At 34.9% G+C, this 52,367-nt stretch overlaps 1 protein-coding gene and 1 long non-coding RNA gene across 2 annotated transcripts; both read right to left on the reverse strand.

Moving 5' to 3' along the window:
• Nucleotides 1-10,204: 10,204 nt before the first annotated feature.
• LOC121244813 lies at nucleotides 10,205-12,469 on the reverse strand. Its single transcript, XM_041143023.1, has one exon. It carries the CDS (start codon nucleotides 12,467-12,469, stop codon nucleotides 10,205-10,207), a length of 2,265 nt encoding a protein of 754 aa, XP_040998957.1.
• A 17,186-nt stretch (nucleotides 12,470-29,655) lies between these two features.
• Nucleotides 29,656-43,283, reverse strand: LOC121244055. Its single transcript, XR_005936370.1, has 3 exons — nucleotides 43,271-43,283; nucleotides 37,938-37,947; nucleotides 29,656-30,099 (listed from the first exon to the last, which is right to left on the reverse strand). It is a non-coding gene; the product is annotated as an uncharacterized LOC121244055 (long non-coding RNA).
• Nucleotides 43,284-52,367: the final 9,084 nt, after the last annotated feature.

Here is a 52,367-nt window from a genome sequence, read left to right on the forward strand (position 1 = left end):
ATTTTATCATAAGAACTAACACTTTATTACATATTTTTTAAATTTTAGAAAAATCGAAAAACTGGACCGAAAACTGGTAAAACCGGAGGTACCAGTTTAGGAGGAAAACTGGGGCGTAATTGGTTTTGAAAAATATAAAACCGGTACATACCGATTCGGTCCTAGATTTTATCCAAAACCGGACTAGACCGGTTACACCCCTACATATTGGAATGCCACTGCGCAACACTTGTTATGTTTAGAAGCCAATGAGTTCATCGAAGCCAAATATGGATATGTATTAAGGGACTCTTCTCCCAAAAAGCCTACTTCCTACATTGAGTCCTCTAAGTCTCCTGAATGGAGAGAGGCCATGAAATTGGAATTTCAAGCACTGTTAAACAATTACAAGTGGGACTTGGTCCCTCCATCAGCTTCTCTCAATGTCTTGGGACCTAAGTGGATACTCAAAAAAAAAAAAAAAAAAGGAAAGCTGATGGCACCATAGAATGACGTAAAGCATGTCTTGTATCTGAAGGCTTTCACCAACAAGTCGGCATTGACTACACAAAAACTTTTTCACCAGTGATCAAACATACCATTATTCGAATCATATTGTGTCTTGTTTTACAATTTTCTGGGCCTCTGATGCTGGGAATTTAATTGTGCCTTGTTTTACAATTTGTAAATATTTTTGTTCTTCTTAAAAAAGATGTAAGTATATATATATATATATATATATATATATATATATACCTCAATTTCAAGAAGGACGCTAGAGAAATCAAATGCGACAGCTATATTCCCAAGTGCTGTAATGATCTTCCATGCTTGTCTTTTTGGATCGAGTCGCATTGGTGTCAAGATTCATTTCGATACTTCCGTTAAGCTTGATGCTCCAATTATTCCCTTGTAATATTTATGCATGGTGAAATATAAAACTCGCATGAGTCTCAAAAAATGGTTATTATATATCTAGAAAATGATTAAATATTAACATATATAGTTAATGAAATTCGACATTCGAAATTAATATTAGTTCTTATGTTCTAATTTTAGACTTTCAACATTTTAATCCTTCTTAGCACCACCCTTCCATCACAATTCTAGCCATATACATTAAGAAATGTGTTATAACCACAAATAAAAAATAATAAAATAAAATAAAAATCTATAAAAGTAAATCTACAAAATGACATGGCTTCATATGATATGTTAGATATAATTTTTAATAAAAATAAATTTACAATCTAATATATTACATCAAATGATCATATCAGTTTGTAAATTTATTTTTATAAAAAAAAATTATAAGTAAAGCATTTATCATGTATATATTAATGGACCTAAAGATAGTACTCCCATCAAATTAATGTCACGTCAACAATATGTTGACGGAAGTTCGCAAAAATTGAAATAATAAAAAATATTTAAAAACTAGAGAACAAATTATGTACATGCCCACAATCATTTTTCTTAATTTTAGATTTTCTATTTGTTATTTATGTTCAAAGAATTTTTTAAAAGTTTTCAAGATATCTTGCATATATCTATTTTATTTTTGAGTCATAGCCACGATAGAGCGAGGATAGATCTGATAAGGTTAAATGCATTTATTTATATATATTTTTTATATCCTTAAATATAAAAAATTTTCAACATCATTGAAAGATACGCTTTTTTTTTTTTTGTCAAAAGGAGGACGGCACCTCTGGCACTTTATTAATACCCTCACTTATAGCGGAGGAAAACTGTGGTGACAAATAACCTCAACTAATTAAACCAGTCAAACAACTCCCCACTCAACTACCTGCCTACTCATCAAGTCCCAGTTTAACAAAACTTCTTATATCTAACATAAGCAGTACTCATTCTATCCAACTTGTATGGTCCCCTTAAAGAACACGGTGGCTGATCAACCTCAGAAATGAATAATTTATGTCCAATAACACCACATCTAGTAAGTTCATCCGCTACTTTATTACCTTCTCTATACAAATGAGAAATAGAAACATCCAAGCCCTCCAACAGAGAAACTAAAAGATCCCAAAAATCTCAAAGATACTTACTTAATCACTAAGTAAAAAAAAGTCTTGATATAAATGCTCAGGACCCCAGAGTAATGCTACGTACAGTTATGGAGTGCATAAGTACCGCGCAATCATTTTAAAAAAAGTGGAGTTCACTATTAAAAAATTAATTATTATTATTATTATTATTTTATGTAGGCTCGTATTTACTCATTTTTTTTCAAAGAAATTGTACGGTACTTGTGCACTCCACTACTGTAAATATCATTTCTCCTTAATTAATGGTGATGACATAACGTTTATGCGGATGTGACGCGTGAGCTTTGTTAGTGAGATTAACAAAATAAATAAAGATAAATGAATGTATGCCCGATGGTTATAATCGAAAGAAGTGTCTATTGATTTTTTTTTTAATTAAAAAAAATTAGTAACTTCTTTCGGTCATAATCATCTGGCACAATAACACTCCCCATAAATAAAATTAAATTTAAAATATGGAGATCAATCCATTGATCAAAAGCAAACCAAAAATGTTGTGAAAACAACACACCCACAAACAATGATAACAAGACAAAAAGTGAAATAATTGCATAAACACAAGAATCAAGCACACACAAGACACACAAAATTTATGTGGTTCGACAACACACCTATGTCTACAAAGCTGTAGAGGATTTTATTTCAGAAGAGATTACAATCACATAGTGAGTTACAAGAGCTTCCATCAACTCACAATCTCAACTTTCTCTCTCTAGGGCTTATTTCTCACACAAGAATGCTCACAAGACACCTTTAGTCAATGTGCCCCTCTCTTGTGCAGTCTTTGCTTCCTCCCTAGAAGTCCAATCAGCTTCTTCTCAGCCAACTCCAACTTGCTTGATCTTCCATCTCGCAAGATTTAACCTTTGTACCATGGTTCATCACCTTCAGTCAACATGAAATAATTCAAGGCGGGTGACTACTATGGAGGTCTAGTCATCCTTGTAGCTCTATAAGCAAAAACTGTAGGTGTAGAAGTCCTCATCTCTCACACCTCTACTTCGTATCATGGTCTTGGGAGAGTTCCCCAAGCTTACATGAGGAAATGCAAATCCGACTCCCTTTTGCTTCCCCATCTTATTCGCGCAACCAAGCCTGCTCTGTTGTAACTTTGCATTTACCTGCACATCACTGGACCGTGATGTCAAATACCAAGTTACAGTTCTCTTACCACGCGCCAAGACCAAGGCACCTTTTGTGACCTTCCATGCTCCTATAGAAAACCCTACTGTATGACCGTTGTCGTCAAGCTATCCCATAGAAATCAATTTCTAAATTAATTATGATGCAATCAAACGTTAGAAATGACTAAATTTCTGTAGACTACACTAATTGATCACCATGCTCTTCTAGCTTTCATTTATTGCCCAGGGGGAGTAATGTTGCTTAGATGAGCAATCATCACTTAGAACAATCAAACTTTGTTCAAGACAAGTGTCTCGCCTTGCTCATTCCTTGAGTGAGCAAAATTTCTCGTTCAAAACTCGTCTACATTTTATTTGATTAATGTGTTTACACTTTATCTGTTTTATCTCAATGATATAACTTTTTCATTAATGCACAAGATACTATATATAAAGAACTAAATAGGAAAAAGCTACTTGTCGAGAGAAAAGCTACTGAGTCGCCTGATTTCTACTGTTAGTTTTGCCTCCTTGACATGGTATTAGCACATGACAACCACATTGTCAACTTGTCAAAAAAAAAAAAAAAAAACTAGAAAGCAAACCAAAACCAGGTAGCACGTTGTCGTCCCTGAGCGTTTGAAAATACATAGCCTAATTTGAGACCCTAGATTATGTCGTTCTTTCCAAGAAGCAAACCAGAACCAGACAGCTTGTCCCGTCTCGAGCATTTGTAAAATGGAAACCCAGACATGTGTGGCTTCCCAAGTATCATAGTTGTCGCCCTTTTTATCAAGAAACTCCACCCTCGGGCCATTACTGACACTTTACCCTACAACCAATTGAACCTCCCCTCAGGCCAGGAAACATTAACTCTTTAGACACAGATCTGCAATCTAAGTAGAAGACGCAACAAATCACAAAGACAATAATAAAGAAAAATCAGAAACACCCACTGATGACTCAAACAGTCTCAAGTGCAAAAATTTCTCGAAAAGCTCATAAACTAGCATGACTTTGATGCTAACCTAAATTGATATGGGGTATCAGTTATTTTCCCCCAAATAATATCGGAATAATATCAGTTATTTTCTTCCAAATCATATATTTACGATATCAATTATTTTATCTCAAATCATATATTTACGCTCATTCTTGCTAGGGGTGTAACCGATCCGGTTTGGTCCGGTTTTGGACAAAATCTAGGACCGAACCGGTATGTACCGGTTTTGTATTTTTCAAAACCGATTACACACCGGTTACCCACCTAAACCGATACTTCTGGTTTTACCGGTTTCCGGTCTGGTCCGGTCCGGTTTTTCGATTTTTTTAAAATGTAAGTTTCACAATTTTTCATTAAAAATTTGTTTATAAAAAAAAAATTGATTTAAAAAAATCTGTTTTATACTTTTATTAATATATTAGACTATATAATAGTGTATTAATATTAGACTATTGGTATAGTTACAAGTTATATATTAGTATTAGTTATAAACTATATATTTATTATTAGTATTAGTTATAAACTTTTAGTGATTTAGTATTAACATTTTATGTAATAATTTATAAATTATATTAAGAAATTATTTCATATATGAATATATATAATTATATATATTATATATAAAAATTTCACATAAAAATTTATAATTATACATAATATATAAAACTTATATATATTAATATATATATATATAATATTTTGTATAAAACTTATATATACAATAATACAAATATTATTTTTTATATATATATTTTTTATTAACCGGTCCGGTCCAGTCCGAAAAATCCTAAAACCGGAACCCGACCGGAACCGGCCGGTTTTCACATTCTAAGAACCGGTTCGGCCGGACCGGTTCAAAACCAGTAAAACCGGTCCTGTCCGGTCCGGTTCGGACCGGTTTTCCGGTTTTTCGGTTTAAATTTACACATCTAATTCTTGCATTGTTAGTAAATATTTAGTTTCAAGTTTTAGAAGTGATCTGATTTTGAATTTGGCCAAATTTCTTGTAAGATTCTTGTTTATTTATGTATTTAATTTTCATACAATAATTTAGATTTTTTCATTTTTGAAAAAAATCATAATTTCAAATTCTGCAGCTATTTAAGTCTGACTTGTTGGCTTCATAAAATAATTTTGAATTTTATTATTAATCAATAATTTTCAGAGTTTTCTCTATGTTTATGGGTGAATTTCTTGTCTTCTTTGTGTTGATCATCTGTTGAAACTAGCAGTCATAATTAATCTAATCAAAGCTTAAACATCTTTTATTGGGTTATATCTCATCAGTTTCTATGGCTAGTGGTCGTGGTCATGTGGGCATGCAAAAGATCGAGACAAAAAAGTTTAGAATTCGAAGATGAATTCTCTCCAACTCGATGACAATGATGCAAACTCAAATTGATATGGGGAATCAGTTATTTTCCCTCAAATCACTTCAGAATAATATTAGTTATTTTTCCCAAATCATATATTTACGATATGAGTTATTTTCTCCCAAATCATATATTTATGCTCATTCTTATCTTGTTAGTAAATATTTGGTTTCAAGTTTTAAAAGTGATTCTGATTTCGATTTTGGCCAAATTACTTGTAGGATTCTTGTTTATTTATGTATTTAATTTCCATACAATAATTTATATTTTTCTCATTATTATTTCAAATTTTGCAACTATTTAAGTCTGAATTTCGAGTTGTGGGCTTTATAAAATAATTTCAAATTTTGTTATTGATCAATAATTTTTAGATTTTTCTCCGTGTTTTTGGGTGAATATCTCGTCTTCTCTATGTTGATAATCCATTGAAATTAGCCGTCATAATTAATCTAAATTCTATCCGGCGTCTGACCTTGAGGTCTGACATAGATGGTTTCTTTGACATTTGAGCTGAAGAGTAGATTTTGGAATATGGGTATCGTTCCTTGGGTGGAAAAGATACAATCCAGATAACAAACAACAATAAAATTTGTGGGATGGGTTGGGGCAAAGGAGTTGGGTGAAAGCAATATGTGAAGTCATGATTATTGGAGTTGAACCATGTGATCTTGTAACATGATTGGGGCAAAGTTTATGGATCGCTGCTAGATCAGTTAGAACACAAATTGTAGTTATTCTAGTAATAGGAGAATACATATAAAAATAATTGATACCCTCTATTTGTGTAAAATCCTTTGCAACCAGCATAGCTTTAAATCTATTAATACTATCATCATGTCTCAATTTCTTTTTAAAAATTCACTTACATCCAATGGTTTTTACATTCAGGAAAAAGATCACATAAGTTCTAGGTGCCATTAGTCTTAAGTCCATCGCATTATTTACTGTTTCTTTCTAGAAAACAGAATCAATGAAAAGCATGGCATCCTTGAAAGTCAACATGTCTTCCTCAATAGAAAAAGTATAAAAGTCATGTCCAATTTCTTACTCATTTTCCTCTTCCAAGTTCATTTTCTCATCCAGATGAACTCTCAAGATTAGATATAATGGTAGGTTGACTACTGGTGGAAGGAAAACTTACTGTAGGTAAAGATCTTTCTACTTTATTTTTTAAAAGAAATAGATCTTCGAAAAATCTTGCATCCCTAGACTCCATGATGGTGTTAGGATTAATATCTTGGATTTCTGATTTGATAATAAAAAAACTTATATGCAGAACTATGTCTAGCATATCCAATGAATACTGCATCTACTGTGTTGAGACCTAGTTTCATTTTCTTAATTCTTGGAATATTAACCTTTACAAGACAATCCCAAACACTAAAGAAGTTAATATTGAGTATTCTACTATTTCAGAGTTCATACGATGTCTTGTCAGATCCCTTGAATGGTACTCTATTCAAAATAAAATAATATGCAAATATTGCTTCCCCACACCATTGCTCAGGTAGGCTAGAACTAGAGAGCATGCATTTGACCATATCTATCAAGATTTTATTTTTTCTTTGAGAAAAACTATTGGATTGAGGAGAATATGGAGTTGTTTCCTTATGTATAATAATATTCTCCTCACAGTATTGAACCAATTGATTAGAGAGATATTCAACTTCTTTATCAGACCTTATAATTTTAATCTTTCTCTCACATTGGTTTTCAACCTCAGTTTTATAGACTACAAATTTACGAAAAGATTCATCTTTTGTTTTCATCAAGTAAACATAATAAATTTTGGACATATCATCTATAAAAGTAATGAAGTATTTATTATTATTTTTAGAAGAGACACCATTAAATAGAAATCATCATTATAAACTAATTCAAGTAGTAATGAATTTCTTATAACAGATTTAAATGGCTTTCTAGGCTGTTTCGATTGAATACATATTAAATATTTTTCATCCAAATCAATAGGAACTTTAAGAATAATCTTTGAATCTGTCACTCTTTTAACATTATGATAATTAACATGACCTAATCTAGCATGCCATATTGAAGAGAAACATGTGAAAAATGTAAATTTATTATTAGAATCAAATTTGAATACTACATTGTTTTGAACATTTGTTACAAACAAACCATCACTCATATAACTTTTCCTCACAAATGACCCATATTTAGTTACAATAATTTTATTGAATTGAAATAGCAATGTGTAGCCTGCCCCACTAAGTAAAGATCCTCTAATTAAGTTCTTCATCGCCTCTGGCACGTAAAACACTTCTTCTAATGGAAGAATATTTCCAAACATTAGTTTGAGTTCAATTTTTCCTACTCCAAATACTTTGTGTAGAGGTGGAGTTACCCATCGTCACTTTCATGTGCCTTGTATCCTGATATGTTGAAAAAATATTACGTTTTGAAGTGACATGTACATTGGCCCCTATATCTACCATCCAATCAGTAACAACCAGATAAACTTGGGGACTTATAATGGTTACATACTATTCATCAGTTCCAACGGAGTTGGTCCCGTAAAGAACCATATGAGCTTGTGGGTTAGGCAATCTTGGACGTTGTTTGTTGCCTTGTTTTTTCTCTTCTTATAGCGACAATTTTTGGCCAAGTGACCCAGTTTGTTACAGTTAAAATAAATGAGTCTCTTGTCATCTTTGTTGACATAGGACTTTGGTTTCAAATTATTCTCATAACTAGTTTGAGCCTTATCGAATTTGGACTTTTGGTGTAATGAGTTCTTATGTGTTCTGTGGCCTTATACAATATTTGCTTTAGACTGAAAATCAAAAATCAATGGTGGGATATGATCATTTTTCAAGTGTTGTTATTGGATCCTGATGGCAGATTTTAAGGTTTGTATGGTCATATCTTCAGTCTTATGTTTAAGAGATATGTCAAAATTCTTCCATGAAGGAGGCAACTTGTCTATTGTACAAGCAACTTGGAGACGCCCAGTAATACCCATTCCCTGTTGGCTCAATTCATGGTAAATGCTAGATAACTCATGGGCTTACTCTACCACAGATTTAAAATCATCCATCTTAAAGCCAAGAAATTGGCTTGAGGTGTACTTATCCATTTCGCATCTTGTACACCATATTTATTATCAAAAGAGGTAACTATTTTTATTTAAAACATAGAAAATTTGGAAAAATAAATTGGCGGTGAAGTTTTGAAGTTTAAAAATCATGAAACAACTTTTGAGATAATTAACTATGTTGATCTTGTTGGAGTTGAGGATTTTTTTTCAAATTCTCCAATGCAAAATATTTTTATTTGGATTTGAGATGTGGGAAAGAAGCTTAATTTTGGAGGATAAGATGTTCAATATTATTTTACCTTGACCCGATCAAATCAATTTTAGTTTTTCCATGATCATTGAGACGATACAACAAAAAGAAAGAAAGTTTGGTCTAATTGGACATCCAAAAGATCGAGGGAATAAAGTTTAGAATTTGAGGACGAATGCTCTACAACCTGGTGAGAATGATGCAAACCCAAATTGATATGGGGTATCGATCACTTATTTCCCCCCAAATCACTTCAGAATAATATCAGTTATTTTCTCCCAAATCATTTATTTACGCTCATTCTTGCCTTGTTAATAAATATTTGATTTCATTTTTTGAAAGTGATTATGATTTCGATTTTGACCAAATTTCTTGTAGGATTCTTGTTTATTTATGTATTTAATTTTCATACAATAATTTAAATCATCATAATTTCAAATTTTACAACTATTTAAGTCCAGCTTGTGGGCTTTATAAAAATAATTTCGAATTTTATTATTAATCAATAATTTTCAGAGTTTTCTCTGTATTTTTAGGCGAATCTCTTGCTTTCTCTATGTTGATTATCTATTGAAACTAACCGTCATAATTAATCAAAATTGTATTTGGCTTTAGACTTCGAGGTCCGGCATAGATGGTTTCTCTGATACTTGAGCTCAAGAGCAGATTTTGGAAAATGGTGTTATTGTTACTCGGGTGGGAAAGATACAATCAAGATAACAAACAACAACAAAATTTGTGGGACAGATCGAGGCAAAGTGGTTGGGTGAAAGCAATTTGTGAAGTCATGAACAGGGGAGTGAACCATGTGATCTTGAATTGCTTTGCTTATTCGATCAGTATCATTTACGCTATAAATGCCAACTCAAAAAGAGGAAGAGAGATGAGTGTAAAGGAAGCTGCATTAATTATGGCGGAATTATTTTTACTTTCCTACTTCACAATTCACACACATACAGAAGATGGTGGGAAAAAGAGAATTGTTTTACTAGAATAGAATAGAGTACAAAGTCTGAAGACGGATGCTCGGAGACGACAATGAATTACTGAATTAGTTTTGGGTTGCTTTCTACTTTTTTTTTCTCTTTTAATAAAATGACAACGTGGCTGCTATATGGCAGTGCGAGGTCAAGAGGACAAAAGCAGCTGTAAAATAGCCACGCGCGTAGCTTTACTCAACTAATTTTTTGAAATACTCATAATAATATTTTATTTAATTGAAAGATTGTAACAAAATTTTCCTTACACGGACAGTAGTTGCAAAAGAAGCAGAAGCCACTTTTTCTCAAGAGTAAAAACTTTGCACAAACATGAAAATCATAAGCTGTCTCTGTTTTCAGCTCCACGCTTGCTAATTAGAGTCAATGATTAGGTGCAAGTCACTTGAACTTGAAGAAGCTGTCTCACTCTCTGACGGAGAAGGATTAATAGGCAAGGGCATTTGCATGTAAAATAAACGCCATTCTTCAATGCTTGCCATTTGACAGGGATCTAAATCGGGAAACGAAACATTTTCTTGAAGTTTCAGAATCTTTTGTGCTTTACCAAGAATGTCAACTGCATGCCTCACGCTGTCTTCCCTATCTTCAATGGCGCTGTTCAAACACTTAATGGATATAAAACGTTGTATGTTAGTGAGGCAAGCACCCAGTACATCAGAGATCATGACAACTACTGTTTCAAATAGTTTGTTACCCATCTGGGCATTTTCGCCTTGTCTCTTTAGCAGCATAGTTTGAGTTATCCTATACATGGAATTGGCGGCCAATATCTTGATTGGCCATTTCGAAGGACCGTGCTTCAAACATTGTGGCGTGTGATTCTTGTGGAACTCCAAAAGCTTGTTCTTTGCATTATCTGAAAGTTTTTGAAGTGTTTCCTGTTGGGTTTTTCCTTGAAGGGATAGTTTATGGAGATCAACATCCAGCCACTTGCGATAGAGTTCCACTCGTACCCACAACCCCTCTGCTACCCTCCTGATGTTGAGCAATTCTTCTCTTGTGTCCAGGTTGTTTTCTAAAAGTCTTATATACGTCAGACCCTCGTTCACACTACATAGTAATTCTTCAACTAATGTAGGACTGATGTTTGGAAGTGCTGCTGCAATACATGTTAGTGTCACCACTGGAAGAGCCCAACAGTTTGGCGGTTCTTCAGTTTCTAAAGAAGGAACTTGGTTACTGTCAAACTCCACCACTCCCTTGAATCCATCTGTAGAGTTCTTCAATAGTGTGATGAGGTATTTAGGTCCTCTCTTTTCCGCCTTCCGAAACCAATAATCAGTAGGGCCCCAATTATATTTCTTCATCATCTCAACCAATGCCTCCTCGCCTTCGAGATCCAAGACAAAACGGCTTAGATCCAGCTTTATGCAAGGCTGTGAACCTGAAACTGATTCAATGTCTGCAACACTCTTGAATATAAACTTCTTCTTCAAACCTTGGTAGCAGTGGCAGCAGTACAAGATCCAGCTTACAAATAAAGTGGAAATGAGGCGAATCCCCTTGCTCATTAAGACAAGTCCAATCTGCACTCCGATACACAAGTTTAAGAAAAGATCTTTTGCATCATGAACAAGTTTCCTGCACTGCTTGTTACGAACACGTATGAAAGTTAATGGGCTCTCTTTCATCTCTACTAAGCTCTGAATCCAGTAGTTCTCCACTGTAAACCCTTTTCTGCCAGTTTGATTTCCTCTGTTAGGGCATGAGAAATTGATGGCCATGAACCATCTACATGCTGGACCAATAGTACCGACTACTACTGCAGTCGTCTGAGTAGCAAGAACTAAAGTGGTCGACCACTTATAATCAGACTCTCCGCTGCAAAATTTAAATGACCATGGCATAAGCTGGGATCTAAGCATAGCTTGTGCTAAAGTTGCGAGGCTCAGAAGACAGAATGCTCCAGAAGCTGTGCATGTCACGGAACGCCCCACCACAAACTGGGGGCTGCCCGTATGAGCCATCATCCAATATTTCATGAGATCTTCTCTAAGTTTGTCAACAACCGGTTTCCCAGTTTGATTCAAGCCTTCTTTGAGAGCTAATTGGTGCTTTTTATTGTACTTAAGCTCCAAATACTGCTTAGTGTTTGGAACAGTCAAGGCAGAAAAACTCAAGAGAAGAAGCAAAACAAGCATATTAAACAGGATGAAAGCATGTTCTTTCCAGAAAACATAGATTACTCCGGTGGCTAGTTGGATGCAAATATTCACAATAACAGTGATAACAAGTATTCCTAATGCCAGAATGTTGGTGAACATTTCCTTGTTCTGCATGGTGCCAAGGGAAGGCATAGAATTACTCATTACCGTACAAATGAAGACAGTGTTGCTGAGCTTTGCAAGCTGATCCTGCCGGCTAGGCATCGAGGTATTCAAATCCACCGAGAGTTTGATTGCCACAGCTAACAAGGTGAGGGAAGTAGCGTTGAGACAGGAGAACTTGCAAGGGAACCAGAACTTCCGGTAGCGGATCCCTTGGATGACATCCGCAGTCATGGAGATGAGGAAGGCCAGGGACGCTACTGCAGCATAGAGGCCCATCCATGGCATTGGCTGGCTGAACTTTGTGTCAACCAGGTTCCCATCAATGTTGCATTCGAGCTTCCCCATCTTCTTCTTCTTCTGTTTCCCCGTTGGGCGAGAGGCCGCTTTGAACCAGTTGTAGCACGTACTTCTCTAATTTAATTATCTGGTGCATGACCGATCGATCTTGAATACTATGTCTTTCTTATTCGACTTTTGCTCCATATATTATCGTCGAATGCGCGTTCTTCTTCTTGTTTAATGGACCAAGAGTACTTGAAGTTGACGAGAAGATTCGATCGGTCGGCTCCAAGGATTCGATTGCTCATATCTATAGTACTGTCTTTGTATTTATTATATATGATCGTCTCCACCTTTAATATTTAGTAATTTTAAGGGACACTGGTTGTGGAGTGGGTGTTACCTAGTGACATCGATACCCAAATTTTATTTAGTTTATAATTCGTGACATCCGTACGTAAACCGCGTGACCCAATTTGGCTTAAAAAATAGATTATGATTGGGATGATTATGATAGATTTCCAAGAAATTTCTATCAGCAGAATCAATGCCTAAGTTTGATTTCTTTTATGACTGCTAGTGCTAACCGAGTAATCGATGCCTTCCCGTCTGAATTTATGGATTCCATACGGCCATGCAGCCGCGTGAGCTAGGCTGAGATGACGTATCGTTTGGGATATCTAGTTTCTTAAAGCTTTTACGGCCAGAACTAACTGGCTAGCAGCTTCCACCAATATCGAACCTTTAAAAGATAATATCCACGAAGTTTTAATACTTATCCTAGCTGAGTGTTGAAATCTTTAATCAGACCGATGACCGATGTCCCTATGATTCCATTCATGCTAGTACTTTTATTTGTCCTCATTTGCTATGTATTTTTTTAAAATATTTTAGATTATATAAATGTAAACTTGCTTTTAGTACTACACTATTAGATCTCTCTATGTTTTTTTTTTTTTTTTTGATACAGTCTATGTTTGGTTTCTCATACTCAAGTATCATTTGAATCTTCATAATAATCGCAATATCGCCTAGTATAATTTATTTTACAATTCTATATTTTTTAATGAATTCGGTTTCTAAGTTAAATTCACAGTAAAATAGGTCGTAATCTAATTGAGTAATGATATATAAGCGTATAATAATTTTGATTTTTGGGGTACTGAATAACATATATGGGACCAATTGATTGATCATAAATTAAAGATTACAAAACGAAACGAAAATTAAACATTATATATATTAGTATTGTTTGATCATATATATATATATATTAGTATTGTTTGATCATAGAGTATTCATATTATAATTTATAAATTATAACATAAAATGTTAATCTTAAATATGAACATTTATAATTTATTTGATCATATGTTATTAATATAAATCACTATACTAAATAATTACATATAAAATAATGATATAGTAATACTAATACTAAATTACTATACTAATACTATCACTATATATTATAAATTACTATACTAATACTATCACTATAATACTATCAATAATATAGTTATAATAAATTAAACTCACTATAACAATTAACAAATACTAATATAACAATTAACCAACTCACTATAGCTATAGTTATAATCTAATATAGACTATAGTTATACTTATACTAATATAGTTATACTAAATCACTATAACTAATGTTAATATATAGCTATACTAATAGTCTAATATTAATACTATTATATATTCCAATATATTATATAACTAATACTAATATATATACTAATACTAATATATAGATATACTAATAGTCTAATATTAATACTATTATATAGTCTAATATATTATATAACTAATACTAATATATATACTAATACTAATAGTCTAATATAGACTATAGTTATATTTATACTAATATAGTTATACTAAATCACTAAAACTAAAACTAATATCATTATAATATATGTATAATAGACTAATAGTATAGTTAACTTAATATGTTAGTATTAAGTTCAATATAAGTCTAGAACTATATATAATATGGATATCACTATTAATATTGGTATAGTGTATAGTTATTTAGTACAAAGTAATTACAAATATTAATGTAATTAACTAAATGTAATCATATACAAAATGTAAGAACTAAAAATTTTAATATATTGACAATTAAGATAGATTCATAATATTAATACATTGACATACTCTAAGTTAGTAACATATTAGGAATTAACAACATAAATATAATTATAATTAATTATTTTTTAATCACTTAATTAAATAATCCATATTGAATAGTCTACTTAATTTTAATTTTAGTAATTTAAATAATTTTTTAATTAAATTATGTGCCAGAAAGAAAAAAGCATAACATTATACCACATTTGCCAAACACAAAAGGGTGCCGTTTAGTATAAAACTGGACCTAAATGGCGCAGTTTTTTTTTTTAAATTTTAAATAAACCGTTTGTTGAAACAACGCCGTTTTAATGTTAGTTTTCACATCGTTTCATGCAACTCAGTTTTTTTTTTTTAAAAAAATAAACCGTCTGTTGAAACGGCATCGTTTCAATGTTAGTTTTCAGCCCCCCAACCCAAAATCCCTCAGTTTTCACTTTCAGTCTTTCACTTTCCAACCCCTTTCCCGAATGGCGAAAACCCTAGCCCTCCCTCCATCACATCCCCCCTCTCCAACCCCTCTGACACCTCCATGACTACGTCGAAGTTCTCTTCATTCCCTCCGTAGCGTCTTTTCGCTGATTATCGATTGGTACTGTCTCTCTCTCTTTGGTTTTTAATCTCTTGAGTTTTGATGGTGTTGATTCTAGTTTTGAATCGCTGTTGTTTGTTGGTCCTTTTGTGGTTTCTGATGTGTTTTGGAATTGGGATGTGGGTATGCTCCTGCCTCCAGTAGATTTAATTGATTTTCTTGATTTTATTGATCAGAAATTTCGTGTGCATCCCGCACAAAGTATGTACTATCATTGATTTTATTGATCTATAATGCTCCTGCAAATGAATGTGTTTACTGCAAATGAATGATTCTGAATAGATGATATTTGTGATATTAGCGTTTTTAAATCCGAAATTTAAGCTTTTTGTGATTGTGTTTGTGATTGTATTTGTGTTATTAGGATTTTGTGATTGGGTTTTTGAAATTTTTCTATTGGAATAACATTTGTCACTTTGTCCTGTTTATCAATTGGGCCTGAGAATTTGAATAAACTGTGAAGGCTCAACAAAAATAAATAAAAATAAAAATAAGGCTTACATTATTGTAGTGCAGTTAGTGAGTTTTTAAATAAAAATAAGGCTCAAGTCAAGTTAATACTCTATGATTTCAGTGCAGCAAACATTATTTTTATTAATTATAACAGCTTTTATTAATTTTATTTTTGTTACTACAGAATCACAAATGGATCTTTCAAATGAAATCGAAACACCTGGCGATTGTCAACCTTCAATGGAAATTATCATGAAATCAACATCGACTAATGATCTATTTTCTCCAAAATCTAATGTAAGAAAGTCATCTACTGATAGGAAAAGATCTGTAGTTTGGGATTATTTTGGAATAAAAGTATAAAACAGATTTTTTGAAGCAGTTTTTTTTTATTAACAGATTTTTAATGACAAACTTACATTTTAAAAAATCAAAAAACTGAACCGGAGAAGAAACCGGTAAAACCGAAGATACCGGTTTAGGAGGGTAACCGATGCGTAATCAATTTTGAAAAATGCAAAATCGGTACATGTCGTTTCGGTCCTAAATGTTTTCCACAATCAGACCGGACCTGATCGGTTACACCCCTAATGCAGACTGAATGCACTCCAATTTTAAACTCATTTGAGGGCCCCACAATTGACAAACCTACTTTCAAGGATTTGAAAGAGACATTTCACTATTTTCATTATACATTTGTCTCATTTTTAAATAAAAAAAGTTATAATTAAAAAGGACATAGGTATAAAACAAGTAGTCAGCAAGCCTCTACGTCAGCTTTCATTTTTTTTACAAGTTTTTGTTTACAGCTGGATGCACTGGCTGTAACATAATATGTCTGGTGAACAGTGATAGTGGGGCTCATATATTTTATAACTTTTCATAAATATATTTAAACTCATTTTAACATTCAAATACATTTAAACTCATTTTAGATGAACCTCACAAAACTCACTCCATTATTCTCAAAACTCACTCCGTTATTCTCATACATTTAATTATCTGGTGCATGACCGATCGATCTTGAATACTATATATCTTTCTTATTCGACTTTTGCTCCATATATTATCGTCAAATGCACGTTCTTCTTCTTGTTTAATGGACCAAGAGTACTTGAAGTTGACGAGAAGATTCGATCGGTCGGCTCCAAGGATTCGATTGCTCATATATATATATATATATCTATAAAGATTTTGTATTTATTATATATATGATCGTCTCCGCCTTTAATATTAAGTAATTGAGTAATTCTAAGTACAATTGTGAAATGAGTAAACGCCACGTAATCGTTTTGAAAAAGAATGAGATCTACCATTAAAAAATTAATTTTTTTTATGTAGATATTATATTTTATTTTATTTTTTCAAAATGATTATTAGACAATTACACAATTCACGATTGTAAATATCTATTGTCTAAATAATTTGAAGGGACACTGGTAGTGGAGTGGGTGTTATCTAGTGAGATCGATGCACAAATTCTATTTAGTTTAAAATTCGTGACATCCGTAAACCGCGAGACCGAATTTGGCTTAAAAGATAGATTATTATTGGGATTGATTATGATAGATTTCCAAGAAATTTCTATTGTAGCGGAATCAATGCCTAAGTTTGATTTCTTTTATGACTGCTAGTGCTAACCGCGTAATCGATGCCTTCCCGTCTGAATTAGAAGGAAGCTGGTGGATTCCATGCGGCCATGCAGCCGCGTGAGCTGGGCCGAGATGACGTGTCGTTTGGGATATCTTGTTTTTTAAAGCTTAATTTACGGCCAGAACAAGCTAGCTAGCAGCTTCCACCATCGAACCTTTGAAAGATAATACCCACAAAGTTTTAATTAAGCTTATCATGAGTATTGAAATCTTTAATCGTTCTTATGTTCTGAGGTGCTTTGTGACCGGTGACCAATGTTCCTATGACTCCATTCATGCTATTTTTATTGGTCTTCATTTGCTATATATATTTTAGCTACAAAAATATTATACAAATGTAAATGCATAAAGTAACGTGATCTGATGCTATACGTTAAGTTATAAAGTTACTTTAATTATAAAATAGATATAACGAATCACGTGAAACACGTCATTTTGAAATTTACTTTTGTATAATTTTTTGTATGTAGTATTTCTCTTAATATTTTTAGTCAAAACAACACGACCCCATAAAGAAAAATTAGGATGAAAAAAAAGTAAACATGTTTTCTATATGCAAAAAATTAATCGGGATATAAAATGAGAAATCATTTGAATGCATATCATACATACAACAAGCTTAGGGGTCTGAGTACTGAAACAAAAAAATCATTAGAAACCCCATAATTCAATATGATGAAAAGGAAAAAAGAGCATTATACGTATTAGAATCGTATTAATCAATAGACCATTAAGAAGATATCAACAGACTATTAAGAATACAGTCTGGGAGAAGGTGGTCGGAGAACTACGCCATTAATGGCTCTACTACCTGGGCTACACGCCACATTAATGACAATGTCACAAAGCCAAAGGCCTACAACCACACTGATTCGGACTTGGGGCGATTTTCCCATTGGACCAAAAATTTATAATAACCCCCTCGGCGTGTAGTAACGAATTGGTGATCAAGTATAGAAGCAATCTCATCTTTAGGGACTGTATTCTTAGGGACCCGAATAACTGTCTCTTGCACAGTTGGTATGGCTAGAGTTGTGGGTAATTGATCCTCGGGACCATGAAATTCAGTAAGATTTTAATGTTGAAAACAGGGCTAAGGCCAAAATCAAGGGCAGTTCTATTACATAGGCATTTGAACCCAACTTCTTAACCACCTTGAAAGGCCCTGCGCATCGTGCATGTAGTTTGGTAAAACTCCCTGGAGGAAAATGCTCTGATCTTAAGCGGAAAAGGACCATATCACCAACGTCAAATTGTCTATCTCTGCGCTTGGTATTGGCAGAGGCCGTGTATGCTTCAATGCTGAGGGAAAGACGTCATTTCACTTCTTCATGGATATCCCTCATATAGCTAGAAAAGTCTAGTGCAGCTTCATTTGGTCTAGAAGGCAGAGGTAAATAAGGAAGGTCCAACGGAGTTTGAGGTCGAAAACCATGGACCACTTCAAATGGCGTGCAACCTATGGCGTGATTAACAGAATTGTTGAAAGCAAATTCCGCTTGAGGTAATACTAAGTCCCAGCTCGCTTCATGATCAGCTATGAGACAACGCAATAAATTTCCCAAACTTCGGTTGGTCACTTTGGTTTGGCCATCGGTTTGAGGACGAAATGCACTAGAGAATAGCAACTTCATCCGCATTTTTGCCCACAATGTTTTCCAGAAATAGCTCATAAACTTGACATCTAGATCGGACACTATAGTGGCTGGAACACCATGTAGTCGAACTACCTCCTGCAAAAATAAAGTTGCAGTTTTAGAAGCATCATAAGTCCTGTGGCAGGGAATGAAATGGGATATTTTTGAAAATCGATCCTCCACTACCATAATGGAATCATGTTTTTGGAGAGTCTTGGGTAATCCAAGAACAAAATCTATTCTAAGTTGTTGCCAAGGTTTATCTGGAATTGGAAGTGGAGTATAAAGCCCCACTCTCTGCTTAGTACCCTTTTTAATCTAACAAACCCGGCAACGAGCCACCACCTTGTGCACATCTCGATGCAACCATGGCCAAAAAAATCGATCGGCGACAATAGCAATGGTCTTGTCATAACCAAAATGCCCCGCTAGTCCTCCTCCATGAAGTTCCGAAATAACAAACTCTCGGAAAGACCCTCGAGGAATACACAAAAGGATTCCATAAAATAAATAACCATCTTTTAATGAATAATTGCCTGTAGACACGCCTCCACTGTCAGTTAAATTATTCCTGGTACTGCCAAAATCTTCATCTGCGGCATATTGGAGTTTAAGGTTGTCGAATTCCGTGGCATTAATTGAGGATACAAAGAGCAAGTGTGGTCTCATGCTTAAAGCGTCGGCCACTTTATTTTCAGCCCCTGATTTATGCCTGATAAAAAACTCAAACTGCTGCAAATAATCTATCCAACAAGCATGCCTGACATTTAGTTTGCTTTGAGAATTTAGATGCTTCAAAGAATCATGATCAGTATAAAGTATGAACTCTCTATGAATTAAATAAGGATGCCAATGTTTGAGAGTTTTAATCAAAGCATAAAATTCCATGTCATATGCCGAATATCTTTGTCCGGCCTCATTAAGTTTCTCGCTGTAAAAGGCGATAGGATGACCTTCCTGACTCAATACCCCTTCAACGCCCACATGTGAGGCATCACAGGCAACCTCAAATAATTTTGAAAAATCTGGTAACTTCAAAATTGGTGCTTCTTCCATTTTAGTTTTGACTTCATCGAATTCCTTGTCAACACAGCTGTAGTCCAAATGAAAATTTTGGACTTTAGACACTCAGTAATAAGGGCCATTATAGTGCTGAAATTTCGGATAAAGTGCCGATAGAATGAAGGGGGGGCGTGGAAAGTATGCACTTAAGAAAAACTTAGTGGGACAGGCCAATTTTGAATTGCTTGAACTTTGGCAAGGTCGACTCCCACACCTTGATCCAAAATAATGAATCCCAAACAACTCACATGTTGTTTCATAAAAGAGCACTTGTTTCGATTGATAAATAGCCGTTCATTCTTCAAGGTTTCCAAGACTTGTTGTACATGGTCTAAGGGGTCCTGTACACAACGACAAAAAATTAAGATATCGTCAAAATAAACAACTACAAATTTACCCAAGAATGGTTTGAGTGCTTGTGTCATGACTCGCATAAAATTGCTCAGCGCGTTGGTTAATCCGAAGGGCATGACCAACCACTCATACAAGCCATCTTTTGTTTTGAATGCAACCTTCCACTCATCATGAGGACATATTTGAATTTGGTGATACCCACTTCAATGATCGATCTTTGTAAAAATGGATATACCACTTAATAAATCCAACATGTCATCAAGCTGTGGAATAGGAAATCTATACTTCACCATTATCTTGTTAATGGCTCGACTGTCTACACGCATCCTCTAACTACCATCCTTCTTGGGTGTAAGTAGAACTGGAATGGCTCAAGGACTAAGGCTTTCTCGGATGAACCCACTGTCTAATAGTTGTTGGATCTACCGCTTAAGCTCTTCATTTTCCGTTGGACTCATGCAATAATGCTGCAAGTTGGGCAAAGATGAGCTAGGAATTAAGTCAATGGCGTGCTGCATGTCCCAAATTGGTGGTAGTTGTTTTGGCATCTCGTCGAGCATGATATCTTGAAATCACCCCAGCAATTCGGCAATTCCGTAGAAATAAGGCCATCCACCAACTTAGCTTCTCGGTTCACCACCAATAGCACCATTTGCTCATCTTTTAGAAGTCGTGTGAACTGAGGTATAGTCAGTATTGGGATATTTTCTTTTTTTTGTTGTGCTTCAAATTTTGAAATCTGCAAAAGGTCTAAAACAAATTTCTTACCTTTAAATTTAAAGGAATAAGAATTGGCGTACTCGTCATAAGATGCCATACTATTGTAAATCCATGGTCGCCCTAACAACATGTGACAGACGGTCATGGGAATCACATTACACCAGGCTTCATCTTCATAATTTTTTTCCGAGAAGAATTTCACTAGGCACCGATGCTTTACTAAAATTGGGTTGTCTTCATTAACCCAACTCACCCGTTAAGGAGTAGGATGTTTCTCAACTTTCAATCCTAAGCACTACACTGCATCTCTGGAAATCACATTCATACAGCTACCGTTGTCGATGATGACATTTAGAGCACGGCTTCCATGCTCCATATGCATATGAAATATATTCGTGAGCCACCAATCAACATTTTCCTAAACCTCCTTCTTGGGGTTAGCACTCAGTGGATTACACAATTGGGTAAATTAGTGGCACCCAAATGCTCTTCTTCGACTTCAACATCTTCTTCACTTTCCTCTTCTTCACTTTCTTCAACTTCGTCGATCACCTTCCATTCTCTTTCACAGACAAAAGCCATTTTTTTTTTTTTTTTATCTCTTGTGGGACAAACCACAGCAAAGTGCCCAAACCCCTTGCATTTGTAACACTGGGGTCCTTCACCCGTAACCTTGGTTTTGCCCTTTTGGTCTCCCACCACAACATTCCTAGGTTGGTTACTCGGTAGTGGGGACTTCTAGAATGAGAAAGTTGGCAAGCGTTCTTGTCTAGGATCCATCGGAGTCATTCGTCTCCCACTTGAAGATCCCAATTACTTCTCAACATGCAATAGTAGTTGATATGCTTTGTCAATATTGATTAGTCGCGCAATCAACATTTCCTTGCGCATGTCACTACGTAAACCAGTGCAGTATCGAGCTAAAGTTTGCTGATCATTTTCCACAATCCTACTACGGATAGTCAGCTCGTTAAATCGGTCCGTATATTGATCAATAGTTAACGGTCCTTGCCTCAATTGTAACATCTCTTCCAACATCATTTGCTCGTAATCAGTAGGAAAATATTTTTCCTTCAGTCATTCCTTCATCTCCTCCCAATTAGAGATTGGTGTGCGATGAGTGTGACGCAACTGCTCCTCTACACTTCCCCACCAAGCTCGTGCATGCCCTTTTAACTGCTCCTCTATTGTGAGGTCCAAATTCATCTTGATCTCGACGCTCTTCCATCAAGTCCAATCTCTGGGCAATTTGTTCCAGAACGTTCGTGAGCTGAGTGATCTGTTCTTGCAATTGGAGTAGGTTGGTGTTTGGGTTTTGGTTGTTTGGATCTTGGTTGTTCGACATGTCATAAGAATTCCCACTGCAAGTTACAGGCACGAGACACTAAATTCCTTGAGGAAGGAGAAGAAAAACAACACAAGTCAATGATTGAGAAATCTCACCACACTTTTTTAACTGTGGGAGTAGCATTGTATTTATATTAAAAGACTGTATATGAAACTGTATAAGCTATAGCTATACATGGTAATGGACAACTGTGTATTTTATACAAGGTAAGATGTAGGAGTAAAATCTGCACTATAATCAGTCATATGACTGCAATGAGATGGAGATAAAATAGCCTGCAATATTTTTGCTACACTCTCGACATCCATATCTGTCATGCTCCTTCCATATCAACTGTTTCCATATCAGGAATGTGGTGAATGTTATTATCCGCCCTCAAACTATGCGTGGTAACAAGGCATAGTTTGTTCTTGAGTTTGTCTAAATCATATCTGGTTTGCAGCTTAGTGAAAACATCTGCAATCTGAGCTAAAGTTGAGATATACTAAGTGATTAACAACCCAAGAAAGACTCTCTCCCTAATATAATGATAATCTAACTCAATGCGTTTACTTCTAGCGTGAAACAAGGAACTGAGATTATCACAAAATAAAATTGGTGGTGTTATCAATGGAACTTGAGGGTCACAGAGAATGAAAGTAAGCCAGGTGATTTCTGCAGCAGTTTGGGCCATGGCCCTGTATTCAGCTTCTGAGTTTGAACGAGAGACATTGGGTTGTTTCTTTGCACTCCAAGAAATGATGTTATTGCTAAGGTAAGTGTAGAAATCAGTTGTTGAACGTCGTGTTTGTGGACATCCAACCCAATCAGCATCCGAGAATGCATGAAGATCCAATGTACTGGAGTTTTGAAATGCAAACCATGGTGGACAGTCCCTTTTACATATCTCAGAATCCGTCTTACCATTGTGAAATGGTCTTGTGTTGGAGCATGCATGAACTGAGAAACATAATTAACACTAAATGAAATATCAGGAAGTGTTAGTGTTAAATACTGTAATGCACCAACTAGAGATCGATAGATGCGAGGATCACAAAGGGCTGTTGAGTTCATGACTGTTTTGAACTTTTGAGTCATTGGAGTATGAGTTGGTTTGCAATCTCTCATCAATGCACGATCAAGCAGATCAATAACATACATAGGTTGGTGCAGTACAAGGCCTTCTGAAACATGATTGACTTCAATCCCCAGAAAATAATGAAGTGCACCAAGGTCCTTCATTGCAAATTCAGTGTGCAACACAGCTATGAACTGTTCAATTAACTTATCTGATGAACCCGTGAGGATGATGTCATCCACATATAGAAGTAGCACCAAGGTGCCGTGAGCCAAATGATTGATGAAGAGACTTGGATCAGCTGTACTGCAGAAGTAACCAGATTCAAGTAGAAAGGTGCTAAATCTATCAAACTAAGCTCTTGGAGCTTGTTTTAATCCATAGATAGCCTTATGAAGTAAGCACACATGATTAGGTTTTTTATGGTTCACAAAGCCAAGAGCCTGTTCCATGAATATCTTTTCTGACAAGAGCCCATGAATGAATGCATTTTTCACATCTAGCTGTCTAATACTCCATTTTCGAACTACTGTTAGTGAAATGATTATTCGAATAGTAGTTAGTTTCACTACAGGAGAGTAAGTCTCTGTGAAGTATATTCCATCCACTTGATGAAAACCCTTAGCTACCAGCCTTACCTTTAGGCGCTGCAATGATCCATCAGGATTGATTTTGGGTGTTAGTACCTAACGTGAGCCAACCATATTCATTGTGGAATTTCTGGGAATAAGGGACCAGGTCTCATTTTGCCATAATGCTTCCAATTCTTCTTCCATAGCTTTCTTCCAGCCAGGATGCTTAATAGCTGATTGAATTGTTCTTGGTGGCTTTGGTATGCCACCATAATGATGAATTAAAGCATACTTAGGATTATGTTTATGAATACCTGATTTTGCACGAGTCTGCATGGGATGTGAAGGAGCAGGCAGTATCGAATTCGAAGACTCTGCATGAGTTGTCATGGACCGATCAGTCACTTGAAGATCTTCTTGGCCTTCTGTTTGATCCAGTAGGGATGAGATGTCTGGTAGCATAGCTAGGACAGTATTGGACTGAAGTTCTGCACCACATACTAAATCAAATAGAATTAGTTGTTTACTCAAGGGTGCATTAGGAGTTGGATTTTCTACATTTGCTGATAGAGAAGAATGAGAACATATATGAGCTATTGAAGAATCCCATTCTGTGAAAGTAGTCATCAGAAAATCTGAATGAGACTTGTTATTGGAGACTTGAGTTTTAAAGTGAAGATGATCCTCATCAAACTTTACATGTCTTGAAATAAATGTCCTTCTTGTAGGTGGATAATAACACACATATATCCTTTATGTCGATCACTGTAGCCCAAGAATACACAAGAGAGTGACTTTGGGTTGAACTTACTTGTCTTTTGGTCCCAAACATATGGATAACATCTTGAACCAAAGACACGAAGAGATCCATAATCTGGTGTTTTGTGATAAAGCATATAATAAGGGGACTACCATTTTAAAGTGATAGTAGGGAGTTTGTTGATTAAGAAAACAGCTGTGGTAAATGCTTCTACCCAAAAACACTTAGGAACATTTGCATGAAACATCATTGTAAGACCCAACTCTCTAATATTTTGATGTCTTCTCTCAACAAATCCATTTTGTTCAAGCGTATATGGACATGATACTTGATGTAAAATACTAGAATTTTGCAAATGGCTAACAAATGCATTGTTCAGAAATTCTCCCACTCCATCTGTTTGTACCACTTTTATGGTTTTCTCAAACTGCCTCAAGACATACTTCTCAAATAGTAAGAATTGATTAAAGAAATCTGATTTCTGCTTTAAGAGAATAAGCCAAATGAACTTTGTAAAATCATCCACAATGGCAGCATAATAATGAAATTTATTCATTAAAGGAACAGAAGCAGGCCTCCACAAGGCAATATGAAGCTTATCAAAAGAAGCAAATGTTTTAGACACTAAAACAGAGAAAGGAAGCTTAGACATCTTCTCTAACTGACAACTCTCACAAACTTATTCTCTAACTTATTGGACAATATTTTAATAAAACCCTTGCTTTGGAGATTGGCAACAACAGCTTCTTGAGGATGCCCGAGCCTTTGATGCCATAGGTCCCTTGTTACTGCTCGAAACCTTGTTGAAAAGAAAGCAGTTGGTGAAGCCCGAATGGTGTAGAGATTATCCTGCTTGAGTCCCATCATTAGAACTCTTTGTGTCACTCGATCCTTGATCACAAAATGCTCATTAGAAAACTCACAGTTTACTGGATAATCAGTAGTCAATTGTCCAATAAATAACAAGTTTTTCTCTAAATTAGGAACTAAAAGAACATTATTTAAAGTAATCTTTGAATATCTTGACCCAATGGTAGCATCACCAATGTGTATAATTCTTAGAAAATCTCCATTTTCAATTAACACAATCTGAACCAACATAAGGTTTTAAGTTGTGTAAAATACCTTCATGAGAAGTCATGTGAGCAGAAGCTCCTGTATTGGAAATCCATTCATCATTGTTGGTTTCTGAATCAATGTTGAGAGCTGCAAATGCTTTTGGCAAGTTGTCAGGCTGAATTGAGTGATTAAACCTATGCCAACAACAAATTGCAGTGTGAGCTCATTTGTCACAGATTTGACAAAGAAATCACGATTAGGCTCACGGGTAGAATTGGTTGGCACATTTGGGGAACCTTGATTATTTGGCTTCACAGTTGCTTGATTAGCAGGAGAAAAACCTTTACCTTTTGATGAGAAACTACTTGATTGCCGAGATTCATTGTTGTTGAGCTTTGAGTTATTTTTTTGACCATAAAAGGCAGTGTAGGCTGTTGAGTCAGGAGAGTGCAAGCTAATTCGTGTTTCATAGCTTTGCAATAAAGGCACTACTTCTGCATAACTTGGCATAGGAGGTTTGAGCATAGAGGTGGTAAAAGGTTCATACCTTGCTCCCAAGCCATTTAATAGAGAGAATACTTTGGTTTTGTCATCAACAGGAAAGCCAATAGCAGATAGACTATGACACACACCTTTGAATTTACGTAGGTAGTCATTCAGGGGCATATCAGAGTCTTTCTTCAAGTGATTGAGTTGTTGTGTAAGTTGAAACTGTTCTTCCACCTCCAGAGGGTTCAAATCATCAAGCTGTTCCTAACCCATAATTTGTGAAATGGAAAACTGCTGATCGATTACTGCTAGAGCAAGGACTTGCTCACGCCAAAGAGGATAATTTTCAGACTTGAGTCTAACGATGACAAAATTGCCAACATTCAATGATACTGAGGACATGTTTACGGGGAAAAAAAAAATTAGCCCTCCTCACAATATGATTTCTTTGATACCAAGAAGAAAAACAAGTCAATGATTGAGAAATCTCACCACACTTTTTTACCTGTGGGGGTAGTATTGTATTTATATTAAAAGACTGTATACAGAAACTGTATAAGCTATAGCTATACATGGTAATGGACAACTGTGTATTTTATACAAGGTAAGACTTAGCAAATTACAAGGAGTAAAATATGCACTATAATCAGTCCTATGACTGTCAATAAGATGGAGATAAATCAGCCTGCAATCCCTTTGCTACACTCTCGACATCCATATATGTCATGCTCCTTTCCATATCAATTGTTTCCATATTAGGAATGTTGTTGATCGAATGGTGAATATAATCAGAAGGAACCTTGCTCTAATGCCAAAATTGGTGCAGAAGACCTCCAGGATCAACCTCACATTGATAGCCAAGAGGAAAAAAATAACAACACAGAATCTCTTTGTAATTGGAGTCTCTCTAAAAATTCAAAATTAAGCAAAAAAGGCAACTGCTTTCTCATTTCCACTTCTATTGTTTTAAAGGATTACAACAAATGCGATAAACTAGGAAATAAATTAGGAAAGAGCTAACAAAAATAACAAGAATTCAAAGATCAGATAAAATCTCCACAATGAGATATTCTTTCCAAATGTTCTCCATTCACCATGATTCAAGGAACAACCTCCGTATTTGCATCAAAACCTCAGAATTCACTATGATGAAAAGGAAAAAAGAGCATTATATGTATTAGAATTGTATTAATCAATTCTATATATCAATTGTGCTATATAAAGTGGCCTATACACAGGAGGCCAAAGGCTATACTAGAGGCCAGTTTGAACCTGCTGTAGTGCCTACTTGTCTTATTTAATTATCTGGTGCGTGACCGATCTTGAATACTAATATATTTCTTATTCGACTTTTGCTCTATATATTATCGTTGAACGCACGTTCTTCTTCTTGTTTAATGGACCAAGACGGCTTGAAGTTGACTAGAAGATTCAATCTGTCGGCACCAAGGTCTCCCCTTTAATATTAAGTAATTTGAAGGGACACTGGCAGTGGAATGGGTGTTATTGAGTGAGATCGATGCATAAATTGTATTGTCGCACACAGTTTGTAATTCGAGAATCGAGACATCCGTAAACCGCGAGACCCAATTTGGCTTAAAAAATGGATTATAATTGGGATTGATTACAATAGATTTCGAAGAAATTTCTATTGCAGCAGAATCAATATTGCCTAGGTCTGATTTTTTTTTTGACTGCTAACCTCGTATGTAATCGATAACTTTTAATTTCCATCTGAATTTATAGATACAATTCCTTTTGCCTGATTATTCACAACTCTTTTCATTTTATTTAATTTCATCTTATCATTACAATTTAAAAATAATCCACACTACAAGAAATCAGGTCCTTTTCAATGCTCAAAATCGTTGCAAATATCCCTATTAATTGCTGGATTTGAGCATTTTCGGCAATTTTTAATTCGATGCATTTTCGACGAAATTAAAGTGTTTTTTTTTTTATCAATTTCAACGATAGGCAAAAATCGTCGCAAAAAATTACTATTTTCAACAATTTTTGTTCGTTGGAATCGTCCAAAAAATAACAGAAATGGCCTTTCCGTTTACCATTAAATCGTTAAGAAAAGTCAATTGCATGATAGATCATCACAAAAGGTTGTAAAATGGCCACAAATACCTCGATATTTTTCCAGCGATTTAAATTCTCGTCGCCATGATATGTTTCCAGTTAGTAATTGCGGCGATTATATATTGCCGTAAATAAGTTAAATTGACGAAAAATTATTTGCGATGAATTTTACTCGTCGGAAAAGGTTTTGCAAAAGATTAAAAAAAATGTACAAAAACAAAATACATAAAAAAATGTATTACACATCCAACTTATGTGTTGTTGCTCAAAAAAGCAATTGCACAAGTGGGAAGCACAAAACGAGATTTACAAATGATCTAAAAATCAATAACAAGTGTAACCAAGGACATTCATTCATTCTATATTTGATGACTTATCTACTCTGATGAGCATGCATCTAGGATCCACATCAAAACAACTATGTACAATCATCTTTGGTACATTCCAATTTAATAAAGGACATTCATTCATTCATCCAAATTTTTTAAGATTCACATATATCAAGTTTTTCCATCACATCATAGCCTAACAGATTTTTGCACTTCTCATAGAGTCAAATAACAATATCTCTATTTAAGTAGACAGATGATAGGCAGTTATAAATCGACCACAAGCTAACAGGGGTGGGTGGAACTCCATTTAATACCACTGCAACCATTTGATCCATTTAATACCACTGCCATAGACATGCAAACATCAAATTATCCAATTGTCTATAAAATGCATCAACATACACTATATGTTATAGATAAATCGCATGTTCCTACCATTATTTCCCATAACAGCAAATAGCATTGGAATTTACTGGAGATGATTACTCCACATATGATATTGTAATTAATCTCTCTCATTGCTTCAACACAGCAACATGATAAGAGTAAGAATAATGTTTAGTGTGCAGATAATTAAAGGCATTCTAAAAAGACAAGTACGAAATTGAAGGCACATGCCTGGAAAAGACGACGACCCAGTAAAAGGTTGAAGACTTGGGGTCTTGGATAGTACAGTGTGAAATGGGCAGCTCTCCAGGCGTCACAACAATGGTATTGATATTTTCATATTCCACAGGAATGTACCACAAGGCCTTCACTCAAACTGCATCATCTATCAGTGAAAAAAGTTTTAAGTCCCGACTAATGAAAGTAGACTGCAAAGTAGTCACATTACCACAAACTTCTACAAGCATTGGCTTACTCTTAAGGAAAAATTATTTACTTTAAGCTGATTCTAGAGTAAAATACTCCCCTCTGATAACGAAATTCAAGCACACTCTGATTTCTTTCAAAAATAGAGAAGCAAAACCAGCACCTAAAGCAGCCCCTGTTTTTATAAGCCAAAAATTCAGGCTTCCAGTGCAGTGCTTTCAGAAAGGAGTCTCAAAAACTTAATCCTAGCATCTTCCTATTGCAGTGCTTTCAGTAAAGTCCAACAATCAAAAGTAAAAGTACATGCAGTAGTAACTTAATCCTAGCGTCTTCCTATTGCAGCTAGTAGGACTTATGCAGTTATACATATATAGATCATCTATATATAAGTTCTATCATCTATTTGTTCTAGGTATCCATAGCAAGCCATATAAGCTAAATTATAACTTTATGGAACAAACATATAAATACCTATTCATCCAGTTTTTGGGAATTCTTTATCCCGAATTTAGTGAAACTTGGACTCAAGATAAGAGTTACCCATCAACAAGTATGCAGGCCAGACTAAACTTACCCATATTACTCAAATTGCTCACACATGTTTGTCATTCTACCGCGTATAATTTATTAAAATGGAGTCAAGCATTCATCTAAAAAAACTCTTTTAGTGAGACTTCGCTATTATTTCTAAAATGCGTTAAGGCAGACAAACAAAAATTCATCTTCAGTACACACCAGTTGACTCTGAACATGTACAAGGCAAGCTTGTCATACACTTTCCCAACATTCCTTGCAGCAATGGTCAATATCATTGCATCTAACATTTGATGGCCATCAATGTATAGGTTGTATTTGGTGCTAATTGATTATCAGGATCCCTGTATATGTATCCTCAAATGCATTGTAAGATACAAAAAATATTTGTAAAAATTGTGTGGAAGTTCTTGATCTGCATCATCTCTGTTTATTAGATGTGATGATACTAGTGAGTGAGGCATTATTCTTTAATGGGAGCGCTAGGAACCAAGTGAAAAGTCATTTGGTTCTTAGTGACTATATGCAAGAGGCCTTAATCAGTTTGAACTATAGAACCAAATGTGAAGTATAAATGTTAAAAATACTAGCTACAGAACTTTAAAGGACGACGACAACACCTAAGTCAACTCCATATTAAATGAACATTCAGTAGCTTAAAAGAATAAAAGCATCTAGCATCAACTCATAATAAAAGAAACATCAAATCAAAACAAGCAGAAAAGACCTGCCAAGAAACTCCAAATAGTCATGACTCCATCATATCACTCTTATTAAGAAATAGCTATAGAAACTATCAGAAAGCATCCCGCATGTAGATACTATTAGAAAGAAATATGAGAGTAAACCACAGCTTGTTCAAGAATAATAGATGCAACTGCACTGGGAGGAAGCTGATAAAGAAAGGATGAGGGAGGGAATACATCTGCTAAAAAGGAAAGTGGAAGGCATTGCCATAATAAACAAGAATACTTTGTATTCTGCCAAAAGACAAAAAAAAGTTCAACAAAAATTAAAACCAAGTTTTCTAAAAAATAAGGTAAAAAAAATTAGAGATAATACAATAAACTTAACCATCAGAAGTATGGATATTTACTAATGAGCAAATACACCTGAGGATATTTACTAATGAGCAAATACAAACACTATCATAACAAAGAAAAGCAGGATGTCATGTTCTTGTCGTGCCTTGATGGGTGGGATTGTGTGTTTTTAATATTTTTCAGATTTTCATGTCTCCAATAGCATGCCATATTTGAAATCCATGCACATGTTTGTAGTATATAGAGTAGATAATCGCATTCCATTGAAACATGAAGATGGAAATCTTATAGTTCAAGAAAAATGAGTCCACAAAGGGTCATTTTCAAGTTAGAGAAATTAATAGCTATCAATGACTAGTAATGGCCAATGAAACTCTCCATGGCAAGGCAAATGGCTGATCGGGATGAAGCTATATATGGACATGTTGGCATGGTACAGACCTTAGAATATCTTCTATACTACCAAGAGAAGGTCGGCCATCCTATGCACTTGCAACCGACAACCCGAGAATAAATACAAGTGAGCTTTAAAGTATGAACTGTAACTTTAACATTATGAACAAGCATATTAAGTTCCTTCCAAGGCAGTTGATGGATGCTTAACAAATAAATTTGAATCCTTTGAAGCTTCCCGACCATCATTTCTAAGTCCTCTTTGATTATGGAATTGATCATCAAATGTTACCCTAATTTTCTGCATATGGGCATTCAGTGTACCACCCGAACACATGAGCAAAGCTGGAAAATTGCTATACGAGTCATGAACTCTAATTGGGTTGCACTCTTGGTTAAAACCGGTGCTACTAGTGAGACTAGTTTAGAACAATGTTCAGGGAGTACAAAAAGTAGTAGTCTCCGACAGCAAAACATAAATATAACTTTGAAAATAACCAAGCAGATATTCATTGTAAGCAAGGCTAGCATCTTACGCAAGCCACTGCATTGCTAAGATTTTGCGTGCGATATGTAATCACTCAGTTTGGAAAAAAAAAAAAAAAAAAAAAAAAAAAAGAACCCCTAAATCGAAGGAGTGGAGAATAATGGAACCCCTAAATCAAGGGACAAATCGAAGTGGACATTCAGATTTTATGGTGACTTTGAAAACTCAACTGTTTATACAAGGAATACACAAGCACAAACTCATATATATAATTAAGGAGACGTGTCTTTGAAATGATGAATAAAATGGTTTCAACTGATTCAGGCATTTTTGCACAGGCAATTAAAACGATATATCTGCTTCTTCTTAAATGTTGAAGTATATATAAACAAATAAAAAAACTACACCCCATATTTCCAATTAAGGCTAGTTGAAAGAAAGCCCCAACCACATTCTTTAACAATGGATTAACTATGTTTGCACATTGTCAACACTCAATAAATATTGGCTTGATCGATCATGCGTTCCTTAACTATCACTACCCTATCAATTCCAGACCAACAATTGGCAATGATTTTTAATCTCCATACTCCAAGCTTTACAGAAGGAAACAAAACCACATGAACAACACCATAGACATGAAGTCCATCAAGAATTATATAAGAAACTGAAACTTTATCATAAAATAAGAAGCTAAAAAATGGGAAAAAAACAAATACCAAGCTCTTCATATATTAGCCTTCAGGTATGATATGTACAAAATGCCCATCCAGATACACAGTGCCGTCTCTCCACAAATGTACCACCTTGGTTTTGAGACAAAAACAGATAATTCCTTAGCTGAAAAAAATACTTTAGATATGCATACAAGTAAAACTGAGTTATGCATTTATATCATTTACATTCCTTCTTTAGAAGGTTGAACTATAGAGTATAGAGCATATGAGACTTGTGGGTATCAGTTAACAGCTACATAATTGTCTATGGGAAATAAGCATCAAAGTGATGATGTGAGACAAGCTTTATATTACCAATTATCACCACTATAATCATGCACAAGCATAGTTGTTCAACCAACATTAGATGGTAATACAGCAGCAACCTAACTTCCAATACAGACACAGATTTGATGAATTTATATATATTTATGATCGGATGAAAGATTCAAGGTGATGATATGACAGGAAATTAACATCCTATATATGGATCAAAGAGTAGTAAACAAGATCAATTCATTTATAGTGATTCCAATGAATTCATTATTAACAGTTATAATGACCTTAAAGTTGTACATTTCAATTGTAATGAAAGCTACCACTTTTGAGGTAGAACTTTAGATGTGACCTATACTTGTATTGTTACCTAATACATGTTAGTTGTCTCACATCTATTGATAAAATTGTTTATAGACAAGGCGCAGTTTATAGACAAGGAGCACCCAAACATATTGATATTGGATAGAAGCTTGTTTATCTTAAAAAAGACTTTTAGTGGATAGGTGGTGCAACAACAATAAACAGCAAGTGGGAGACAAAAGAAGTGCGGGGTTTATAAGGAAATCGAGTAGGTCAACAATAAAAAATATAGCAATTATCCCCAAGAAATTCAAACCCATGCGAAAGCATTAGTAGTGTATACTTTAAAGGCTTTGTATTGAAGTATTAATTGAGTTTCCAAGCCAATAAATTACATAACTGGTTTCAGATTTATATCTTATGAGAGATAAAAGAAACTAATAAAACACAAGTGAGGTGCTCAGTTAATGACTGGAGCAGAAACCAAGCGAAACTAACCCAACAATAAAGGCACAATCATCAACTTGGCATGAAAGAAAAATCTAAGGAAATACAGAACATTATGCACAAAACCTCACAATATAAAATGGAGCATGAACATGGCTAGAAAAGCCAAGGGCCACATTCAGTAAATCAAGCCAATCAAAGAATAAAATAGAAGGTTTCAAAATAAAACCTACTGGCAAAGATACCCTGAGGTGTATCTGTGACTCACAACTTATTTATAAGAAACCATGCAAAAAAAAAAAAAAAAAAAAAAAATTGTAACATCTAGAAAAATTTGAAATGAGCACCGGATTGCATTAATGATGCAATGCCACGAACTTATAGAAAGTATACAATGGCAGGAGCATTTGCAAGCATTTGAAAGGAACATCACTTACCAATCACATTTTTTCCCTTTTGACTTTCTTCTAACAGAGAGAGTGCACTAGCACGATCCATATCTTCATTCTGGCTCTCTGCACACATATCCTACATATTCCCCACTGAAATATTATACAAGGAGGACCATATCAAAGAAAAGATATTGTAAAACAGAATATAAATTGAGTATAAGTCTACTAGGAAATGGCAAGCCAAATCTGTTAATGAGGAAGCTGAGAGAGGTGGTCGTGGTGGTTGCTTGGCCTGGAGAGGTGGTTCAGGAGGAGCACGGTGGCGCTGGGGAGAGCTAGTGGTCGTGGGTTGCCAATAGAGCAAGGCAGAGAGGGAGGGCCTCGGGCTGCTGGGCTAGGCGTCTTATAGAATACAATGTAATAAAGTGAAATGCAATCTGGTTCCACACGAGGACAGCAACCAAAGCATGGTTGAAATACATTGCAGCACTCAAGACATGCATAAAGCTTATAAATTATGTTGCAGTACATGGAAAGAAAAAGGCAGCAACAGCAGCAAAAAGGATGGCACAGAAAAGAAGAAGCTCAGCTAAAGAAATGCATGGTTGCACACAAAGAAATATAAGGAACACGATGCATAAAGCTACCTCTACCATACTGTCAACAAAAGTTCTAAATTGATGTTGTGTACATAATCAAAAGTTAAATTTCAATAGCTTCCTTTTACTTTTCTGCTTTTTGTAATGTATATATATATGTGACCCTTGTGTAATCAAAACATATCAAATGAGAATCAGTTTCTTATCAAATCAGTTTCTTCTCATCTTCACTTTCTATTTTTAACAGTTTCTAACATGGTATCAGAGCAGGAATACTTTCCTGCAATACCTTCTCGTTTTTTAATCATCTTTCATTGAACCTATGGCCTCCTCATCTTCCTCTTCTTCTTCTCCTACAAAAGATCCAAATAGCCCATTTTTCTTGCATCACAATGACAATGCAAACACTGTCATTGTTTCACCACCCTTGACTGGCTCCAACTACATTTCTTGGAGCAGATCTTTTCTTCTTTCCATTTCAATCAAGAATAAGTAAGGATTCTTGGATGGCACCATCCCCACTCCTGACCTTGCAGATCCTTCTTATGTATCTTGGTTACGATGCAACAACATCCTGCTTGCTTGGATTTTAAATTCAGTTTCCAAGGACATAGCCTCTAATGTGTTCTTCATGACTTCAGCTAAACAAGTATGGGATAAACTCAAGGAGTGCTTTGCACAGCCTGATGAAGCTAGGATATATCACCTTCAACACAAACTCAGTGGCATAGTTCAAGGTTATCTTTCTGTAAGTGACTACTTCACCCAACTTAATGCCATTTGGAAAGAACTGCATAACTATAGACCATTTCCTTGTTGCTCTTGTGGTTTATGTACTTGTGATGCTTTAAGGAATGTTGGTGAAGTTCAGCAGAGGGACTATGTTTTCAAATTTTTAATGTGTTTAAATGATAGCTATGATGCTGTTAGAGGGCAAATTATCTTGTTGAGCCCTTTGCCTTCTCTAGATAAGACCTTCTCACTTATTTTACAAAAAGAGAGGCAAAGGCAAGCAAGAAACATAGTTGTTCCTATCATAGAACCATCTACCTTGCTTGCTTATCAAAATTTCTCAAAGAAAAAGTAGAAAAAATATTTGGTTTGTGGACATTGTGGGAAGATGGGACACACAAAGGAGAAATGCTACAAACTAATAGGGTTTCCTCCAACTTTCAAATTCACCAAATCCAAGTTTGGAAATGGTTTTGGAAAACCTGCTGCTCACTCTGCAAACCAAGTTGCTCTTGATGGTTCCACTATGGATCAAACTGTTGCTGCAAGCCATGCATCTCCTGCACCAAGTACCTCTCAGTTAAACCTCTCTCAAGCACAAGCACAACACCTCGTAGCTCTTGTCAATGCTCAATTCCCTCAGCTGACCTCAGGACACAATAAACCTCTCATGCCACCACCTGTGCATCTCTCACCAATTATTTCAGAACCTGCCCTTTCAACAACATCTCACTCCAATCTAGCAGGTAATCATCATTATTTTTCCAGTCCCAGCATCTCTCATAACCCCTCTCTTTTCAATGTCACAAGTCATGATAAATTCACTGCTCTTTCACAAGACCAGCATGATACATTTCATCACACACCATGGATCATGGACACAGGAGCCACTGATCACATGGTGTGCTCTACCTCATTTTTTACTAATTCTTCCTGCTGCATTCAAGCTTTTGTACAACTTTCAAATGGTACAAAAGCTCAAGTCACACACATAGGCACTGTTAAACTTTCAGACTCTCTCATTCTTACTGATGTCCTATGTGTTCCCTCATTTGCTTTCAATCTCATCTCAGTCAGTAAACTCACTCAAAGGCCAGACACTTGTCTCTTTTTCTTAAATAATCTTTGTTTTATTCAGGTCCTCTCTTCATGGATGACGATTGGACTTGCTAAAGTCCATGCTGGTCTCTATTACCTATTGTCTTCAGCACCAGACAACTCCAATATTCCATCTTCAAGCCCATCCAATCTAACTCGAGTCAACCAAGCTGCTGTACATCAAGATTTTGACTTATGGCACTACAGATTAGGACATTTATCCTCTCAAAGAATGAATTCAATTCATTCTAATGTACCTAATGTAAAGTCCAAAGAAAAATATCATTGTACAGTTTGTCATTTGGCTAACAGAAACAACTTTCATTCCCTTCGAGTGTTTCAAGTAGTTGATCATTTCCCTTTGATTATCCATTGTGATATATGGGGTCCATACTCCCATGCTTCCAGTCAAGGATTTCATTATTTTTTAACAATTGTGGATGATTATTCTAGAGTTACTTGGGTTTTCCTAATGAGACTAAAATCAGACACAAGATCTCTCCTGCAATCTTTCTTCCATCTCATACAAACCCAATTCAACAAAAATATTAAGCAAATCAGAACTGACAATGGACTTGAATTTGCTATGACTGATTATTTCAAAAAATATGGCATCATTCATCAAACATTATGTGTATATACCCCTCAAAAAAATGGTGTTGTTGAGAGAAAACACCAACATCTCTTGAATGTTGCCCGAGCCCTTCTCTTTCAAGCATCATTGCCAATCCAATTTTGGGGAGATGCTATCTTAACAGCAACCTATATCATTAATAGAATCCTCACACCTCTCCTCTCCAACAAATCCCCATATGAGATGCTTTTCTCATCACCACCTTCATATTCTCACCTTAAGGTCTTTGGCTGTCTCTCTTATGCTAGTACTCTCAAACAAAATAGAACCAAATTTGAACATAGAGCTAAACCTTGCATTTTCTTAGGATATCCTGCTAATGTCAAAGGTTATAAGCTGTATGACATCGAATCTCACTCTACCTTTATCTCTCGAAATGTCATTTTTCATGAATCCATTTCCCCCTTCAAATCTGGTTCCCCTTCAAACAATGACCTGTCTTCCTTCCCCAATAACCTTGTCCTTCCTCCTGCACCACTAGATGACATCTTTTCCTTTCCCCAAACTTCTCAAATCCTCACTCAATCACACAATGATTAAGAACCTTCTTCATCAGCTGATGAAGAACCCTCTTCACTAGCTAACCCATCCACTCTTCATTCACTTGCCCACTTAGAACCTTTCCCTCTTCGAAGGTCCACTAGAAATAGGAACCAACCTGCTTATCTTCATCAATATCATTGCCAGCTTGCAGCATCTCAACCCTTCCTTTCCTCCTCCACAAATCACCCCCTTCATGATTACATGACTTACAAAAATCTCTCTCCCTCTCACCAGTCATTTTCTGTTTCCCTTTCATTACTTCATGAACCTCAGTCCTATAATGAAGCGGTCAGGTTTGAGCATTGGCAAGATGCCATAAAAGCTAAACTTCATGCTCTAGAAGAAAACAACACATAGACTGTCACCACCTTAGCCCCCAACAAAACTGCAATTGGTTGTAGATATGTTTACAAAACCAAGCTGAAATCAGATGGATCCTTTGAAAGACACAAAGCCAGACTTATGGCCAAAGACTACACTAAAAAAGAAGGCTTTGACTTCCAAGAGACCTTTAGTCCAGTTGCAAAGCTCACCACAGTTCGAGTTTTCCTTGTATAGCAGCCATTAAAAACTGGTCCCTCACTCAAATGGATGTTCACAATGCCTTTCTCTATGGAGACCTTGATGAGGACATCTATATCCAATTACCTCCAGGCTATCACATCAAGAGTGAGTAGATTGAGGGGGAGAACTTGGTATGCTAGTTAAATAAGTCTATCTATGGTCTTAAGCAAGGATCTAGGCAATGGTTCTCAAAGTTTTCAAATTCACTCACTGTCATTGGACTTCATCAATCAAAATCTGACTATTCTTTGTTTACTAAGGTCAGTCCCAATGGATTTATAGCACTCTTAGTCTATGTGGATGACATCATAGTTGGAAGTGACTCTCAAGAAGAAGTTGATTCACTCAAATCTTACTTTCACAGCAAGTTCAAAATTAAGGACCTTGGCCCCCTCAAGTATTTCCTAGGATTGGAAGTTGCTAGGTCCTCACTTGGAATTAACCTTTGTCAAAGGAAATACGCCCTTGAGATATTAGAAGATTGAGGTCTACTTGGCACAAAGACAATTTCCACACCTATTGAACTGAACCATAAATTGAGTCACACCACAGAAGAAATCCTCCAAGATCCTACAGCTTATAGAAGACTCATTGGAAGGTTAATTTACTTAACCATCACTAGACCCGACATCACTTATGTTGTAAGTGTTCTAAGCCAGTTCATGAACAAACCCTCACAATCTCATATGCACTCAGCCTATAGGATTCTCAAGTACCTCAAGGGATCCATAGGTCAAGGCAATTTCTTGTCATCCAAATTAGCTTTACATCTAAGGGCCTATAGTGATTCAGATTGGGATGCCTGCCCCGAGACAAGAAGATCTGTCACAGGGTTCTGTATATTCATTGGAGATTCACTAATAAGCTGGAAATCTAAGAAGCAAGCAACAGTTTCTAGATCTTCAGCTGAGGCTGAATATAGGGCACTAGCATCTACAAGTTGTGAGATCATGTGGCTTCTCGGTTTGCTAAAGGAATTTAATGTTGACCATGCACAATCTGCTTCCCTCTTATGTGATAACCAAGCAGCCATCCACATTACAAAGAATCCAATTTTTCATGAAAGGACCAAGCATATAAAACTAGATTGCCATTTTGTTAGAGAAAAGGTCTTGGCTGGTATTATCACACCTATGCATGTGTCCTCAAAATTTCAGTTGGCAGATATTTTCACTAAGGCTTTATCAAGTTCTACATTTCAAATCTTACTATCCAAGATGGGAATTGTTAACATCTATGCCCATCTTGAGGGAGAGTCCTACAAAATACAACGTAATAAAGTGAAATGCAATCTGGTTCCACACGAGGACAGCAACCAAAGCATGGCTGAAATACATTGCAGCACTCAAGACATGCATAAAGCTGATAAAGTATGCTGCAGTACATGGAAAGAAAAAGGCAGCAGCAGCAGCAAAAAGGATGGCATAGAAAAGAAGAAGCTCAACTAAAGAAATGCATGGTTGCACACAAAGAAATATGAGGAACATGATGCATAAAGCTACCTTTACCATACTGTCCACAAAAGTTCTGAATTGATGTTGTGTACATAATCAAAAGTTAAATTTCAGTAGCTTTATTTTACTTTTATGCTTTTTGTAATGTATATATATATATATATATATATATATATATATATGTGACCCTTGTGTAATCAAAACATATCAAATGAGAATCAGTTTCTTATCAAATCAGTTTCTTCTCATCTTCACTTTCTATTTTTAACAGTTTCTAACAAGGCATGGAGGGGAAGGGGGCTCCGACGAAGAACTGGTGACGGCGTCGACGTGTGGGTCGTGGTGAAGGGCGCTCCTAGCGGCGGCAATATAGAGAAATCTGAGAGAGAGAGATAGAGGTGAGGCCAGATTCGGGGAGGAAAGAGATCGACGGGGGGCTGGGGGAGAAGGAGGGGGTGCTCGTCGAGGTGAGGTAGCGGTGGCGTGGTAGGGCCGTTGCCGACAGGATATTTGGACGACGTGGGCTGTGCGCGGCGGAGGGATTGGGGAGAGAGAGAGGGAGGGGGGGAGACGGAGGGAAATGACAAGGGGGGAAACGCGCGGGGCAATTAAATATTTTTAGATATTTCCGACGCTTTTGATTCGCCGCTAATAAGCAGTAAATTGGCCGCTTAAAAATCTTACGGCGACATATTTCACTGCAACAATATCTATTGTAGCGATTTGGCAATTCGATGGATAGAAAAAAGCCGCAACAGTCGCACGTGTGCGCTAAATCGCCGCTAATAAATAGTATTTGCGGCAATTTTAAAGTCGCTAGAAATAATCTATTTTCTTCATTTCATGATAAAAAAAAAAAGAGGTCATGATGCCACAAACATGGATTTACAACCGGAAAACAATCACGCTTACGTACTGTGATGAGTTTACAGGTGATGTGGAAGGAGTTAACCTAGTAAGTTATTCGAAGCCTTGAAAAGTTTTCACTTTTGGCTTGTATTTAAATACTAAATTATTTGGTCTATATTATTATATGAAGTTAAATACACCAATTTAGAACTACACAGTACTTGATGATACTTTGTGATTGATTATATTAAAGCAACTTGTTGTCCACCTTTTAATTTTATCTTTTTGATGTCGGGTCCAAATTAAAGCAACCCAGTATTTCATAAAATAAAGTTGGAATCATTCATTGTTTTGTTATTTTATTAATTTGACATTTTTTTTTTTTTTTTATAACAGAAGAATGTTTTGTTGAAAACAATCCAAACTCATCTGCAAAACCTTTTCTCCTCTGCAGTTGTTTATTGTCGTGCACTCTGCAAACTCATGATTCCAAATAACCAAACGATTAAAAAACTATATAAATTGCAATGAGAGAATCCATCTTCTTTACATGGCCCGTGCTACATGCCAAGCTGGAAACCCACTCAGTAGGTAGCACATGTACCTTAACTAGTGATTAAAAGAACAATTAAAAAAGTGTGCGAGTCAAGCATATATATATATATATCACAATAAACAAAATGAAGAGAAAAATGTTTTGCAGTGTTTAATTGCTTTTACGTACTGACTTCCAGGCCACTCGAAATTGGAGCAGCTAGATATACTCGAGTCGATTTTTTTTATATCGTTATATCTGCTCTCTCTAAAAAAAAAAAAAAATGGAGAGAGAGAGCAGATGGATCCTATCCGGGGGCCTATTTCGAACAATAGAAAGATATTCGTCAAATACCGTATTTTGCCTTGAATTGATGCTACAATTATATATTCCCTTTTAATATTTATGCATGGTGAAATATAAAAGTGGCATAAACCTCCAAAAATGGTCAGTACACATATAGAAAATGACTAAATATTAACAAATATAGTGTTATGAAAAACGATTACAAAAATTGAAAGTAAACAAGAAAAGAATAATCAAACAATCACACGATATAATATTTACGTGGTTCGACAACTTGCCTACGTCCACGAAGTTGCAGAGGATTTTATTTATTGACGAATCACAATGTACAGTGTATGGGATGACTATTGTACTCAATTGTTCGACCATAGTATTTAGAAATACATTTATATAGGGTACACGGCAAAAATCCTAATTTCTCAAAATAAGTGATGTTCGCTCGAGCAGCATATCGAGCATACATCAAGCAAACTTATTTACTGACCGTTTGCTCGAGCCATCTGTTGAGCGGCTCACGAGCGAACTCTCTATTTGAACCGTTCGAGCAACCTGTCGAGCGAGTGTTAAGCAAACTCACTGTGTCGCATCCGCTCGAGCTGCCTATCGAGCGGATCACGCGCGAACTCTCTGTGTAGCGTCTCCGCTCAAGCGCTTGAATGCTTCGCTAGAGCGGACTGAGCCAAAGCTCCACAAGACTCAACAATTCTCCCACTTGGAGACTAGTACAGCCACTGTATCACCCTCTGTCTCAAAACATGATATTTTTCACCTCTGCAACTCATTGCCCCTGTCTTCATGCTAGAAGACAAACTAAAGTTGCGCACAACTTCAATTTCTCAAGTGTAATACCCTTTGTCAACGTATCAGCAGGGTTCTTGCTTTCACAAATTTTCTCAAGTATCAATTGGCCTTCATCTAGTAATGATCGAATGAAATGATACTTGATCTGCATGTGCTTGGAATGAAATGCTGGATTCTTGGTAATGAATATGGCACTCTGACTGTCGCTGTAGAGAGTTGCCCTTTGATTCTTCTTACCCAATTCTTCTAAGAAGCCTTGTAGCCAAATCATCTCCTTTGATACTTCTGACACAACAATATACTCAGCTTTTGTAGTAGGCAAATAAACCGTTTTCTGCGAATTAGAACCCCAAGACATGGCAGTGCCACCCAAAATGTAAACAAAGTCTGTGCTACTCTTTCTACTATAAGTTTCTCCAACTAAATCAGTATCAACATAGCCTTGCATCTCTAAACTCTCTCCAAAGAAGCCCAAACACACTTCTGAAAAGCCTTTTATGTACCTAAGAATCCACTTCACGGCTTTCCAATGTTGTTTTCCTAGGTTAATCATGTATCTACTTACAACTCCCATTACATGGGCAATATATGATCTTATGCAAGCCATTGCATACATAAGTGAATTAATAGCTGAGGCATAAGGAACCTTACTCATGTAGTTGTGCTCCTCTTATGACTTCGGTGACTAATCCTTACTAAGTCTGAAGTGATTGCCCAAGAGTGTGTCAACTAGTTTGACCTTGTCCATGTTGAACCTGCTAAGTACATTTTTCACATACTTAGCTTGTGAGAGTCTCAATGTGCCCTTGACTCTATCTCTGAAAATTCTCATGCCAAGGATTTGTTTTGCAGCTCCCAAATCTTTCATTGCAAAGTGCTTTGACATCTTATTCTTTATATTATTGATCTCATCAATGCTATGCCCAGCAATAAGCATATCATCCACATACAGTAATAAGATAATGTAAGAATTGTCAAAGTGTCTTATATAACAACAATGATCTGCCTGACATCTGATGTATCCTAAACTGCACATAAAACTGTCAAACTTCTTGTACCACTGTTTGGGAGCTTGCTTCGGGCCATACAAGCTCTTCTTCAGTTTACAAACTGAAATCTATTTTTCCTGTACTACAAACCCCTAAGGTTGTTATATGTAGATGTCTTCTTCGAGGTCTCCATGAAGAAAGTTGTCATCACATCTAACTGCTCAAGATACAAATCTTCAGTAGCAACCTGTAGAGCGAGTGTTGAACGAACTCACTGTGTCGTATCCGCTCGAGCTGCCTGTTGAGCAGATCATGTGCGAACTCTTTGTGTAACGTCTCTGCTCGAGCACCTGAATGCTCTACTCGAGCATACTGAGCTAGGCTCCACAATACTCATCATATAGTTAATGAAATTTGACATTTGAAATTAAGTTTAGTTCTTATATTCTAATTTTAGACTTTCAACATTGTAGTTCTTATATTCTGATGTCAGACTTTCAACATTATGATCAAGATTCCGTTGCTGTTAGATGTTGGGAGTAGCTCCAGATTCTGTTGTATTATGGTCAAGAATCTATCGTATTTGGTGAAACGGTATGTCAAGATTTGCATGTGTATTTCCTGTTGCGGAACTCCCCCCAAAAACGCAAAACGCGTCATCAGTTTATTAAAGATAATGATACGTTTATTACTTTATACTACTTATTTACTTTATTGATCTTTTTATTTTTTAAGTGACTATTAATGATATATATTTTTTTAATTTCTTTTAATAATTAAGGATATTAAAAAAATATATAAAAGGAAATAATAGAAAAAATAAAAATTTTAAATACACTATATAATAGTAAAAAGATAGAAAATAAAAACGATAGTAATTCACTACAAGAAAAATGGATTTATTATAATTAAAAGATTATTCGTAACTAATTTTAATTGTAAATAATCATTTTGCTAGAATTAACTTGTCGTAAATAAATAATTTTCTTATAATATAAGTGTATTATTATCTGTTTATTAATATGAATCGGCCATACATGTCAGTTCGTGCGCAAATTAAGAGTCCACAAATTTGACTGCATCCAGAGTTTTTCGACAGAAAATACAAAGAACGTCAAGATGCTTGCTAGCGAAATAAAACATAAAGCGGATGAATTCTGAGTCGAAGTCGTTTCTGGTCGGTCATTACATAAAATATTTACAAAAATATACAGTATGGTTCCAAATTCAAAACAGGTTGCTGATAATAATAAAATTTAAAGAACTAATATTGCTTCCACCACTCAAGGCCACACCTCCAAAACTATATGATATTTAAAACTACGTCGAGATAATTGTTTATGATTATTATTTTTTCCTTTTACGAAATGAATAATCCTATTTGGCAATCTAAAATTTATCGTTCAGATGATTCTCTTAACATGCATGACACCACCATTTGATGCTACACGTTTCTTTTTTTTTTAAAAAGATAAAAAAATGCAAACACAAAATTAATTATTAGTACTAAAGAAAATCTAAAATTCCAATCTTCCTCTTTTTTCTATTTTTTAATGCACTTTTATTTTAAATATTTTATTTAATGAACTACGTGACACCACGATGTGGTTCGCTATGTATATCAAGAGAGTCATCTAAGTGGTAAGCTTTACATGCATGGTCATTAATTAACAATACTCTTTTTTGAGTAAATCTATTTATCATTATTTTTCTCATCATCCTCTCATCATTCTATAATGTGGTATTAGATAGTTAGTTCATAAGTGAAATGTAATAAATAGTTTCTAATCATCTAATGACACATCATATGATGATATTAAAATGATAATGAAAAATGAAATAATTTTTTTATAGAGGCCATTCGCAGCGTAAATTGTGTGGACAAAATCAGAAGAGGTGTGGAAAATTGTGTGGCATTTGAGAGATAGTGAGGTTGTTGTTCCATTAATATATAGCGCGGCGCTGCAGCTGCAGCTGCTGCCGATATTGTTGATGTTTTTCTCAATGGGTCGCATAAAGTACACTTCATAATGCCCAATCGCTATTAGGTTGAACACCGATCTTGCATTTATATTGTCTACAATTTCTTGAATATTAAATAATTGTAAGGTTTAGCACTCTTAATTTCATGTCACTTAGAAGTCTAGAGAATGTTGAGCCGCTGCATGCCTTACCTTTTAATAATGAATGTCGTAATTAAGTTGCCAACCTTTGATCATTTATGTAGGTACTGATTCATGGGTAGGCCTGTGCAAGAAATCCCATGACCCGAACCCCCCGATTGACCCGACCCTCCAAACCCGATACTATCGGGTTAAAATCGGAAGGGGGTCGCAACATCTGTTTAGCGGGCGAAATATTGCATCGCCCGATAACCCGCTCCCTTCTTCTTCAGGCAAAGAAGACCTAGCATCTCTCTCTCTCTCTCTCTCACACACACAGACGGCACTCGGCAGCGATAGCGTGGTTGCCGTTCGTGGTCGAGTCGACAAAGGAGTTTAGCAACCCATACGGTGAGATTCTGATCTTTCTTTCTCTATTTATTTTTTTGGAATTGTCCCCCAAAACAGAGCATTCTTGTACCAGCAGTTTTGACCGTTTCATGGTTCATTTTCTTTCTCAACAAACTATCTTGGATTGCTAATTAGACTTAAGTCACTGATTCTTCTCCTTCTCCAACTAATTCGTCTTCTTCTTTTAAAACTTCTAATAAGTCTATTTTGTATCGGATTGGAGAGTATGTTTTGGTGAAATGCGGTTTGATTTCTGCAAGTGGGTGTGGATGCAATCGTCAACCCCAATTTTTGGGTGATTGATTAAATGACATATACTGCTTTCTCTTGCTTATTTTTTACTCTTAGCCACCCTTTTTTGTTTTTATTTTATTTTAGTTTGTTTTATTTTTTGCGTGGTTTCTGCCTTCTGGGTATTACATGAGAAATAAAATTCCTCATTTGAGCTCATAGGACTTTATGGATATGAACTTCAGATTTCAGTAGTAATTATTTCCACATTGTTGTTGGATATCTCTGCATTGTTGGACTCTTTGTTGGCCTTTAGACCAATTACTTAGAGATAAAAATTATTTAAAATGTGTCATACCAACCATTGTTTGTCTCCACAAAATTTAAGATCATTGACCAATATAATTCTTTTGATCGGTCTTATGTTATTAATTTTCATTAATTATTGACCCTTATATTTTAACACTGCACTTTTAAAAACTGTTTGATCACTTGAAGCTCAGAAGAAGTTGCTGATGATCAGTTGGAGACGATGATGTCTTAAGTCCAACACAAACCCAGGTTGTAGCCCTAATCAGTAACCTTAGATTCTATTCAAACAACTATGTTTGCTCATGGATTTGTCTTGGGAGGTCGTCTATTGGACCCCTTACTCCTGAGCCATGCTATATGGGCCTTTTATATTTCTATATAAATCATCCTCATTTTTCAAAATGGCACGGCCAAACCAACAAAAGCTTTTGGTATTTTTCCAGATTATGAGATTTCAACAAAAACTTGTTTAAATCATGATGGGATTGCATTAGTCCCCCGTTAAGACTTGATAGAAGCGCATAGGGCATAGGGTTTTTTTTCAGCTTTTCGTGTGCATTCTTGTTTGTTTTATGTCTTTTCATCTATTTCTCTTTAGCATTTAGAAAAATTGAATTTCCATTGTTCAAAGCAATATGGTATTCTTACTTTCTCATGCTTTTATTATATGTCAGTTCATATCATGGATTACTTCAGAAATGACACTTCTACAAATTTGAGAGACGATGAGATTACAACTCCTTTAGCTTCAAACATTAACTTGTCTAGTAGTAGTAACACCATCATTCCTCCCAAAAAGAAGGCAAGTAAGGACCCCTCAGCGATATGGGAACACTTCACAAAAATAGTTGGATGTTCATTAAGTGACCCAAAAGCGGGGTGTAATTACTGCCACAAGATTTACGCTTGTCACCCCAAAAAACATGGTACATCAAGTATGCTGCATCATGTTAGTGTTTGTAGGAAAAATCCTAATAGAATTAGACCTATGGATTAACAAACTACACATAAGTTTGATCCAGAAGATGTACGAATGGCAATTGGAGAGATGATAGTTTGTGATGAGGTTCCGTTTAGGGTGATGGAAGCACACGGATTTAGGAAGGTATGTAAATCACCAAGATTCTAAGTGCCATCTCGAACCAATGCAGCGAGAGATTGTATTAAACTATTTAAAAAAGAGAATGAGAAGTTGAGGAAAGTATTTAAGGCAATTGGGCGGGTTAGTTTAACTATTGACACTTGGACGTCCAATCAAAATTTCAATTATATGTGTCTTACTGCACACTTTATTGACTGTGAATGGAAATTAAACAAAAAAATTATAAATTTTTGTTTGATTCATAATCACAAAGGGGACACTATTGGAAAGTATGTAAAGTCATGTCTACAGGATTGGAGAACTGACAAGATTTTTACTGTTACAGTTGACAATGCTTCCTTAAACGATGTTGTCATCGATTACTTAAAAAGGTTTGTGGGAGGTCATTTGTTGGAGGGGATGTATATTCACATAAGGTGTTGCGCCCATATTATGAACCTTATTGTGAATGCTGGGCTAAAAGATTGTAATGATTTAATCACAAGGGTACGCAATGCGATTAAGTATGTTAGATCATCTCCTGCAAGAATGAAAAAATTCAAAAAGTATATAGAGAATGAGAAAATCAATTGTTCAAAATTGGTGTGCCTTGATGTTCTCACCAGATGGAATTCCACTTATCTCATGCTAGAAGTTGCAGAAATATTTCAAAAGCCATTTTTGAGATTGGAGAATGATGATGATTATTTTTCTCGCTATTGTCGTAGTGTAAGCTTGAGCCCCCCAAGTTCTAGTAATTGGGTGAGGGTTAAAATAATGGTTAAATTTTTGAAGATTTTTTATGATGCTACTGTGAGACTTTCTGGCTTTTTGTATGTCACATCTAATGCATATTTTCAAGAGCTTTGTGGCATCCAATCGCATTTATAAAAAATGAGTCAAAGCAATGATCCAGTGTTGAGAGGTATGGCTAGGAGTATGAAGAGTAAGTATGACAAATATTGGGGATCAATTGAAAAGACTAATTTGATGATATTCATTGTTGTTGTTCTTGATCCAAGATGTAAATTTAATCTTTTATATTTTTTGTTCAAAAAAATATATGGTGGTAATTTAGTTGAAGAAATGATTGCAAAAATGAAATAATTGATGATTGACATGTACAGGGAGTATAGTATTATATATGGGAGCTCAAGTGGAGTTTCATACTTTGAGCATCATTCCTCAGTTGATCCTACTATGATTGATTCTGATTCTCAACAAAGTTTTTGGGTTGAGTATGAACAAGAAATTATTAAATGTAATTTGAGGAACAAATCAAAGATTGATCAATACTTGGAACATAGTTGTGAGGCACAAGTTCCAAATTTTGATATTTTGGATTAGTGGAAGATCAATGAAATAAAGTATCCTATTTTGGCTAGAGTTGCATGTGATGTGATGGTCATTCCTGTTTCTACTGTTTCTTCTGAGTCAGCCTTCAGTGCAGGGGGTCGTGTACTTAACCCATTTCGTTGTTCATTATTCCCAATAACAGTTGAGGCACTCGTTTGCATTCAGAATTGGTTAAAAGATCCAATACATATTGATCTTCGTGCCTCCTTGGACAATGTTTAAAGTGTTGTGGCAGAATCAGGTAATAAACATATTTCTTACTTACATATTTATTAAACTTTTTCATAATATTTATTTTTATATCATTTAATAATTTTTTTTTTCAGAGTTTGATTTCAAATCAAGCTTTATTTATGTTGATGAGGAGTGACTCAAGGTTTATGATCTGCACATTCTATATTTGTTGTTAAAGATTCATGTTTGAGGACTTTTTTGGATTGTACTCCTTTAAATTATGATGTTTATTGTACTCCTTTGTGTAGCAAAAAGAAAAAAAAAAAAAAATCTATTATGATGCGTTTGGGGTTTACAATAATATAGATTGAGCAATTATATTATAATTTGTACAAATACTTATCAAAAAAAATATATTATAATTTGTACAAATTCTACAAAAAGAAAAAAAAAAATCTGTTATATGATATTATAACTTATATCTGGATGCGTTTTACAAATAAAAGAGAATGGCATTTCTAATCATTTTTTTTTACCTGACCCGAATGGTCCGTGTCGGGTCGGGTTGGATCGGATTATATTGCACTGGCAATTGTTGCGGGCTATGACCAGACGGGCCAAAAACTGTGTTGGGCGGGCAATTGCACACCCCTATTCATGGGTGAAATGGGCGTTTAATTACTTTATAACTTGAAAGAAAAAAAAAATCATAAATCAATATGTAAAGAATATAAAGGGTTAGAAAATGAAGGAAAATTTTATACACTATACTATAATTCTACTTTCGTCCTATTAAATAAGATTATTTGATATATTTATCATCATTAAATAATTATTTATTATATATTTTTTATCATCTAATAATAATGAATGTGCTACATACTATTTAGTATAATTAAAATAAGATGAGAGTGATGTATAACATTACTTGAAAATGAAATTCGGTGCAATATTCTTATATATAGGTAATTTATATATATGTCATGTACTGTACGTGTGTTGACTGTTGTGTGTGTGTAAATTAATTTGATTTCACCCTTATTTTTTATTTCAAAAAAGAGATATCTTGCCACTCAAGGAGACATGCTCAATTTAAATTTTTTTTTTTACTATAAAAAAATAAATTAATAACAAGTTATACATTTTCTTTTGCTTTTTATTTTAAATATTTTTTAAAAATAAAAAAATACCAATATACTAATAACCACTAATTCTATTAAATCTATAAGCGACTAAAATGAGAAGACAAAATAAGGCAACATAATCCATAATTCTACATTTTTATATAATCCGTTTAAACTAATTTATATATAATATGCGTTGTATCACTCATAATTAAATAGACTGATCGTACCATGAGCTAACTTCAAATTTGATCATCCGAGTTTCTTCTCTGGCAATGCATACTTAATTGTTTATTAGAACATTTTTATTGATTTGGTCAAATTTATATTCAAAATTTAATCAATATCATATTTTTTTATATTTATCTATTCTATTTAAATTCAATCTTCACATTAAATTATTCATTTACTCTCTATATAATGATAAAATATTATTAATTTAATAATTTTTTTATTTAATTTATTTTTATCGCATTTTGTAACTCTACCAATTAAATGTTAATGATAATTATATTCTAATTAAATTAATATTAAAAAAACTATATTTTCAAAAGTCATTTAATATTATATTTGATTAAACCCATCTAAATTTCTATATAAATTTCTTAATTACAAACTAAAGAGTATTTTTCTTTAGAGTGAGAAATTAATATTTTAATATTTGATGAATCAATTATAGTTCTCTATCTTTAGCCAACTACAGTAAAAAAAATCTAAATTATTTTAAATTTATCTAATTCAATATGAGATATTTTTAATATCAATTATATAAATTTTAGCCAACCTTTTCATTTCTACAGAGTGAGAGAGGGACCCAAATTTGGACTCAGAAATTACAAAACCTTCCCAACCAGCCACGTGATCATCGATATAGCTGTTGGCATGTTGCTCTTTTCAGCAAAGCATTTCTGCCCTACAAAACCTTTCCAACAAGCCACGTGATCACCATCGATATAGCTGTTGGCATGTTGCTCTTTTCAACTGGACCGATGCAATGTGAAATGCAGTTAAAACTTGAATATATTAATTTTTTTTTTTTTTTTTAGAAATGTAAAACTTAAATAATGAGCAATGCTATGTATATGTATTACAAGTCTAGTTAATTTTATTTTTAATTTTTTTAAAATTACAATAATATCATTATTAAAATGATATTTCTTTTCATTTAATGAAGGACTTATATATGTAATCCCCATTTAGAGACTGCAAATAAAATTTCTCTTAAATAATATATCGGTCACGTGGCTTTGTCGAAAATTAAGGTTCAACAAAAGTACTACTATTGATTAGTTGAAGGAATAATGTTAATATGTCATTTTATTTTATTCTCTCATTTTGATTATTTATGTATTTAATTTTTTTAAAATTAATTTATTTATTTATTAATTAAAGAAGAAATTATAATTAGTGTATTGATATATTTTTATTTTTTCAAAAATATTAAAAACTAAAAATATGAAAAAAAAAAATTGAAACATGCCTGGGCGGCATGAACTTTTTTTGTTTTTAAGAAGAGGAAAATACCCCAATTTTATTGATAGCACTCACTAATAGCGAAGGAAAACCGTGGTTACAACTAGAGATTTGGGGGTTACAAATATTCAGGAAATTAGACCATAACCCAGGCCTAAAAAAAAAAAAAAAAAAAAAAAAAAAAAAAAAAAAAAAAAAAAAAAAAACCTAGACACTGAACCAAAACAAGTCAAATACTTGGGGTTACAAATATTCAAAAAGACTCAAACCCAGGTATAAAAAAAGTCCAGAAACAAACCAAACACTATACCATATAAGCCAACCAAAAAAATCAGATAAACATTAAAACATGTAAGGCAAACAAAACAGAGCCAGTAACAGAATAAATCAAGCCTAAGCAGATCGAATAATAGGAAGACCTAGTCTTTCTATATGCAAAGAGCCCTTAAGACAAGACAAAATATCCATAGAAGACCCCCATCTTTGCCAGGAAATATGCCGAAACATCCCCCTCTCTAAAAATGTGAAAAACTTGGACTGCGACCCCCTTGATAATATCCATGACTTCATCCCAGTAGTCATCTAGATACTAGTTTTTACATCTCTGTTCCTTTACTCACTTGACCACCAACAAAGAATCTAACTCCACATCAAGATGCACAACACCCATATTTTTAACAAACCCATTAGTTCAACATAGTTATTAATTAGTGCCTATGACAATAGCATCCGAGAAAGCCATAATTAATTTACCTTCTGTCTCTCGTAACACACCTCCAGGTATTACAAGAAAATTACTTATTTGGGACCAGTTATTTCCTACCAAATGACTATTTTCAGCTAAAATTAGTCTGTTTTCGTTGCAAATAGTCATTTTT

This window comes from Juglans microcarpa x Juglans regia, chromosome 8S (genome assembly GCF_004785595.1).
Source record: "Juglans microcarpa x Juglans regia isolate MS1-56 chromosome 8S, Jm3101_v1.0, whole genome shotgun sequence".
Lineage (NCBI taxonomy): Eukaryota > Viridiplantae > Streptophyta > Magnoliopsida > Fagales > Juglandaceae > Juglans > Juglans microcarpa x Juglans regia.

Bases quoted from the DNA above. Each gene is read 5' to 3' on its own strand.
- LOC121244813 (XM_041143023.1), bottom strand. From the start codon at position 12,469: ATGGGGAAGCTCGAATGCAACATTGATGGGAACCTGGTTGACACAAAG.